Raw genomic sequence first — 69,446 nt, forward strand, 5'->3', positions numbered from 1 at the left:
TACTGCTTCAGTTCCTTTGTTAAAGACCTAGCACACTTTAAACTAAGCTAAAACACCCCCTTCCCCAAAAAATAAAAAGAAAAATGACATTTTATTTAAACGGTCTCTTGCCCATTAAGTTTCTAGGTTGTACATGCTGTCTTATTTCAAATATAATTTATGACAGTCATTTTGCTTCCCTGCCAAGAAATAACTGACCACTGACACTGAATGCCAACGAGACTAGCAATCCATAATGATATAATATAATAGCTATTTTTATATGTATTTAAATGCAATTTTTTTATAAAATTAAGCCTCGAATAGGCTCTAGATAATATGCCATATACCTCTGGGGATGGTATTCCATTTCTGAAGGTAATACAGCCTCTGCATTATTGCAATCATTAACCTTGACCAGCTATAGAAGTTAATACGTTATGTGTCAGCACAAACTTTAAGCAGGTACACATGCAGAGGTACTGGGCAGACTCTGGATAAGATGTGGACAGGGAGGGTAAGGGTCATAGGACTAGTTTTAATCAACACTTGGACTTTCACATTGATTTTTCACTAGCACAGAAAGTTAAGTTCACTGGCCATGATGTTCTTTAGCTCCTTTCCTCTCCTGTTCCCCAAGACAGCATTAGAAATGGGCAAGCATCTTGTCTGTCTGCTCCTAGCTCTAGTGTATCCCACACTGCCTAGTCTATGTCTAGAGAAAGGCCAGAAGGTTGCTTGCTGGTGAAACAGCATGTGAGGTGCATACGAGCCAGCTGGTATCTGCTGCCATTTGGGTTTTGCTTTCCACCCACTACATGGGCTCATCAGACGTGGCAGTCCCAAATTCACAGGCTCTGCCCAAGGTCTTCCCACAGCACATGCCAGCAGGTGAGATTGTCACCTCTGGAGGTTTCTATTCCAACCTCCTGCTTGGAAGAGGACAATTGCCAGTGCCAAATTAGGTCAGCTGATGCTTTGTCTAGCAGACACTTGACTCTCCTCCAAGGATGAAGATTCCCCAACCCCTCTGGTGATCTGGCCAAGGGCTGCACATCTTCCCCATGAGGAATTTTTTCTCCAGCATCCACCCTGAAACTCCTAAACCATAATTTGTGACCTTTGCTTCCTGTTACACCATCTTCCACCACCGAGAAGAGTTTGTCTCTTTCATCTTTTCAACTGACCTTCAAGAGGTTGGAGGCTACCGTGAGATCCTTTTGCCTCCTAGTTATGCCAGGACCTTGCTGTTGGCACCACTGAAGGGACATTCTTCACTGAGGAGGTCACTGCCAACATCCTGCTGGATGCTCGTGGGCACTTGGCACTTTTCAGGTGGAGTCACCAGTGTTTGCCAACAAGCCACATAGCATACACATAAGTGGGTGTGTGTAGACAGAGCCAAGCAATCACGTGCCTTGAGTTGGAGTGCCAAAGGCAAGATCCTCTGCCAGGAATGTCTTAGCAGCTGCCTATTCAGTTCCCCTGCATCCCTCTTGGAGAGATAGAATTTCTTTGATCTCTTTCATCAAGCATCAAAACCTATAATAAAGATAGGAAGCATCTCTGAAGCACATCTCTTTCAGGACCATGTTAGCTCGGTCATATTCACAGTAATCTTGTGCAAGGGCATACTGGAGGAGACCTCTGTGGAGCTCAGCCCATACCAGCATCACAGGGCGAAGGTCCAGTGTTTGGGAAGTATTCATGGGAGAAGAGGGAAGAGCGCAGGCAGCAACCAAGAAGAGACATGGAATGTGCAAGGTAGGACATCAGCAGTCCCACAGAGAAGAGGTCTCATCAGCACGCTTACATACCTGGCAGATGGCAAGTGTTTTGTTCTGTGGTTGGTTGCCACAACAAAATCTTCTCCCAAGAATGAACGTGCCCCAAAAGACCACATCTTCGTTTCCTTACTGCTGACACATCACTTCCTCTGAGAGCGGCCACCGGCTATCAGAACAACTAGGATTGCCTTTTAGACATGGCCAGGACATGCTGACCTACATGACTTCTAATCCTGCTTAGTGTGCACAGCTGCAAGGAGAAGGGATCAGCTGGCCCTACAAAAGGCCAGGCCCTCTTCTCCTGTGCCTCCAGAGGCCAGGAAGAGGGAACTGATGGAAATCAAATATGCCTTAAGAGATGCAAGATAGGAGTTGTGTAGCATAGCATAGCACAGGCTGAAGGCTGCTTGCACCAAGGCCGCCACAAGCACACAGAACAGCTTTGGTCTTCAGCCATTCCCCATGGCCATTCGCCTTCTGAAGGGGACCAGAAGCGAGCAAAAGGAGTCTCTCAATTTAGGGAAGAAATGGAAGAAAACTAGATAAAATGGTAGACTATTAAATGCAGCAAGGGGAAGGGAACAGGAGCAATAGTTAATATAAGAGTAATATAGATAACATAGATAAGAGTATATAAGAGTAATATAGATATGGAGCTATTGGAACCGGTCCAGAGGATGGCTACAAAGATTATTGGAGGGCTGGAGTCCCTCCCATATGAACACAGGCTGAGAGAGTTGGGCTTGTTCAGCCTGGAGAAGAGAAGGCTTAGAGGAGATCTTACAGCGACCTTCCAGTACCTGACAGGGCTACAGGAAAGTGTGGAGAGGGGCTATTCATAAAGGCTTGTGGTGATAGGACAAGGGGGAACAGGTATAAACTGGAGAGGGGCAGATTTAGATTAGACATAAGGAGGGATTTCTTCACCATGAGAGTGGTGAGGCACTGGCACAGGTTGCCCAGGGAAGCTGTGGATGCCCCATCCCTGGAAGTGTTCAAGACCAGGTTGGGGCCTTGGGCAGCTTGATCGAGAGGGAGGTGTCCCTGTCCATGGCAAGGGGGTTGGAACTAAATGATCTTTAGGGTCCCTTCCAACCCAAACCATTCTATGATTCTATGATTCTGTGATTAAAGACAAATACAGTTCCTTGCAAACACTCGGCTTTCTCAAACTCTTTAGTTGTTTCCCAGCTTTAAGATTTTATCTGCCTTTGTGTAAGACTTGTTCACACCACGAGAAATAGAAGACACAAAGATTAGACAATTCAGAAGGAAAAAAACAGTTTTAAAACACTGATTATCCTTGGACATATTCTCTTAACACAATAGTTACAAGGCAATGGCTGATGTAAACACTGATAATTACTTCCCCCTTGCCTTTGAACTTACAGGCAATTCTTGCCAAAAGACATACTTTACTATTCAGAAAGACAGTAGTCTGAATCCTTGGTTTAGGTCTGTTTTACTGCTGAAATTTGAAGCACTCATACATCAGAAATTTATTGATTCTATTTTCTAAATTAACCATCCACAACATGGTTTATGCTAATGTTAAATTTAGACACAGACATTTCTTGCATCCTTTTTGTGTCTGGAAAACGTATGTCCTTTTAGCTCTCACTGTGCTTTTCCAGATACACCCCATCCCTGTAGTTTCTGAACCATGTTCTGAAATTAATTCTTCTATCTTTGGCAGAAGACATTACTCCTGATTAATTCCTTTGTCTACTTCATGTCTCCCACATGTTCTCATTTCCTGAACACATTCCCTGCTGCATTGTGGGCACAGGTGGGATACTTCTCTGACTTAAAACCAGACGGGAGTTTTCTTCTGCAAAGGGGAAATCTGCACCAGCCAGCTCTGTGATCATGTGATCACAGAGGGGCTGAGGTGGGTAAGGATGTCTGGAGGCCATCTGGGCCAACCTTGCCTGCTCAAGCAGGACCACCTAGAGCTGGTTGCTCAGGACCATGTCCAGCCATTGCTCAGGACAGATGGAGAATAGCTGCTTTAATCTGTATAAATACTGAAGAGAGCCCAAGGTGCCAAATAATCTGGCAAATTTTGGTCTGATTATCTTAATTTCCTCTTCCTTTCCACATCCTCCCTGGTCAAGCTGCTCTCCTCTTGGGTGTGCTTGGCTCCTAGTGAGGTGTGTAGACACAATAGCCTGTGGGGAGCAGGAAAAGAAATGTGCAGATTGACGCAGAGGTGACAGAGCCAGAGGCTTTGCCCCAAGTGTGTGTGACGTATCTACACAAGGTGGCACCATGCTCAAGGGAAAGACTTCATATCTTGATGTCGGAGGTAGTCATAACTTGGTTCCTGCTGAGCAGCCTCATGCAGTTATAAGGCTTTATCTAAAAGCTTTATCTGATGTAACCCTCAGTGTAACCCTGGCATCAAAGGAACATATTCCCCTGATGCTTCTGTGCCTTACAATGGCATTATGCATGAAAAAAGCGGCCAGCCCTGGGTAGCAGATTTCTGAACTGATGGTCAACACCCACATGGGACAGCAAGGCCATGGTCTGATGCACTGTTGGCACTGGTTGTTCACCATCCCTCTGCAGTATTGATCAATGATTTGGAAACTGCTGATGGAAGGGTCTGTAACTTCACCCCTTATAACTGCTTCCTGGGAAGAGGATTAGGAGATATTTTATGGAGGCATGCTTTCTGCCGGGTGAGTTATTCATCCATGGCAGGGGCTCCCCTGGAGAAGAAGAGGACTGCAGGATTCAGCCCAGTGCTCCTCCACAGAAAAACTTGGGAAAGCAGACAAATGGCTCCATAATTTGATGTTGTATATGTCATTGCTTTTCCTCTTTCCAATACAGTGGTCAGCTCTGCTTGAGGTGTTATGGAGGAAGAGTTACTGCAGATAGACAACAGCTCTGTGTGAACAACAGGGATCACAGTATGATTAGAGTGACACACACACCCCCTGGAAATTATCACCACTTAGGAAGTAAAGGTCCTGGGTTCAGCAAAGACTAGGAACATGCTGAATTTGAAGTGCATAAGCACTCACATTGGCCTTGTAGGCTTTGGTGACTTGGGACAAGGACCCATGGACAGCTGTGTATGCTGTCTCCAACGGTGTTCCCAACCCTTGCCCTCCAGAAAAGAGGCAATTCAATATGGAAGACGCTACCAGGTCCCCAGAGGATGAGCAGACCACCAGAAACTAAAGCATACTGATGTTAACATCTTCTCATTGATATGATAAAAAAGCTGGGTCAGGCCTTTAGCAAGTAACTTATTAATTCTTGAGTTGGGGACAGCCAAGTGGGGTACTTATAAGGGAACTCATACACATGCTTTCCATAATAATTTATTCACATGAGTAATCCTTCATCGTGCAGACAGTCCTATTGAACACAAGGGCTTGCAGGATGAAGTCCTGAGATAAGATGCACAGTAAACAAAGTATGACATTTCAGCCATTAATTAATATTTAGAAATAGGCAGATAATGAAGTCATGATGGCCATGAGGTCACAAGGCTTCACTGTGTCCTGAGATTATAACAAAATTGTTACTAGTGCAGACATGGTTCTATTTAAAATATAGCTACTATCCAGAAAAGTTATGGCTGAGGTATTAACCTACGTGTAACAGGGCAAATAAAAGGTGACAATGTCACCCAGAAGATAAGATTTTGGCAGGAGCTCAGCATTAGTCTGTGCAAGTCACTCTCCCTGCTGTCTTCTCAGCTAGTGTCAATTGTGCTTTTATTTTTTAACATGCTTCATTTCTTTTGCCCATTCCCTAAGAAAATTGAGGTTTACGTCACTAGGCTGCGTGTTTATATTTTCCTGTTTCCCAGTATGTTTTGAATCCATTGATTGAGTTTGGAGGATAGTGACAAAGTGGGTAGGCCTTTGGGATCTGCATTGTGAGCCTCATGGAAGATGATGTATTTGAGGAGTTAGTGACCAATGAATAGTCCCATGTCTGCCCTACCAGGCATCCTATGCAGGGCTTGAGCAGCCTGAGTAGCTGCTGCAAGGGAACCTGCTGGAGTGCCGTGTGACAGCCTTGGGCTGTTCACTGATGGGTGAGAGAGGCTGTCGGAAGATATCTGGGGGGTTTGTTAGGCAAAATAAAAGGCACCACAGCATGGGAGTGAGGCAGAGCCTTTTCAGAGACAGGATCTGCACAGCAAGGCACTGGAAAATCCATCTGGGGTAAGATTTACTTGCTATCTATATTCCTTTTTTTATTCTATTCTATTTTAATATTTTATTAGGGCATTTGTTATAGGGTTTTCCTTACCAAAACCTGGAAAGAGCCCTGCACCATCTTGCCTTCTTACCCTCCCAGTGGTGCAGATTAGGATTTTAGTGTCCTAGGATACAAGATTCACAGTCAGGACAGGAGAGGCAGAGCTGCTTATGTGCCAGTGAGGAAAAGCCTGCAGCACGAAATCAGTCTTGAAAACACACAAGCAGGAAAGAGATATTGACTGTCAGCCTTTTTATCTTCATAGCCTGTAATATCTAGTTTAAAAACACTTCAAAAAATGTTTTAACTCAGTTAATAAATATAAAAACTTCTCTGAGCAGCACAGTCATTTTGTGCAACTGCATGAGTTGAAAACACAAGATATCTTTGTTTTGTTTCTGTAGTAGCTTGCAAAATGCTTTCCTTATTGAAACAAAAAGCATTTTCTGAGTATGCATTTCTGCAAAAACATCTGCTGTGGGTGAAGTTATTTGACAAAACAAACCATAACTCTTTATGTAGATGAGAAAATACTAAAGGTCTGGTGGCTTGCAGAACAAAGTAAACAGAAATAAAGAGGAAATAAGTGACTAAGTATTATTAAGGATATTATTAAGGTTAGTTCCTCTTCCTTTGGCTTTAAACTGTATCCTTTTCCTTTGTATATTTTTTTCTAGGAATTTTTCTTTCTCTTTATTTTTTCAGCGATCTCCACTTTTCCCTTTCATGCTTTAATTGCTTCATTCCCTTCTGTCCTTTAGAGAGTCTGAAAGAATAAAATTTTAACTTGGAGGCGATGATTCCTATGCACAAGTCACAAATTGTGTTTCAGAATATGTCAAGCCCTGTTTCATTTACAGTTTTTTCACATACTATGATTTAGTTTCAGTCTGACCTATTGGCTTGGTTCAGGACCTGTTGCAAGAAGATCCATGGGATAAAGGAATTAAAAAGCTAACATAACGGTTTGTTGAGGCAAGGCAGTCCCCCCTTTCTCAGAATCAGCCTATTCCATTCAAAACCCTTCCAGCATTTCCATCCCTGGGTAGAAAGGATGGGACTTCTGGAGGTGCATTTAACATCAATTCCCTAACAGTCTCCTCATTTCATATAGTATCTGTGAGCCTTTGTAGATTTTGACTGCATGCATACAGTCCTGGGACCTGGCCCAAAAAGAGAAACCCACTGAAAGATACACACTTGTTTCTGTTTGCATTGTCACAATTCATTAATCTAAGAGACCTTATATGCAGGCTTTCACTGCCTAAAGGGGGCTTATCAAAGCATGAAGAGAAACTTTTTTACCAGGGCCATGTAGTGACCAGGACAAGGGGTAATGGATTTAACTGAAAGAGGATAGACCTAGATTGGACATAAGGAGAGAAAGTCTTTATGATGGTGAGGTGCTGGCACAAGTCAGCCAGAGAAATCATGCATACCCCATCCCTGGAGATGTTCAAGGCCAGGTTGGACAGGGATTGAGCAACCTGGGTCTAGTTAAAGAGTGTCCCTGCCCATGGCAAGGGGCCGGGGTGGGGGGGAGACTAAGATGGTCTTCAAAGGTGTCTTTCAACTCAAACCCTTCTGTGATTCTAATTCTATTGAAGAAAAGTAGATGTTCAGATCTGCAAAAAGTCTTTTGAGTGTCATGTGATTGTCATGTGTCACATTCTGAGCCCCCAGGATACCAAGTATTCCTAATTTGTTATTAATAATGTTAAAAATTGCTTCAATTTTTAAAGATTACAACTGTTTGGGGGAGAATACTTTGAAGGAAAAAGAGCAGAACTAGTTCCTAGCTCCATCTTGTTCTTGAAGAGAGCAGGGAATGCCACATGCTTCCCATTAACACTAAAAGCGATCATATTCTGTGCTCTCACTTTACTGCTTATGCTAACATATTTATTTGTACTTCAAAAATATTAAGTTTTGTAATACAATGCATAACTGGCCATAACTCAACATTTGCAGATTTTAAGGCAATACTTTTCCAGTGTGGGATCAGGTTGGGTGCCTGCTTGCAGAGCAGCACACCCCTCTGCGACACAGTCTCAGCTCAAGGCAATTGTTAACAAAAATCAGGAGGGAACCCTAGAATATCCCTGCAATTCATCAGACTAAGAGGAGAAATGCAAGCTGTGTGATACGAAAAGATACTTTCTGTCTGCACAGTCTCCTAGAGTAAAGTCATATAACTGAAGTCTTCAAGTTACTGATGGTTGACACATCAAAGGGGTGCCCCATTTTCCTGCCAGCAGCACCAGATGGGAATGTGCTTACTGCATATTATGGAGTGCTGGCGTGGGTTCAGGATGATCTAACTCAGTGCAGGACCATAGCATAGCTCCTCCTCGCTGGGAACCTTCCCCATGGATTATTTTAATCATTGTTTTCACGTGCACCTCTTCCCAGGGTCAGGCCCCAAGAGGAAGAGTTGCAAGACATCATTGGGAGTTATTCCTTCAGCAGATGCCTTGCAGTTTCCCTAGCTCCGTGAACAGCAGCTGAACTTCGTGGCTGCAATCTCGCCAGCACTGACAAAACAGGCTTGCACATTCTAATTAATCAGTTCTCCGTCTGTGACCTGTCTACAGCTTTATCTGTGCTGCCTTCGCACACAGGCTTGGGATCAGGCCAGTCCTCTGCACACCTTGATATCTTTTAGGCTCATGGCTGAGAACAGCTGGGGAGATTTTCAGTGCTCTTCTGTGATTCAGAGAAAGGTGTACCCCAACCAACAAGCTAGCTTTGAGATCTTACTACCTTTACACGAGGTATAGCCTACATTTTACAATTTATTTGCTACCATTAGTCCTAGTACTTTTTTTTTTTTGTTCTGGTGAGAGAAACAGCCAATACTCCATCAGATTTTGTACTAGTGTTCTAAGGTTTACCTGTCCTTTACACATCTGGTTGTGAACCTGATAACACAGTTTCTACTGCTGTTTACAGAAATGCTAGGCAGTTGTTCTGCTTCACTAGTATGTCATTTTTTATCATGGATCTTGCATTTTTGCAGTGATTGCTCGTAATCTTTAAAGCTTTTGACTGAAATGTGAATGACAAACTTGTGAACAGCTTCATGTGGAGACAGCTACTGAGGAGAACTGTCAGGCTCAGCTGGTGCAACAACCAACATGCAAGCAAGTCTGGATTTGTAAAACAAGGGATGTTGCCACCTTTAAAGTTATATACATCTGTATGTATTTTCAGAAGTTTGAAGATGGGAGTCCTTACTTGCTCTCAGTAAGGAGAATGAGAGTCAGAATTGCTCTAAAATCTATCTTGTTAGCCTTTAAAAAATAATACATATATATATATATAATTTTGGACCTTTTCAATGCTGTGGACAGAATAGGCACATTCTACTTACAAGAGTTACTGGCTAAGCATGTCAGAGATGACGAAGGATACAGAGTAGGTGTAAAATAACTGATATGTTCTCCTGCTTTCCTACAGAAGTCCTCTTTGAGGTTGCTTAGCAATAGCTGTCTGTGTTTTAAATCTCTCGAGCTGCTTTTCCTACAACTGTTGTTGCAGCAAGCAATTCCCTGGCAGCTAAAGAGGATTTAACTTCTAGCTGCTGATGTCTCCAGTTGTGCCAAGACAGCTCTAACATTAATACTTTTACTTGTTTCAGCCCAACACAGAACTAAAACCACAACTCAAAACAAACATAAACCCCCCCAATTCCTGACAGAGAGCTAGTATAGCTCTGTGAAAGGTTAGATTAGGGCCAGAGAGAGCACAAAGGGCTGGCAGGAATGCAAGAGCAGGTGTGGTACAAGCAAAATGCTGTAGCCAGATGTTAGACTGGCTTAGGCCAGTGACACCTTTAGCTTCTTTTGTATTCTTTTGTAACATTGTCTACCAATACATGAAAATTAATAGTGTTTGAAAATGACTGAATTTTCTACAGTTGAAACTGTAATATCTGTAACTATTCTTTTCCATGTTATAAATTCATTAATTGTTGACAGTAGCCACATGAGAGCTTCATTTTACATTTACATTATTTTATATTTAGTGATGCTCTTTTCCATCTTTCTAATATGTTGTCCCATTTGTTACCCAATCTCTGATGTGTTTCTGTGCTCCCCGACTAACTGCTAACTTGTCCACAGAGAAAAAGAAATTATACTGTGTTACCGAGAAAATGTCATAGCACAACAGCCCTTTTTCTAATAAGCTTTTCTCATCATTCTCTGTGAGACTGAGAGGCTTTTACCATGCTAATAGCAGTTCTAATATCTTACAGTTTTTATTCTTGCTCGATACCTTCCAGTCTTTTAGCATCGCTTTTCTTCAGCGCCTGTAAATGGTCCAGGTTTCACATTAGATAATAATACAGCAATATTCCCAGTGTCAGAGAAAAAGATCAGAAGCGCATTTTCAAGAATAAGTGATTCTAGAAAAAGATAAAAACATAGCCCATGAAATACTGCAGGCCTAGTGGTGTTCATTCATTTGCATAATTTTACCAGCTACTTTTATTCACAATAACCCATGAGATCCAGGACAACTGCAGAAAAGTCATATGCAGTAAAATAAGGAGTGCAATTCCTGCAAATACACAGTGCTTTCATAACCTGTGAGCACTGGTCAGAGTATAGCCAGTTCACTGGAACTGATAATGTGAATTATTAAGAAGGAAGAAGCACATCTCTAATTTGATATGCACAATCTTTATAACTTCTTATAGTATGAATGAATCTTGATTTATAGGCTGAATCTATAATTCTGGCAGCTGAAGAAAAGATTACACTGGCTACAGAAATGGACATGGAACCTCAAAGGCATTTCCTAGCACCTTTTTAATATAGGTTTGCTAGTGTATTAGCCTCAACAACTATTTCCTGCACTTGGGCAAGTATTCTTGTCATTATTTAAAAAAAAAACAAACAGGCCGCTTAAGTCCGATTGGGCTTGGCATCTCAACTAGTACAGCTTCAAGGCTACTTTGATATCCTGTCTATAATACACACCACCAACCCTGCTTCCAACCCCGTTGTCACCACTGGGAGAAAAGAACAATTCCAAGACAGCTTATGTAGTGTTTGGGGCAGCAGCAGGCACACAGCACCTTTCAGCTCTTCCGCTTCTCCTCAGTGCCCATCACAACAGCATCGTTGCCATAACAAAGACAAAGCATTTTGCCAGATGGTACCGGCTAAGTTCTAGCAATTCTTATTAAGCTACTGTAGTGAAATGGGGAAAACATGCTTTCCAATGTGTGCACAGATCGTTTAAATAGACAGTTTGTGTTTGCAGACTTGAAACAGCACTTGTAGCCTTGTCTTTCTGGATGTCTTTGGGGACTTTTGCAAACAGCACATTGATTCAGCTCAAGTTATATGACATAAAACACCATTCCTTTGATTTTATTATGTGGCTATGCAAACAAGAAAAGCAGACCACTAATCTTAATTTTTTTCTTGACAGATATTTAAGAGGAGTTCTATAAACTCATCTATGTGCTCTTATTACTCTACAGTTTTGTATTATCGTAAGGAGCAGCTGACTTGCCTGCTGTGTCATGGCAAAGTATGACCTTATCTGACCCAACCATATTGAAGCAACAACCTAAGGAGAAAGAAAAAAAAAAAAAAAAGGACACACTAGCAAGCTTAATTAAATGTAGACTTTTTTCCAGGCTAAGCCATGACATAAAAATTTTACACAAGCTTAATCATCATTGTTAATTAGATGGGTTTGTTTTATTCAGCAATACCAAGAAGTAGTGCAGTGGAGTTATTTACAGGAATAATATTACTCACATTTGTATTTCAGTGAAAGGCATAAGAACAAAGCAAGATGGGGATCTTCTGGGCTGAGGCAGAGTAGAGAGCAGAAGACTTACCTCAACCCATAGACCTGTCCTACTGGTGCAATCATGGTAACAGTAATTGTTCATAGAAAAGAATCATACAAAAGAACAAAATTTCTTCTCTTTGAAAAGCCTTATCAATTACAGAATGAAGAACATAATCTCTGATTTTGACAAATTCTAGTCACCTTTAAAGAGAAAATTAGTCCTTGGAAGTTGCCATGACAAATGATGCTGTTTAGAATTAGCTGTTTCTCTATTGCAGCATTGGAATTCCCATTAACATTCTTTCCGATTGAATAAACATATACTATTTCAAGATACCTGAAGAATTAAAAAATGGCTTATTTGACAGAATGACAGATTTTAGATTAAATCAACCATGTAAGTTTACAAAGGGAACGAGAATTCCCTAAGCATTTCAATTGAGCTGATTATATTATCTTATCTTAGTGAAGAAGCAGGGACATGTACATCTTTAAGGAAATGCAGTAACAGATTTGACTAGATAGAGGCATATTTTTTTAAATAAACACTAGGGCTGAAAGCCCAAGGGTTATACTGCTGGTTTTTAACAAAAATTTAATGGTACAATTTTATAACATGACTGGCACCACATCAAAGACCCATTTTTGAAAAAAAATAACACACCAAAGCATGTTTGAGAGTGTGCAATTTTATCCCAGCCTTACAACAAATTATTTGAAACAATAAATCTTAAAAACAGGAAAGAGAAAAGGCAGTTACTTTTCTAAATAGTATTTTCTCTAGTTTCTTCTTTCTTCAGCTCACTGCTGATTACACCTGTAGATGTGATGGCTTTTAGTATTTATATAATTACCAAGGGTTTTTAACTAGAACAGCTGACATTGGTGTTTAACTAGATCCTTAATTTCCAACAAGCACTTTTTACCAACCCTTCCTCCTCCTTACCCAGAGGAATTCCTCTTAACCTTTTGGCTTCAAAATAAACTGCTTTTGGCCATCATTTCTTTTTACTGCATACATCCCCCCAGCTTTTTCTCCTTTAAGCAGGGTACTCTTGATCTTGTAATATTCACACAAAGTCACCAGCAATTCAGAAATATTACATACCTTTCTGGTATAGAACATCTGATATTAACATTCATTTTCCCTACAACATCCATTTGTGTCACAAATTATCACGCTTATAAACATGGCTGGATTTGCAATGGGTGAATGAGTAGAAAATAGTCCTCTGTTTAAGCGACAAATGGAAGGACAGCACAGAGCAGCGTACTTGCCATGGCACTAACTCCCAGTTGGAAGACATAATAAGTGGTTTCTCTGCATACTCAAACTGCAGCTTCTTTGTCAGCTGACATAAGTTGTATAAAGCAGAAGCAAGTTACTTGCCAAACTATTTAGGCAAACATTATTAGAATGAAAGTACTGGTCATAGCATCACAACTCCATAGGTCTGCTACAAAACAGAGCACAAGCTCCCCATAAAACACAGAGGAAAACAGTTTCCCTTTATTGGGAACTCTGTTGGTTGAATTGCACTTGGATACACTTTTTGTCACAAAAACAGGTCTAAGGAAGGCCACAAGGTCATAGTCACAAACACAGCACTCTCTTTTGCACAGCAGAGCTCCCTGGGGTCTTCACGCGAGGGTCTCAGCTACCCTGAATTGGAGATGAGCATCAGGCTTAAACTTTGCCTGCAGCCTTGAGGCTCCAGCACGGGCAATCCCACATTGGCTTGTCTTGGTGTCACAGCCATGAAGGCATGGTTTTAGCTATACTGTGAATAACAGCCCCTCTGCTCGTGTGACCAGGCACACAGCAATCCGACTCATGCAGAGGAAGAGGCAGAGCCCAAACGACAGCAGGCAGGTTCCCAGGGAGCCCTAACTCAGGCGTGTGGGGAGCAGGGTGCACTGGCTCCTGCCACCCCACATTTCGGTGGGTGATGGAGGTTGTGGCTCACTAGCAGGGCTCAGAAAAACACACATGTAGAGAGACAGACACCATGAAACCCACAGAGATCAAAGCTGAAAGAGAGAGAGACGTGCTGCCTGCCCCTTCCTACCGATGCAGTGAAAATCCAAACTCAATAATCAATGCCAATTTGATTATTAAGCAGGTATTCCTTTAATAAATGGCAGCGGAGTACACATAGGGTAATCCTCCTAATGTGTAAAACTCTTGAGATTGGTTACATGATTTTTATACTGGGTAAACATACATATCCGACAGATGCCAGGAAATACTGGTTAAACATACATATCCATATAGATTCCCAGAAACATGTTACATGTTCATTGTTTTCCACCCACTCTTGCATGCACATCTCAGTCCCTTTGTGTCTTCAGAAGCCTCTGATGGTCTTATTTCCTTCCTCATTATGTCCTCTTGGTGAGCTCAGGTCTGTCCTTTGTTCTCTCTACCGGACTGTCTGTTCCTTGGACTGCCTGTTCCTACTTTCAACTGGTAAACAAGTTAAACTCCTGTTACAATCACATTCTTTCTAACTACAAGCTGGCCAAGATTTGATTCTTATTATTGCTCAAGCTAATTCATTCCCTTAACATACTGATTTATTCCTTCCTTGACGATCACAGAACAGCCATCGTGCCCCTGATGCCGTGAGCCCACAGCCAGCCTGAGCCACTGCCACCCAACAGCACCGTAAGGGCACAGGGCACACAGAGCACCCTCACGGCCCCCATCTGGGAACGGGACTCCGGGGCTGAGATAAGGTGACCTCAGGGGGCAGGAAAATGGCAGCAGCAACCTGCAAACCCCAACACAGCCTCCAGCTCCACACAGTCTCCCATGCCCTCATCTCCGCTCCTTGCCCCTTCAGCCCCTAAACCCCACCCCTCCTCCACGGCCACGCCCGGCACAAACCCCATCCCCGTCCTACAGCCACGCCCATTAGCGATAACCCCCACCCCTTCGCTCCACAGCCCTGCCCCCTCGCTCCCCGGCCGCGCCCCTTTGGCCACGCCTTTTCACCCACGGCCCCGTCTCCCCTTATCCCCGCCCCTTCGTTCCAAAGCCACGCCCCCTCAGCCTCGAAACCCCGCCCCTCCACAACAAATCCCGCTTTTTCGTGGCGCCGACCCCGCCCCTTTGGCCGAGCCCCTTCATTCACAGCGCCTTCGCCCCTTTAGCCCCGCCCCTTCACCCTTTCTCCCCTTTAGCCCCGCCTCTCCTCAGCCCCTTCGCCCCTTTAGCCCCGCCCCTTCTCTTTCGAGGAACAAGGTCTCCGTGCTCGCTCCTTATTAACCGCAGCGGGAAAGGCGGGGCCGAGCCGAGGGAGCGACGCGTCGGCAGGGCGGACCCCTCCCCGACTGGAACCGGGGGTTCCAGAGAAGTCAGAAGGCAGGGTACAGCGCTCGGCCAGGCCAGGCCGGGGCTTTCGAGGAACAGACGCCCCTTCCACCCCTTCCACGGCGCGCTCTCATTGGCTGCGGCGGGGGTGGGGCGGGGCCGGGCGTGACGCGCGTGCGGGGGAGTCACGTGGGGCGACTCCCCTTCACGGAGTGGCTGGGGGCGGCTGGAACCGGTTGCGGGGTGCGCCCGCTGCCCCTGGGCAGCGCGGGAGGCGGGGCGGGACGGGACGGGGCCCGCCGGGTCGGTGCGGGACGGTCTGGGGCGGGGCGACACTGCTGCCGCCCTTTGTCTCTACTGAAGCGGCATCGGCGCCTCGCGGGTCGCTGTTCCGGGTTGCCGCGGACCGGCGGTGAGAGAACGCGGGACCAGCGTCGCTGTGCGCTCCCCGGCCGGGCCGGCCGCAGGTCCGTCCTCCCGCCTTGCCCTTCTGCCTGGTCTAGAGAAGGGTTGGCGTCTTAAATCGTTAGAGCACGCACTGCTGGGGGCCTTTTAGGTGCTTTAAATGTTTATGATCGAGTGGGGCTGCTGGGAAGCGGAATGAATTTTTGCCGTAAAATTGTTTTCTGTCACAAAATATATTTTTCCTTATAGTTTTATATGTGTATTTCTATTCTAGTGCGGTGGCCTGTAAAATAACTGGAAAATTTAAAAAAAAAAAGGGAACGCTGTTTGTCTTAAACAGGAGCTGCTCCTCTGAGCTGCCACGTAATTCAGCTGTTTAAGTAGGTTGCTTCTCAATAAAAAGATAAATTTATCTGTTAGTAAAGTTGGTTGCTTCTCAGTTAAATGATAATTTATCTTTTAGTAAAGTAGATAGTTTCTCAATAAAATGATAATTTATCCATTAGTAAAGCAGGTTGCTTCTCAGTAAAATGATACTTTTTCTATTAGTGGTTGCTCCTCTATAAAATGGAATCGGGCTTTGGAAAAGTTCTTTGTTGTATTGAGGGTTGAGAGCAGTGAAGAGCATTGGACATCATGTTTGTCCGTGTTATTTCGGAGGAGGTCTTGGTATGGTTGCAAAGAGCTAAATTAATACATGGATAAGATCTTGTCAGTCGCACGTTAATAATGAACAGCACTTCAGCGAGAAGAAATCAACCCGCGGCAGTTCTGGTTTACTTGGGAATAGGTCCCAGGCGTTTCCTGCCTTTTCCTAGAACTTTGTCTACAAACCTGCTGTGACATGAATAACGCAGAGGAATCTGCTATCTGGACAGGTATATTAGAAATGCTGAAACCCACGAAGTTCTTGTTAATTAAAACAAAGCAGATGTTTTATAAGTGAACTGGTATTGCACATGGGGATCTTGTGTTTGATTGCCTGGCTTGACCTTACATACAGGCAGCTAAATTGAAACTGAAAACATTACCTCAAGGATATATTTCTTTATTGCTATATGCTAATAGGATATTATGGTACCTGGGCTTTGCTTCTTTCTAAGTGCAACCATAGCCCTACATGTAAAATTCCTGCCATTGAATCAGAACAGCATGCCCAAATCTTGTATGCAAGTTTGTTTTCTGTCCAGTGTGGGTACTGCAATGCAGTATCAGACAGCTGCTGACTTTGTGGCTGTCCTTTCTCATCCAGTCAAACTGGGGGGGGAAAGGAAGGGAGCAGGAAGAACCTTCTGGTTGTTTGGGTGAAAGTTAACTTAATGTGATAATGTTGTTTTTAAAAATTCTCCAGTTTTTAGAGTGAATGTCTCAACAAGCATATTCTTTGACCTTGCTCTAAAATCCAAGTGTTGTCAACTATTGTTACTTAGTTTTATTGCAATCCTCATTAGTTACTTTAGATGAACTTCGTAATATTCTGATGCCTTGTTAGGACTAACCACAAGCAACAAAATATGTTCTTATTAATACAAATTCAGTCAGATTTGAATAGGTATCATTTAAATATTAAAGGTATAGTCTCAAGTAGGACAAGTTGATATTTTTATGCTGGAGTGTGTAATTCTGTGACTAAAAAGAGCTGTGTCTTAAAACAGCAGTTTTTTGTAGTTTGGCTCCTATCTCATCTTTGTTCAGATCCTGTCATATGGTGAATTTCTGTTGCTGCATATAGTACAGCTTTCAAGAAGGTAAAATACAAGTACAGTACCTTCTCCTGCAGTGTGCAGTAGTGTTGAGGGAGGCTGCGGGGTGTTGTGCCCTGCAGCAGCTCCGCTCCTGCCAGCGTGCGCTCCCAGTGACAGATTCCTTGGCTGGGACTGTGGCACCTTTCCCCTGCTTCAGGCTGGAGTTGGACCTCTCCTTGGTTTTGATAGGTCTCATGAGTCTGTACTTCTAAGGTGGAGAATATCTGCTTAAAATCAGAAAAATAAAGGTAGAAACACTGCAGCCTTCTAGTTCTTGTCCTTTTGATCTTTATATGGAAAAAAGTGGAATGATATTTTGAAATAATTGAGCGTATGTTTACTTTTTGCTGTACCAGTAGTTTGTGGTCTGTGATGAAATGTGTGCTAATGGTATGAAGCAGCCTGTTTGTGCACAGATGGTCTTTATTTTTCTACAGATAACTAAGCAAAGTCAGTAATAAAATAGTTAAAAACATTCTCACATTAAGAACCAGGTGTTTGAAAGTATTAAAGTGCCTCACAGGAATATCATGGCTCCTAGATACCTAGCTGTCTCATTTTTTTTATTCTCTGTCTAATATTTGACTATAAAAAAATTATGTACTTGTATATCTTTAAAAAAAAAAATTCCCCCATTAAAAACATGTTTATATTTTATATTGTATTTTACCCTCATTGAAAAATTTGTGACGCTTATTATCCAGTCATTCTTAAATATAATGTTACCCAGGAGCATTTTGGGTTAATGGTTTTGATCAGAAATTTCTGCTAATAGTTTATTAGACAGGTTTTGGGACTTTTTGGAGGGTCAAGTGGAGAAATGTAACAGGGTACATAACAGTGTAAGACTGCTCCTTTTTGGCTTTCTCATTGGCATGCTGCCAGATACCGATTATCCTCAATTGACTTAAGTCCGTGCCAAGGGTCAAGATCTTGATTGGATCGTTTTAACTTCTAGGAGTTTAAATGAAGCTGGTTTGGTTCACATTCTACTAGATACATCCTGAAGGTGACTGAACTTACAAGACTTGGATACCCCTCATGTACTGGAAGAGCAGCATTTTGCTTCTCCTTTGCTTAGAGCTCTTTCCTTCACCCTCCCCCCCAAATTTAGATGGTAGAACTTTCTGAGGCTTGGTCTTTGTGTCTCCCCTCTCTTTCCCCATGACATGTCAATGCCTATTTTGCATTTTAGTCTTAAATGTAGCCAGCCATTCTGCAGCCCTTGCAGCCAACTCACAGTTGATAAGGTCAGCTTTTCATTCAGTTCTATCTTAATATTGTTGCCTGAAGTGTTTCCTGTCCAATTTTGAAAGCTTTCTGTCTGTAGAACAAAATGAAACTTTAAGTCCTTCAGGCTTTTAAGTCTCTGCAGTACAAAAAAATGATTGTGTTGTACTTTAAGCCTGTCTCAAACGTTGTCCTTAAAGGGTTAGAAGTCAAACCTATTTAAGTTGCTATTAAAAATCTCTCTTGAAATATGTTGGAAAGATTAAGGAAATTAAGTAGGAGGTGGTGGAAATAATCTGCTAAATCTGAAGGGTCGTAAAGAGTGTTTGTATACCATCAGACCTGTAAACCAGAAGGCTCAAATGAACATCTAGCTTGGGATTATTAAATAAATTCTATCTTCTGGTATATTTTGACTGCAATCTAAAGTTATCTTGGTCTTCCCCATCCATAATGAATTTTGCTGCCTCATTTTAGAGGAAAGCTATGGTACTTGTGATACATTAATAGTTGATTCTGTTTTGTGAGAGGGAGCATCTGAAATGTCTCTTATTCCACGTTCCTTTAGGGGTCCATCGCTATTTGCCTGCATCTTCTAGAAATGCCCTTCTAATATCGGGAGGGGAGAGTTTGGGTTCCGTGTTATTCAGGGAATTAAATTAACTCCTGTTGCTCTTGTACTCAGCTGCCCATGAGGAGGAGAAAATTGTGAAAGGAAGGCTTTACAGGCAATGTTAGAACAAAGAGTACATTTTTTCTCTTCTGTTCGATCAGCAGGATGCTATACTTGAAATCTTTGTTGCTTTTCCCTTGGGTGTATGAAGGCAAGCAAATGGATTCTGAAATTGCGTGATACCCAGTTGCTTTGATTCCTGTCTGAAATCATGAGGAGAGCTTTGGTTTGTGCAGGGGAAGGAAGATCACACATGACCCTGCCTGTTGATCCTGCCCCTGCTCTGGAGGCCTTGTAGAGAGCTTGTTTTATGTAGTGAGACTGGTTGATGGGGGCAGGGTTACCTTCTGGAGGCAGGTCAGTACAGCCCTCGAACTTGGAGTGTTGCTGCTGTGCACTCACCACCTCCTTGGGAAGCCTCCAGAGATTGTGCAAGGTAAGGGTTCACTTTGAGCAAAGGAAGAGAGTGTGAGAGAGACTTGAACTGAGGCAGAGTGGGGGAAAGAAGATGTTTCTGTTGCAAAAGCAAGATTCTCTAGATAAAGAAACACTTTTTTGTGAGTGCTGATACCATTGTTTGAATGTCTGCGTGGGTGGGACCTCTTTCTCCTGTGAGGAAATGAGAGATTCAGGTGTTCACTGCCTGCTTGCATGTCGTTGCACTTCATAAAAGCTGACCAAAGGGAGAAGTGGAACATAGGATAAGGGTGATTGTTGCACCCCAGGCTAACATTTGGATCCATATAGTGGCAGCAGATATGAATTCAGCTTTAATACTTTTGAACCGAAAGGTTGTTTAAAAATAGTCATTGCACAAGGACTTCTAGGCTGTAAATCTGCTCAGTTACCTTTGTTAATATTTGCTGTTGAGAAAGTTTTTAACATTTTTAATATAACTGTTATAACTAGTTTCGTTTCACCTGTGAGACAGTTATAACCTGGAGATTCTTTACATTCTCCCAAACAGCCCATCTTGACAGGTGCAGGGAGCAGAAAAGATTTGGTTATTCTTTGGCAGCTTCTTCGGTAAGGCAGCGCTGAAAATGAGAAGGGAGTATAGAGCTTAAAAGATCGCCTGACACCTACTGGTCAGAGGATTTGATTGTCTAGGGTTTCTTGCCATTTCCCTCTGGGGATTAAATTGCTCCATCTTCTCAAGAGTGATCAGTAACTGGACAGCTAAACTTATGCTTTTTCCCCCTAAATAAAGCATTTGTTTATCAAGTCTTTAAAGTACTGAGTGCTGTGTAAGTGCAGGATAATATACAATATAGGCTCGATTCTTTAACAAAAAACAGATTTATTTTTTTTCCTTGCTGTCTGTTTACATTCAGTGCTCTGCTAGAAAAGATATATCTTCAAAATGAGAATTAGTACTTCGACCTGAACAGGAATATATGTGAATTTCTGTAGCTGCAGTGTGCTAGAAAAATCATGCCTATGTTTGGTGATGTAAACAGGAGTTTTTCTTCTCCTGGTATACATCTCTGGGACAGGTTGAGTAGATTTGCAAGATAAAATGCCTTTTGAGCAGAATTTGACAACTGTACAAAGTCAGTTTATCAAAGTCTCCTTACAGTTGGCTACTGTTTTATATAAAAGTAATATGTTTTTGCTAGGTGGTTTAGAAAAGCCCCTTGCAGGTAGCCAGTCCTATAGAATTCTGTGTACCTAAAAGCATAATAGACTTGACAGGATTTCAGATTTTTCTGTAGGAAAAGGGTAGTTAATTAGTTTGGAGTAAGATGAACATGGTGGTTTAATTTTGAGTCTTGTTGTGTTGGCTTTGGAAACTGTTTTTTTTTTTTTGTTTTTTTTACAAGACAAAAGCCTCTTTTTGCTTTAGGAAACTGGGTCCCGTCTTCAACTGTCATTTACCTGCTTTGTAGCCTTTGGGAAGGCATTTTTGCCCGCTTCACCTTCCCTTTGGCTCCTCTGCCTTTTCAGTTAAAAGGGTGTCCGAGCAAGGACACTTAATTGGACACAGCCAAGGTCCTGAATTATTCAGTGTCATCAGAAATGCACACAATAGTTTATATTCACTGCTCTAACCTGCGATGTTTCTGTCAGACTGGACCAGTTTCACAAGTCCAGTTTCAGTTTCAGCACTGAAATATGCTGTGCTTCTGTGTTTATAAACAACTGCTAAAAATAAATGCTGGAATGTGTCACTGTTAACATACAGACCACTTAATGACACACAGGCATGACTAAGGGTGTATCCTTCGTGGAATTCCTGTTTATTAAGTGTGCTTATTTCTAGCTTCAATACTTCAGGATTTTATTATTTACAGAAATGTTACTTGTAAAAGATTACATGCAGAATTCAAATATGTGACCAGAAACATCTATGTTGCTACCGTATTCTTGCTGTTATTTTGCCCGTGAGAAGTCATCTTCCTTGCTATGGAGAGAAGGAAATAAGGGAGGAGAAAAAGGAATGTAAAGTAAAAGCAGCAGTAGCTAGAAAATTAATAGATTAAGAGAGGAGGAGATAGAAGATCTGGAAGGAAAATCATAGGTGTTTTAAAATTCAGACATTAACTAACTTTCTGATTGCCTGGGAGGAGTGAGGATTGATTATGAGATGGTTCCCTGCCTCACCTTACTGTCTGACTTTCTTTAATTTTTCTTGCTTTCAGTGCGTCTGTTAAACTGCCCTGTGCCCATTGGAGGCAAGGGCTTGTAATAGAGCTAGTAAAAGGTAGATTTTTCTCTAGTGCTGTTAGTTGTTCTTGTTTTTATTAAAGCTGTTACTAAAGGATTGCTGACCAGCATTGTATTGAAATAAAGTGCTTTTGTCTTGTTAAAAAATAGCAGTAAAAACATTCTACTTGCTTGTTTAAAAATAACTAAACCCCACAGTGATAGAAATAAATTGATTAGTTGAGAGTATTACAAAGTTAATTCTGCATATAATTAGTATGATTCTTTTGCATCCAGTGCCCAAAGGAGTACACTTGGGTGACGACAGTCTAGCAACATCCAGACTTGAACTTTAGTATGACTACTACTTTCATAAAGAATATAAAAGGATATTTTACATCAATAGCGTTTTTGCTGTAATGGGGAGAGGGCGAATCTGCTAGCTTTTTCCATCAACTTATTGTGTGTTATAGAAGAATAGACAATTGAAGCAGGGTGAATCCTCTAACTACGGTCCTATCTGGAAAGGCTCTAGGCAGTCCCTTCCTGCTGTGGTGTTTTGAGGACTGCTTGGTGTTCTCCGTGTTGATGCTCCATGGCAAAGGCTGGAAGTATTGGCAGGAGATACAGAGCCCATGATAAAAGCAGAGAGCTGTGTCAGAAATAAATGACACTTAAGAGTAAACGAGAGCAGAGAGCTGTCGTCTGTCATGGGTTCTCCTTTTTCCTTCAAGGTGGTAGTGCTTGTTTGTGAAACTTTTCTTGTGTTTTGAAAAGGATGCTGAAGAATAGCACAGGGAGAGAAAAGTTACTGCTGACCAAACGTCATAATCTTAAATGTCTTACAACTTCCAGTGACCTTTGTGAGCAATATTAGTGAAAACAGAGATTTTTGAAAAATATCAGCTTAAGACTGATGAATGCTGCACAATAATGATACTTGCCTGTGGTATTTGATTTGGCAACCTTTTTCTCATGCCAGTGTTGCAGCAGTGTCTTCTGCAGCTGGGTGCTGTTTTCTGGGGCTTCTGTTTGGTTTAGTGAGCTTTCTATTTTTACTGCTTGCTCCAACAGTGACGTCACTAGTGCTGGTTTCCCTGTAAGCCATGGGAATTTTTCCCTCTTGATTAGGACGGCAACAGATGTAGTGTATTGTTCCTAAAGTCTATCTTTTTTTCCTCCCACCACAGGCGATTACAGCTGTCCTAAGACAAAAGTTCTGCAAGTATGACTTCTTCTCATGTCACTTTTGAAGTAAGAGGGCCATCAGCACCAGGTACTCAAATCACACTTTCTCCTTTTTGTGTGGTATGACTAGAATGTTCAAAGGCTGTCTTCTCTGTTTTCCTCAGAAGTGAAAGAACACATCAGTTCAAATGTCAGAATGATAAGTCATTGTAAAATAAATTAATAAATTTCACGTAAGAATTTGAAAAAGTGATTTGGGAATTATTTTTTACCATTTTCTTCAAGCAACAGTTTAATCACATGCTAGAGATTTTGATGATGACTGAAATGGTTGTGATTGTTTTAAAATCAGTCTTGTGTCTCTAGTAACTTTTTATTCCAAGGAAATGAGTACTTACATGCTGGACCATGCTAGTCAGACGTGTTCTGTGTTTTGTGTTTTATTCTCTCTGCATCCCTGCTGAAAGTTCTCCATAACAAGATGTGAAGTCTGCTGGGAGTTAAGGAGAGAAAGAATGTACAGCTTAATTTAGTATTCTATCTCTGCAAAAATGTGGAAAATAACTTCCATAATCTAAATGAGGAATGCAAAGTGTCAGGTCATGCAAAACACCAAGATTTAGTGTTAAATTGTGCTTATCACTTTGATCTTCATCTAGGCACTCTGAAGGAGGGTCAGGAAAGAAGTAATTGGTGGTTGCTGAACAGAACCATTTGAATGTTGGGAGCACGTACAGACTGGCAAAATTTCGTCACAGACCAATACCAGATGACTTAAGTGTCTGTTGTAGTTGGGGTTAATAGTTATAAAAACATTTTAAAAGATTTGACATCTGCCCCATGTTAGACCTCTGCTGTGTTTCTCCCATTTGATTGGGAGCTTTGGAACTGGACAGTGGCACACAATGTGGACATGAAGCCTTTAATAAGGAGTGGAGTTTTTATAGTATTCTGGAGAAAACTAAAATTAGAGAATAAATTGATCTTTAATCAAATGAGACTATGAAACACTGATGTAGTGCATAATGGAGTATTGCAAACTGGTTTTGCCCTGTTTACAGTGTTGTATCCACTGTTGTGGTGACACTGTCACTGGTAAAATTGACTTGCATGTGTGAATTCTATTTATAATTTCTGGAGGAAAAATTAGGATTAGGGAGAACTAGTTCCTGCCTCAGTTGCTGTTGACCTGAATTACCTGGAATTGCTTATGTCTGTATAGCATAAAGGGGTGACACAGAAGGTTTGCTTTTGATTATGACTGTATTGATGCTGTTGGTTTTGACTGGGGAGAAGACCTTTGAGATGCAGCAGTGGCGAGATACAGTCCTGTGAAGGAAGAGAATAGGTTTTTAGAGCTGTCAGCGGTTTTACATGCAGCAAAATTTCCAGTTTATTGAGAAGCGTCATGTACTGATTTTGTCAGATGACCATAGTTAGTAGTTAGTTGATGAGACAAGAATCCTTGCCTTAAGCGTTAACATGCTCCCCGTGTACTCATCACCTTGGCTTTCTGTAGATGTCAGAGCCTAACTGGCAAGATAGAAGGGCATCACCAGCATAGGAGTGATGCTTTGATGCACTCCCTCTAGCCACACTATGTCTAGAATCAAGCCTGTTGGGTTCTAGGTGATGTCTGATACGTTGATGTAGACTGAGTTTAGAATTGCCTTTGAAAATGCATTTCCAGCTTATCGTGCATTTCACTTGTGCCTTTCCTGGGAGAATTTAAGTAGTGTTTTACAATACAGATCCTGATTCAGCCTTGCAGTGTAATTGTTGCAGTGGATGCAGTTTAGGGGTGAATGTGCATCTTAGTCAAATGATGCCTTTTGTGTGTTGTATTTTTCTGGTGATGAGCATTCACTGAATGTTCACACACTTTTGTTTAAAAACAGAAGGCCAGAAACCTATTCTAGCTAGCTGCGACTAACAGGAATATAATTTAGATGGCACTTCAGAGCTTGGCTGATGTGTACACAAAGATGTACTAAATCTGCTATTTTAAATATCTCTGCAAGAACCTTAGGATGGTGAAGAAAATGCTGTTATAGTTTTGGTTGGGAGAAAAATTCCTTTCTGAATCAAAAGGAGGGGGAGTTATGATGGATGAATCTGGTGTATATGTTTAAAGTGCTTGAAGGTTTGAGGTTGTAGGTAGTACATATGAATTCCATGTAGACTTGAGTAATGATGATTGTGAGATTTTTGTTTGGTTGGTTTTTTTTTAGGAGAGGTTTTTGCAGTATGTGGGAGCTGCAGTGCATTAGGGAATTGGAATCCACAAGTTGCAGTGGTCCTCCAAACTGACGATCGGTAAGTTGGATTTTGTGGATTTTTTTGATAACAAATAAAGTAGCTGGAGTTCCGGAGCAACAAATTTATTTTGGCTTTGAGTGCTTAAGCTATTGAGCTGCACGTACTGTTAGTTAAAATCTTGATTTTCTTTGTTACCCTTGAACAGTTTAAATGCTTAGGAATGTGTCTAAGAAAATGTTTAACTTGGGTATGCTTTTCCGCTCCAGATGATGCTTTTACCATTGTGGCTGGCATACTTCTGTAGTTCAGTTGTAGGCACTTTTAATAAGATACTGCTATGCATCATTCAGTCCCATAACTATACAGCAAGTTATAGGAGATGTCGATAATGTTTGCTTTCCTTTTAACCTATACAAGTGGTTGTGGCTATGAAGACATGGGAGAAGACTATTTAAAGTGAGAGGTGCATTAAAACTCTTAAGTGGTTTGTGTTGTATGTTAACATGAGTGTACATGGAGAAAGTTTAAAAGCAGCAGCAGAGTTCAGTGTTTTTTTTGAAGTGGTGCCCTGCTTGTCGCTGTTTGATGGGGGAAAATGGGGCTCACGAGATGTGTTTATAATTCTGTCAGTGGCTTGTATGATCTTCGAGTTCCTGAAATATTTCATCATGTTTTCACCATCTGTTAAATGAGGATGAGAATTCTTGCTACCTTAGAGCGTCAGATCTGCACATTAAAAGTGCAATTTCAGTTCTCAGTATTTACTGTGCTTTGTGCGTGTTTGGCTAAGTTACCTTATAAAAACCTTTCTTGTACCAAAATTATTTTATAAGATCTCTTAGGACACACGCTTATCCGAGGTGGCTTTTAGGCTGTACTTTGAAACTGGTGTGGCGTTTTTTCTTTGTTTGTTTTCCCCACAGACAATTATGGAAAGCTACTGTAGAGCTTCCTCGAGGAGTTCCTGTTCGGTATCGGTATTTTAAAGGATACTTCCTAGAGCCTAAGGTATGTACAACCTTTTCTATTTTAAGTTGGCTCATCCTTAGTAAAAAAGTCACTTATTTGATGTAAAAAGGATTTTCTGAATTAAACTTGAGTTCTTAGAAATTGCAACATATGAAACATACGAAACATTAAAACACTTCTGGAAATACAAGCAGTTCACTTCGGGGAAACAAATGACCATATGCTATTAACATGAATTATTTTTGTTGTTTTGTCTTCTCTCTTTTACCAGTGTTAGTGTGTTAAAAATTCCAGCAATAGTGAAATGCCTGACATTATAAAACTAATATGGTGAAGTTCTCATTAGTTATAGTGGAGCTGTATCAACTTCTGCACTCATAATTGAGTATGGACTTTAGCAGGGCAAGGATCTCTTGGAAGCAAGCGTTAGAAAGAGAAAAATGATTAGTGTGAGCAGATGTATTTAGATTTGCCTAATCTAATACAGTTTTAAAATTACTGCAGATTTTTTGGAGAAGCATGAGAAGTATTAACTAGCTTTTGTGCTGCGTATTTAACACATGTTAATCTCTTGGAGTGAAAAAGTAAAACAAGGAATGAAGCATATCAGTGTATTCTGGAGGTTTATATATGGGTATTTGCATGACTGGGGGGGGGGCGGGGAACACAGCAGACAGATGCATTTTCACAGATATGGATGTCGAAGTTTCATGTGGGTTGAATGTATGTGGCAGTATACTGGTCTGAAGAAAGGGTAAGGGGGAAGTTCTTCAGACTAGGGATGATATGGAACCCAGAAAGAATTTGGAATATGGGAAAATAAGAAGCTACTCTTTACCTTTTATTAAGAAAAGCAGCCAATGACTGTAAGAAATAACCCTATTTAAAGCTATCTTTACTGTCTTTCTTACTCTATTAATATCCTGTAGCTATTCACCCTGGGCATTTGTTCTTCATTGAAATTGGGATTACGAAGGCTGTAGCTAAATGTGCAAAGGAGTTGCAGAATTATCTAGTCTATGTCTTTTAAATATTTTAAGTTACTGTCAAGAGCATTTAAGTCTTTGTCAGCAGGACTGGGCTTTCTTTCACTGAAAAAAATATTTGACAGAGGTATCATCTCAGTGTAGGATACTGATATTAAATTAAACACGGTGAAACAGACTGCATTCTTTTTTTTCATTGCAGCATATGAAATAGTCTAATCTGAAACTGATATGTAAATTGTTAGTCTGAGGCAAAGGAAGGGAAAGCAAATAATAGGCTTCTTTTTCTGAAGTTAAACCGATGCCAAAAGTAGATTGGTTCTTACAGCCTAGCAGCTCTGATAGGGCTCGTATTTTTTGCAAGTGCCCATAACTTTAAAATGTAAGCAGTGGTAGAAAAAGCACAGAAAAAAATGTGGCAGAAAATGTGCTCGTAGACAACACAGTTTCTGTTTTAACATTTGAAAAAGTTTACAATGTGTATTGGTGAGTGTGTTTCTTCAAGTAGGTGCTCTGTATCGTGCACGCTTTATGTACCGTGTGATGCAGAGTCCGCCAAGGTAAGTATAAATTTTATGGAATACCAGCATAAAGAGCTACTGTATGTAAAACGTAGGGAAAAAAGAAACCACCCTACGAAACAAAGTATGTGGAGTGCTAGGGTAAGGGTATGTGATTATCCACTTGGTGGTCTCTAGCCTATAGCTGTTAAATGCACAGGACTTTCCTTCAAAAGACTGTGTTATAAGAAATAAAGAAGTCCAACTACAATGTTTTCTTCCTCCTCTTGTAAGTCTTTTGAAGAACAATGAAAGAGTAGAATACCTTCATTCTAACAGGAATGTAATTCATAGTGTACTGGAAATGAAACAGTATAGGAAGAGCTTAGCATTAACAACTCTGATCTGGAAAAGATATTGCTAAGTTAAATTATTCTGGATATTTGTGTTTCAGGTGTTTTTTTTCATTAGGCATTGCATGTGATTAATCTGAATTCGATAGCCTCATGATGCATGATTCCTCAGACACTTAACTTTTTATATCAGTGCAATTTTGTGTCATGATCTGCAGTAGGATAACTTAAATAGATGTTAAAGTCTGAGTATATGAATTTAACACCACGTATCTGAAGAAGTCATGCTGAAGAGAGATCCAGCAGAAGTCACTGTTTCCTTTCTATTAGCTGCATCTTTGAAGGCGCCTGAGCGGGTCGTGGTGGCAGAGCTGAGGGTAATAGGCATTTTGGGGGAAAAAAAAATAAAAGTGTCTTTCCCATCTGCTTTTAAAATAAAGAAGTCGTCACTTGATTTCCATTATAGTGGTTACATAAGTAGAGTTGAGAGTTTTTTCTTATGCTTAATGTATTGAAATGTATAGGATATTTGTGGGGAAACAAATCAATTGATGTATCTGTAAAGAATATACTATAGAATTGGTGCAAATCTTGGCTGCTGCATATTAAGAGCTTTTACTATGTTGTAAACAAATTAATGATAGTGCAAGGGTAATCTTAAAGCATTTTAAAAGAAAGGTAAATTCGTTTGATGAAATAAAACAGCAATCTAAACTATCTTGCTCCAGCTTTTTTCTTGTCTTAAATGTAACCCAGTGCCAGTTACCTGACTGTGAGGATCTGTCCACGTTTTATTCTGTGCTTACCTGCTGTTTGTTCGGGGTTGACAACATGCCAAAACTTCTTTGTGTGGCATTCAAGTCTTGTGCATATCATATGTTTTGGATTAATGCTTTGATATGTATTGTTTGCGTGATATGTATTTGAAAACCTTAGTAAGGTAATTACATACCTTTTTCTGTTAAGATGTACTTTCTGTTTGTTTTTCTGATAGTAAATAAGCATGCTAGTTCAGGAATATTTCTTAAAGGAGGGTTGTGAAATAACTAACCTATCTGTGCATGTAGCAGGACATCTAAAACTAGATTGGTGAGCATTTTTCAGAGCTGTGAGAATATTTCTTATAGAGGTTATTTTTCTAAAACATAAATGAATCAAATCCACCTAGTGCCTGGAATGTGGTAGTAAATGTGAGACTTTGGGTCTAGGCTCGGTAATTCATTGTGCCTTAGAAAAGATTTTGCTAGACTAATAACCCATGGTTAACCTGATAATAACAAAGGAACACCTCTGCTGTGACTGAGCTGAGGTAGGAGATCGTGTGTTAAACCTGTAGTGGAAATAGTAGAGCTATGAAATCTCTGTAGCCCAGGACTTCCTTGCAGGTGACTTAGACTGTTTCCTTGCAAAGTTAGTTACGATGGCTGAATAGGTTTGGTTGGTTTGTTGGTTTGGTACTTAATTATTCTCTTAGATGGTACACAAATCCAGAGAGATTTCATTCAGAAACCCGGCGTGAGCAGTTCAGTCTAGTTCATTTAGCTGTTTTGTGCTCCTGAAGGTCAATATCCTTAGTACACATTTTTAAGAAGTAAAATGCAGTTGGATAAACATTATATGTGGTGGTTTTAAGATCATAATTTTTTTTTTTCCCCTCATGCCTGCTCTGTTGTGTTGCCTTAGATCAGGAATTTTTGAACTGGCCCTCCTAAAATAATCCTTTACACATCGACAGAAGTGCATTCATTTTTTAATTGCACTGAGCACCCAAGAATTTCATGCAGTGTGTGTATCGGACTATACTTGAAACCTCTGGAGCATTATAACTATCACAGGCATTCTTACCTTCATGTGACAAGTGTCTGATGACTACTGGGGCATCCTATGCTTCTGACCGTGTAAAAGAACTTGATTTTTTTAGAAAGTTCTGGAATGGCCCTTAAGAGCTCTCTTAAGAGCTTTAAAATTGCAGCAGATGTTCAACTAAATATAGTCAAGTGACCTAATTTTTCTGTTTGCTTTAAAGAAACACTTATCTGTGTCAGTAGAGAGGAAGATTTCATGCCCATATAGTTCCACTTATTAAATGTGTGCTGCCCACTGGGATGCTTGATGTGGCATTTAGATAGGTTCCCTTTTAAGACTATCATAACAGAAGCTGACTTTTTAGATCATGTTACTGTGCTGTAGATATTGACGACACATCATTAACTACTGCTACAGGCAGATCTGAACAGCACTGTTGTTCACACGTGGTCAGTATATGCCATTGAAATTACATCTTCATTGTATTTTACTTCATTGTAACAATGACTTCTGTTACATGTAATTAAAACATTTTGGCTGCGCTAAACACAAACTATCTGAGCAGGGACTCTGAGAAGGCTTTTGGTCATGGCTGTGCGTGTTCTCTAGTCTGTTGCCCTTTTCTTCTAGGTAGCTTTGTTTGGTTCTTCTTAGTGCGTAAAGCGTTGAGGGTTCCTGAAATGAAATGCATGATCAGCTCACTGTACTTCTTTCAGGAGATAAAATTTTGCTAAATGTATTGTATTGTGCTTGTTGTTGGGATATAGTTACTTAAATTCTCATTCCTAATTTTAGAACCTAAAGTTAAGATATACAATTAAAGTACTGTTAGAAATCAACTGGTATTGGTATTTTAATACAATATGTTGGTAGTTTCTACAAGGAAAATCGTTTGCTGCCCTTCTGAATAAAATAGCTTGATCTGTGTTAGGACAGGCTTGCATTCCCCAGGCTGACAAGCTCCAAGTTCTGTATGTGTTTGTGGGAGTTGCTGTTGGAGAGCTTGCAGGCCTGCATGGCTTTAGGAAATGGTAGCCTCCCTGCTGGCAAACACGAGGTTTGGCTTTGGAAACAGAGATTGTGACATGCAAGTATGGATGTGCTGTGAAAGAAGGGGAAGAAACCTCATTATTTACTTTTCTGGAAGTCCATAGGAGTGATCATTTATCTAGACTTCTGTAAAGCCTTTGACAGTCCCTCACAACATCCTTCTTTGTAAATGGGAAAGATATGGATTTGATGGGTGGGTGATAAGGTGAATAAGAAACTGGTTGGATGGTCATATTCAGTAGTGGTCACTGGCTCAAAGTCCAAATGGAGATCTGTGACAAGTGGTGTCCCTCAGGGGTCTGTACTGGGACCGGTGTGTTTAATATCTTTATCAATGGTATTGAGAGCGAGATTGAGTGCACCTTCAGCAAGTTTGCGGATGACACCAAGATGAGTGGTGTAGTTGCCACACTGAAAGGATGGGATGTCATCCAGAGGGACCTGGACAGGCTGGAAAAGTGGGCCTCTGAGTACCGCATGAGGCTCAACAAGGCCAAGTGTGAGGTCTTGCACCTGTATCGGGGTAATCCCTGTTTTCAGTACACGATGGGGGATGATGTGCTTGAGAGCAGCCCTGCAGAGAAGGACTTGGGGGTGCTTGTCCATGAGAAGCTCAACAGGAGCTGGCAATGTGCACTCGCAGCCCAGAAGGCCAACCGTATTCTGGGCTGTATCAAAAAAAGCATGGCCAGCAGGTCGAGGGAAGTGATTCTGCCTGTCTATTCCTGTCTTGTGAGACCTCATCTGGAATACTGTGTCCAGTGCTGGAATCCTCAATGTAAGAAGGATGTGGAGCTGTTGGAACATGTCCAGAGGAGGGCTACAAAGGTGATCGGAGGGATGGAGCACCTTCCATACGAGGACAGGCTGAGAGAGTTGGGCCTGTTCAGCCTGGAGAAGAGAAGGCTTTGGGGAGACCTGATAGCAACCTTCCAGTACATGAAGGGGGCCTATAAGAAAGCTGGAGAGGGACTATTCGTAAAGGCTTGTGGTGACAGGACCTGGGGAATGGGTATAAACTGGAGAGGGGCAGATTTAGACTGGACATTAGGAAGAATTTCCTCACGCTGAGAGTGGTAAGGCACCGGCACAGGTTGCCCAGGGAGGTTGTGGGTGCCCCATCCCTGGAGGTGTTCAAGGCTGGGTTGGATGGGGCCTTGGGCAGCCTGCTTTAGTGGGATGTCCCTGCCCATGGCAGGTTGGAACTAGATGATCTTTAAGGTCCCTTGCAACTCTAACTATACTATGATCATTGTGGCAGCAGTGAGAGGATGGGAATTAAAACTGCCCTATGAAAGTAATAAACAACAGTATAATCTTTTTTATTTATATTTACATATAGAAGTAAGTGTTCTAGCTTTAAAGCATAACTTTAAGTGTGTGTGTTTTATTCTGACATGACTCTTAAGTATAGACAAATTTGAATTCATTGGAAAAATTGAGTTGCTTCTAGCTGAGACTCAGAGCAAACCTGTCTTACTGAGCACTTTTTAAATACTTGGCATTTGCTGTTAAGTCATCCAAAGCAGAGTAGATTAAATGTGTTTGATATGCATAAAGAAATCCCATCTGCTGCTAAAGAGTTCATTCAGTTGGCGCTAAGATGCCAAAGCATTGTGGTGCTGTGATTCCTGTGACTGATAGTAACAACCGTGTGATGTTCAGGGGCACTAGGAGCTTCTTAGAGGGGTGGTGCTGGGAGTTGGGCATATTCGTTTGGTTGTTCACCAGTGGTTACCAAAAAGCTGTAATCTCGAAAGCGGTTTCCAAGTTATATTGTTTCGAAAGAAGATATCTGTTCCAATAAGCTATCATAGTCTTGGCTATGTTTGTCAACAAATCCAGGCTTTAGAGGGACAGTTAAGTTTTTTGGTGGAAGAATCTTGCTTATCCTGTTTCAAAGGGAATGGACTGCAGGAAGCTTCACTGCTGGCTGATTGCATAGTATCATTGTGTCTTTCCTTCTGAGACAGCGAAGTTCAGATTATGTTTTAATTAGATGCTTTTCTATGTCACGTCTGAAATAACTGTGTTATAGACTTTGGATTAGCCCAGAAAATTTTGAGTAAGGACCCACCGCTGCAACTGATAACTGCATGAGTAGATGCTGAGTCTTGTTTGGAATCAAATATGTGGGATATGTGAATTATAAATTGTTGCTGTAGTTTCTTAATTAAAAAAAAAAAAAAAAAAAGAAAGCCAACGTAATGAGTCTGGGAACACTTTGGTTTTGCGACTGGGAGGAGACTAAAGTAGTCCAGGCCGGTAGCTGTAGGAGGTGAAGATTTAACAATTCCATGTAACATCTCCACCTTATCTAACTATGTCACAAGTTTTGCTGTACGTAGTGTGACCTGGAGCTTCAGACAGCACCATCAGCAGTTGCAGGAGTACGATGTGAGCCTGATCTGTTTTCTTTCTCTCTTTCATATTCTTGCTTTTTTTTCCCACTCCCTCCTGCTCCTCCATCTCCTTTTTCTTTCTTAAATTTGTAAGTTTAGTTCACAACCATCCCAAACAGCTTCATAGGTAGAAAATCAGATATAACAAAAGAAATTATTGCAGACATTTAACTTTTAAATTACAGACTATCGATGGTCCCTGTGAAGTCATAGTTCACACGTGGGAGACTCATCTACAACCAAGATCAATTACCCCTTTAGGTATGGGCATCAACTGCATCTGTTTGAGGCATATGCATAAGATTGCTAATATGCTGCACATCGGTTTAGAGGGATTGATAAATTCAATTTTTAAAATACTTAAATTTGTTAATGTGTTGGGTGAGGTAAACTTTCTTTGCACAACATGGGCCTTACTCTCAAAAAATACATAAATAAGTGGCTTAAAAATGGAGTGGATGTGAAATTCTTTACTGCTTTCCTTAAGATGATGTTGGTTGGGTTTTTTATTAATCTGGAATGGTAATTTTCTGTAAGCTTCATTCTTTGAGACTAAGGATCCATATTATTTTTTCAGAGAAAGTGTGGGGGGGGAAGTCACTGATGTTTTTATTTAGCTACTAATTCATTAGTAAAATTTTAAAGTAAAAATTCTTAATGAGGCCTCTTTAAGTAAATTGATTTAAGTAATTTTTTTTGTTTTAAAGTTTATTTATTAATCACATAAAAACTATTTAAGTAAATACAGACATGAATGGCCTTATTTGCAATTTAGCAGAAATGTATTTTGCTGAAAAGGTGGCATGCAGACTTGTACACAAGTTCCTATTGCTTTTCTGAACAGGGGAAAATTTACTTTAAGAGTGACTGAAATAACTTTTGAATGTAGCACGTAATTTAGATTTCTTAAGCTGCTGTACGATGGCATGTTTTATGCACTGTCTTTCCTGGGATATGAAAAATGTTATTTCCTCCACACTTAGGAGTTTACATCTATTGAATACCCTTTGATGCATTGAAAGAACGTGTCTTTTAGAAAGAAGTTGATATTAAAGAAACTGGTGGTTAATCATTAATAGCACTGTGATTATGCCTTCTCCCCCCCCCACTCCCCCTTTTTTTTTTTTTTTAATTTTCAATTGGATTAGTTAAGTGCTTCGTTTCTGCATTTGTCAGTAACTGATCAGGGATGCAGCCTACCCTCTGTTAGGGTCCTAGATTTTATCACTAAATTTGGATAACTTCATTCCAACCTGAGGATTCCCCACTAGGTGATACTCAGCGCTTAATAAGCAATCTTTAAGAAAGCACAGCAAAAACAGGATCCTGGCACTTGGTCGTTATGATCTGTAACTGTTTCTTGTGGTTGTTAAAAACTGAGGACAAGCCTATGATTCTTCATAGACAAAAATGGGATTAATGGCTGTAGAGACAAAATTCTGTTAAGATTTATATTCTGAGAAATTTAAGTTTGCTTAAGTTGCTACTGCAAATCTGTTAATGCTGGTGAATCTACTTAGTGCCATAAGATTTCAGTTATTAAAACTTTGGAGAGCATAAGGATAAAAGTAAGTGTGAAATGAGTGTTTTGAGTATTTCATCCTAGGTTGGTTTCTTTCATGTAGGCAGAATAAGCATTTTAATTGTGACTACCTCGATTTAGAAGCTTTAGCTATAAATGTACAGGTGGAAAGATTTCTTTATATGTTGGCAAGAAACTTCAATGTCTTTGACACTAACAAGAAAAACATCTTAGATTATGTAGATATCTTATGTCGATATCAACTAAACACTGCAGCAAACTAGGAAATCACACAACCCTCTAGTTTTTCTCAGTTCAGATTACTTCAGGGAAAACATCTTGCATCATTTTGTGTGTTGAATGTTTTTCTTGCAGAAATAAGAAAAAGCATGTATTGGGAAAAAGGTTTATAGAAGGTTACAATAAACATGCCTGTTCTTTGTTTCAGTTTTCCAACTCTTTTATTAGATATAGTTTTTAGAAGCGAGTTGGAAATTAGGATTAATTTAACTTGGCAATGTTTCTTTATAATGTGAATTCTAATTAGTTTTTCATTCTTTTCCCCTCCTTTTAATTCTAGAAAATGAAATTACTATTGACGATGGATACTTTGGAATCCGTAGTAAGTGAGATATATTGACCTATGCTCTTTACCGTGTGTTTAAATTTAACAAGTTTGGCTGTGGTAGTTGAAAACTATTTGGATTATTAAGTTGGATTTGACAGGAATTACTTATAAGAGTTTGTTTCCTCTGCTTATATGATTATTTTTGTATCCAGCATTTGAATATATCACACTCAGGCTGTAATCCCATCTAATAGTTATAAGGGACTGGTCGGAAGAGTTGAAGTACTGTCAGCGTGCTGCCATTAAAGATTGAAATTTGCAAACTTTAGGTCACAAGCCTGGGTTTTTTTAGTAGTACAGAATGGACTGTTAACTTTTTCTTAAAACCCAGCCTTAGAAAAAACTTTTCCTGCCTAGAAAAATATTATGACTTATGCTAAATGTATGCCATCTGCCTCTTTAGTTAGGCACATAACTGCCAAAACCTCTCATGAGCTCAAGCATCATGTTTTGGTGTGTGCACGTTTCACTTGTGGCAGTCTAACCCACCTCGCACTTAATGCTCAGTCCTTTGGTGCCTAAAGTAACTCTTTATCTTATCTCTCACAACTTATCTTAAAGCTTTTCCATTTTCCTTCCTATCTTTATTAAATGATAGGTTTTGCTAGGGGTTCTTCAAAACTGTGGGATCTGCTTCAGCACCTGGTCTGACAGCTTGTGCTTTTTGACTGTCCTGTTTGCAGGTTTTTCCTTGTTCTGGTGGTGAGGTTGAGGATTTTCCTCTGTGCTTTGTTTCCCCATCATATCTGTTGCTGTATCCTGTCCTGCAACTTATGCTGCTTTACTGGTATTACGATGAGCTAATTTGATACCTAAATCTCAATAGAAACGGGGAGTCTCGAGTTGCATGTGAAACTTAAGAGATTGTCAGTGTTATTCATATACCGAGAGAACCCAGGGCAAGAGGATGTTACTTCTCTCTTTGGAGACTTACCTTTAGCCCTTGGTACCATAAATAAAATTAACACTGAAATACTTGGTGCTCTCTTGCAGTCAGTTTACACGTGATGCTGTTGAGGATCATTGTTCCCATTTAATCCCCTTAAAAGCCAGCAAACCAACTGCAGTATCTGTTGTCTATTCTGTGCATTTCAGAAAAGATGAATGAAAGGATGCACTGAATAATTGCTCTGGAAATACTATTGAATATGGCTGATGATAAGGAGGATTGTCTGGAAAATGGTGTCAGAGGAACTGTATTTATAGTTGGTATATTAAACTGTCTAGATCTCCCTTTAGAAAATAAGTTATTAAAGTGTCCTCTACTTTTCATATACTTTTTGATAGATGGTATTGAAACTGTGGATGCTGGGTGGCTGACATGTCAAACAGAAATAAGATTACGGCTACATTATTCTGAGAAACCACCTGTATTGATATCCAAGAAGAAATTTAAAACATCAAGATTTAGGTAAGAGGCTGCTCATTTCAGTTTGCAGTTTGTCTTGTGTTAATTCTCAATATCAGTGATTCTTTTTTACTTAAAGTAACCTTCAAATTAATTTTGGGTTGCTAATAGGGGTGTACTATCAGGCCAATTTCCAGATGTTTAAGCACTTTGTAAAAATATGGTGATAACATTAAGTCAGTGATGTGCTTCAGTTACCTTTTTATTGTTAATGTCGTGTTGTAAGAACATCTTCTGTATCAACAAAGGAAGACAAACAGTCAAACAAAAATATGCTGGTTTCACTGCTTTGCAGTTCTTGCCTTTCTGATAGTTATTAAGCTATTAAATATGTAAAAGCAGATGTGATAGCACAAGTTAAGCACCAGGTAACAGGTGTCTTTCACAAGTACTTATTCCATACTGACTTAGTGTTCCCTGCTTCTTGGCTGGAACTGTAGTGTTAAGTAGTTCTCTGCTGTTACTTTCAGAGAGTTTTCTTCTTTGTTCTTTTTTTCTGAACTTCTCAAAAAGAACAGAATGGAAGTGGAGATTGGGCGAAAGGAAAGGGAAAAGGCTGCTGTGTTTTTTTATTTTTTATTGCTTACTACTTTTTCTCCTTACCAGAGTAAAGAGCCCTCTTCACTTACTATAGGGTTAATTCTCCACTGGCTTTACAGATTTCCAGTCAGTGTGGATGGTGGAGATAATAGCGTTCTGAAATCACATCTGTTGCTATTTAGATCAGTTTGTTGGTTCTATCTGCAGACGTATCTAAAAAAGCAGACATTATTATAATTATACAGTTAACTGACAGAAGGGTATATCTTGATGCTGATGGTTTGAGGAGTCTGTCCCAGGTTTTTGATCTCCTTCCCCTCTTGAATTTGTGGGATCTAGAGCTTGCTCTTCTCTTCCCTGCTCTCCTTCCGTGCAAGCACCTTTCCTTCCTGCATTTTTTTTTGGGCTGTGTGGTTGCCAAACTTTATCCCAGCACATATCACTGTAGTATAGGCTTGTTTTCTGCGTCTTTTAGTCTTTTTGTGTGAAGCAGTGACAAAGAGTAGAGATGTATAAAAGCCTCTCCTCCTTAACTGAAGTCTGACACGTCTCTGAATACATGATGATGGTTACTACTAACAATCCTCAGCAAAAGTGCTTTTTTACAACCGCCATCGTTGGTAGTGTGTTCACTGTGTGCTACTCTTACCAATAGGAAACAGGGGAACAGGAGTTCTCAGATCCTTTGACAGACTTACAGTGTTTTCTTTAATGGGAGACATTAATAAAACCTCAAACAATTCTGTATTTAGTTGCTAGAAATCAGATTTTGAGCTTGTAACATATGAGCAACTTCCAGCAGACCACTATCAAAATGATTTAGAGATCACTCAGTTAACCTGGGAGTTACTTCTGTACTATATGCCCTATTTTGATGGTCTGATGATTTTTAAAAAATTTTTATTCCCCCCTGCCCTGCTTCCAGCTGATCTGGTGAGGGGAAGGTTACTTCTCACTGAATAATGTTGTAATAAATAAATACTTTTGTCCGGTTCTCTAAGCTTTGCAATTTTTCCCTGTGTGTTTTAGCAGGTAGAGAGAACAATCACTGAAGCCTGATCCTTCTCTGAATTAGGTTGTTGAAATCCAAGCTTGATAAGCTGGATGCGTTCATTAGATAATGTTTCCCACATTCTGCCTAAAAAGTTACATCTGTCTACTTTTTGAATGTCACCTGCTGTGGCAGTATCATTTTTCAGGTTTTAGGAGCATCTGTGTTGTGACTGTGTGGACTCAGTATAAAAATTTTTGACTGTAATTGTTTCTTTGAGGTGCTTCAGTTCTACTAGTGGAATTGAACGTCTAATTAAAATACTGGTAACTGCATCTCATCATACTGCTTAGGTAATTCAGAAAAGGATTTGGATTTATGGTACATATGCTTCCTCCATCACTGGCATCATCCACTGTTGTGGAAAGCTTGCTCCTGTGTTGACGATGGATTATAAACTCTTGTAGAGACTTTACTCTTCTCAGTCCAAGATTTTTTTCAGGAAATAGCATTTTAGTTTATTTTTAAATGATCATTTAGGATTTCTCACGAGGCTTACTGATTACGTCAGGCTGTTAAGTCTAAGAGAATACATTTATCTGCCTTATCAGTGTTCAGAGAGACATAAAGTTTTGTGTGTGCTTATGAGCAGCCACCAGCATTCAGATAACCGATCTGATGACTAATGCTATTTTCAGTGCTTTTTGTTAGCCTTTTGGCATTATGGGAATCTCTGGAGAAAGGCTGTTTGTCAATCCTAAATTGTTAGTCTGGTGGAGTGGGTGCTTCTCAGACCACTTGTACAATTTCCCATTTGTTCAAGTTCCAATTTTAGAAGTGATTTGAGCATTTAAATCTCACTAAATAAGATTTGGAGAAAAAGCTGCAAACCCTGACTTTTACAAGGGCCCACTGCAGAGTGCTGTCCTGTAGGTGATAGTGTTGAGAAGAACTCTTGTGTGTATGAACTTTCCATGTTTTCAAAGGCAATCCCATGACATAACCATTTCTTTTGAATTTCTGGTTTAATAGAGTAAAATTGACTATAGAAGGCCTAGAGGAAGATGAAGATGACGAAGAGGGCCAAGAAAAAACATCTCCTACTGTCCCTCAGAAAATGGCAAACCACTGTGGAGTTCTCATTAATAAAGTAACAATGAATATAAATGTCGACACACTCAGCCAGACTGTGGTTATGCCTTACAGCCAGATCGATGGATAGAATACACAGTACAAACCATGGAGCCTGATAACTTGGAATTAATCTTTGATTTCTTTGAGGTGTGTCTCTACCACTAAGAAGCAACTTCAGTCTGCTTGTGGAGTTAGTCAATTGCCATGAAAGATTCCACTATTGGAATAGAACTACTACCTGATAGTTGTGGTCTTTCAGACCCGTGTAAGCAAGTTATTAGGTATTGACTACTACCCAGTTTGCAAAAAGATTCTCTGAGTCTTCTTGATGTGGCACATAAAATTTTGCAGTTTCTCCATATTTAAAGTCAATGCAAATTAGATTCAAATCTAGTGTGCATACTGCATGTAGTTTATGTTGGCTTGGTTTAATCCTTTATCAGAGCTCAGTTTTGCATGTCCTTGAATACCGGACAATGTGGCATATAAGCTAGTTACATTACAATTGTTTGATCTTAAGTTTTCTTATGAAAGAAACTTCTCTGAACTGACTAGTGCAACTTAAAACTGGATATTTGTGGATATTCCACTACCGCATCTGTTACTTTGCAGTCTTTTTTTTCCCTCCGAAAGATCTTAATATTCAATATCCCTTTTAAAAGAAGACAGTTTCTGTCTCTTCATACAGTTAATGCAGAAGGAAAGTTTTAAGCATTCTCTTTGGTCTAAAACCAAGATCACTTCAATTTGTAATTGTAAAGTGGGTATGTGGTTTCCTGAACTTGACCACAGTCAAGTGCATGTTCTGTGTTAGTTGTCCTCCTCCTCCACAAATGAATAGGAAGTTGTTTTAAGCATATATATTATTTCAAGTCAGCTTTGTTATAAACCCAAATTCAGCTTTTTAGGAGACAGACTATTTATTACATGCAGTTTTGATCTGAAAAGCTACCAAATCCAAGAGTTTTCAAAGACAAACATACATGAGTTTTTTGTAGATATCTATCAATGATTTCATTTTCCTGATTGTAATTTGCAACACACTGTTACATTAAACAATTTTTTAGCCTGGAATTACTCTTTTCTGTAACACACAAGAAAATTTCTGTTGCATCAGTGCTCTGCATATATCTTCCTGAGGAGCAAGGAAAAGAATTAGTTCAGAATTGTCACCTATGTATAACAGTAGGTGTTTTGGGTTTTTGTGTTTTTGTTTTTAGGAAGATTTAAGTGAGAAAGTAGTGCAAGGCGATGTGCTCCCAGGTCATGTAGGTTCTGCCTGCCTCCTGTCATCCACAATTGCAGAACTCGGAAAGAGTGCTGGAGTTCTTACGCTTGCTATTATGAGCAGAAATCCAAGGAAGACAATTGGAAAAGTTAGAGGTACAGTTGATGTAAACAGATATAGATGCCTTTACCTGAAGGCATCGGCTGTCTATTGACACGTGAAGCCTTTGTTATTTTTCTTGTAGTGGACTACATAATAATTAAGCCGATCCAGGGATACACTTGTGATATGAGGGCTTCATATGCGAAATATTGGAAACCAAGAACAACTCTAGATGTTGGACACAGGGGAGCAGGAAATTCTACAACAACAGCTAAGTAAGTTCACTTGCATTTTAATCTGGAGGGAGTATGTTTAGTTACACTGACATCAGCTGAGGAAGCAGACAATTTAAAATAAAAGCTACAACCCATAATCATTTGTCACGTTAATATCACATATGCATGTTCTGTAAAACAGACTTGTGACTCGTATTTCTGTTGTTTTAATGGACTTTTGTGTCATGCTGCATGTAACAAAACCTTTTCTTGCTCTTATTTCAGACTTGCTAAGGTTCAAGAGAACACTATTGCATCTCTGAGGAATGCTGCTAGTCACGTATGTACACACACTTGTATGCGTGTAGTACCTGTAGAGTAGCTTGGCTTGTATGCGTAATTTCCATGGTTCAGTACAATGAATGGTAGTTGCACTGATATAAAATTACATCAAATCACCAGGGAAATTCCCTGAGAGATAAGAGGGGAAGTAATAGCTATATTACTCTCATTCTCAGATTCCTCAAAAAAACGCAGAATTCTATCCAGTATGTTATGGTGGTGTTCTGATACAGTCAGACATTTAATGTCAACCCTGCAGAGACATAGGGTTGGAATACTTCAGAGCAAATTAATTAAATTTTGGCTCTGCTACAATCTCTCAGCACACTCAGGTGGCTGTGGTCTCATTCAGAGACTGTCGACTACCTAAAATTAGTATCCAGAAAAGAGACTTGGGAGCTGAGCTGGTAGGGTAGAACAGTCCTTTGTTTCAGTGCTTGCTACGACAAAAACTTGGAATCCTAAGATGAGACTTTCAATTTGAGAGATAATAACTTCAGAGGCTTAAATTCTGTGACTGAGGTAGTCACTTTTATTCCTTCCAATAATCTCTGTTACTGAAGCCATCTCTCATAAGATTGATCTAGACAATCTAGGGAGATGCTGAAGCAGAGTAGCTGGAGTCAGAAGCATGTTCAGAGGTTCCTTGTCTAGCTCCGGCTCTCGCAATAAGGAGCTGTGACTACAGTCACATAAAGATGCTGCTATGATATCATCAGCCACTTAGCTTGTAGGCTTACTAAGCATTTTCAAGTACTTCTTCACTAATGCAGATTCTTACATCTTTTGAAGTTGTTAAAGGGATGGGAGCAGAATCTGGAGTGTTACGCTTATTCACTACTCATTCTGGAGTGCTGTACTCCCCAGAAGTCACAGCTGAAAACTTTCTCTCATTTGGGAGTCAGAGTATAATTTGAACACAGTATCCGAAGCATGCACTATCTGCAGAGCAAAAGAAACCCGCAGCTACTGAGCACTCCTTTTGAACAATAGTTCTTAATATCTGGGTGGACACAGCAGGTTTATAGACAGCTTTTAAGAAGCCCGCAAGTAATAACGCGTTGAGGCAGGAAATTTACTGCGAAATCATCGTCATCGTCACAAGAAAAGTCATTTCAGCTGTTTTCAGATGAAAATGCTGAAAGCTACCACTCTACAAATACTTCTACTGAGAAAAGAGCTGAAAAGAAACCTATTCCATACTGAATGCAAGAGTTTGCGAGTCAGCATGGTAGTTTGATGAATGTTTTTCTTGAAGGACTTTCAAAGGAACAATTTACAGAGAGATGGAAATAAGTTTTAAAAAAAAGTGCATTTCTCTTTCTTTTTCCTTTTTTTTTTTTTTCTCCTGGCCCTTCCTCTTGTTTTAGCTTTCTTCCTCTTTAATCTTAACAGAAAATGCAGTTGGAAAGGATAGGAGTATACTGGATGTCGCTGTTTCCATTCTTGCACTTACTATAGCACACTACTACAGCATTAGTCATTATTGACTTCAGAAGCTCCTCAGTATATGGAATATCTCCCTAAAGCTTTGCCAGTTTGTAGCAATCGCTTGCGTCTTGAGGAGGTGGTAGGCAGGAAGGGCACCATGGAGGCATCTGTGTTTAGAAACATCATCTTAGCCTTTGCCTGAAATCAAGTTTATAATACTCAGATGTTATTAGAGGGTTTACAAGGTTAAGCAAGCTATATGTATGTCAGAACTGTATTATGGTAATCAAAATACTTCTGTATGATATTTTTTGTTCCTAATCAATTGTTCAGTAACTGGTGACAGCCAACTGCATTGAACTTTTTGATGTCTGGGACCTGTGAATACTTGGCAACTTGTCTGTAGTTCTCTAGTCCTTGTGAATAAATAGTTAATGGATTTTTTTTGTTTTGTGTGTTTTTCAATGTTTTGTAGGGAGCAGCATATGTGGAATTTGATGTACATCTTTCTAAAGACCATGTTCCTATTGTGTACCACGATCTCACATGTTGCATGGCCATGAAAAAGGTAAAGATAATGATGATATCTGTATTTATCTTTAAATGTGACCATTACAGAAACAAGAATTCCAGGCTTTTATAGAAATAATACTTGGGAATTGAGGGTTGGAATGGGAATAAATATGCAGCATTACGGCATGTAGAGCAAGAAAGTTGAATTTTTTCCTTTTTGATGTTGCAGCAACAGCGTTTCACATGCATGGTTTGAGACTCTTTAAGCATACATTGTAGTTATTTTTAGGTGTTTCTTTATTCATGCTTTGGATGAAAAATGCAGACAACTCCATTCAATAGTGACTCTGGGTCTCTGTCAGAGTAGGTTTTCAGAATAAGAACTTCTGGTTGTTTCCTTTTTGAGGGAGAGTTCATGTGATTCACAGCATGACTTCTCATTCCTGCTGATACTTTAACCTAGACTTTTCTTAAGAGCATTTATCGGTATGTAGCTGCAAGGGTCCAAACCAAAGTCTGCCTTGTTTAGGTATCACAGTAGTGGCCAGTAGGTTGAAAACAGGAAAGTGGAAGAAATGAGGATCTTCATTCACCTTAGGGAGTTTGATTAGCTACAAATGGCTTGACTCCCATTTGTTTTTCTAGCTCTTTCTTAACCTTTTTTACTGCTGCATTTTGCTCTGTCCTTGAACTGTGAGGTGAACAATAAAAAAACACTTAATGTCTTGTTGGGGCAATAAGGGAAGCTGAAGAACTGCTTTGGGATTGCTCAATGGAACAGAAGGAAGGGAATTAAGATGGAGGCTCTAGAAGCAGGAGGCTGGCTCTTGAAAGCAAGTTTCATTTCCCTTTCCTTGCTTGTCATGAGGCTACGGTTGCTCCTTCTATTTTAACCAAAAAACTTTCTTGTGCTCTGTTACATCAAGAGTACTGTAAGCAGGAGTGGACAAGACTGTTATTTGTACATACAGATAAGAGTTCCTTGGAAGGTGCTCTGAACAGACTGTCACAGTACTTCTCAAATATCCAAGTTGTATGAAGCATAACATTTGAATGTTTTCATAGAGTAAAGTGACATGACACTTCTTAATATCGAAAGAACCACGGGCATTTGGAGCAGTGACATTAAAAAAAACACTGAGGTGCTTCTCCATCTGCTCTGGTTGCATGTTCTCCACTGAGAATAGAACACTTGCATTCAGCAGCAGCGCAAAGAGACTGGACTCTGTCTAGTTTTCTTCCTTTCTAGTTCTGGCAGTGAAAACAAAGATAGCATGGGGGGGCAGACTGCAAGATGAGTTCTCGCTTCTTAGCACTAAGTTTGTGTCCTCCTGCGATTTCTAAGTAGCTTGACTTTGAACAGTTGTGGAAATGGCACTTTGAATAAGGGAAATGCATATGCAGTGTGCATTGAATTGTCTTGTTGAGTAAAAATTTCTTTATAGTGAAGAGAGGAAGTGAGAAATGGTTTGACGACTTTTTTTTTTTTGACGTCGGACCTTTTATTGTCTCAGTTTTAACAGGATGCATTTTTTAATTAGTTCTGAGATGCTAGATAGACAATAATAAACTGGACTGCCTTGGAGTATTTTTTAAGGCATTTCTTTACCTGCAAACTTTTTTCCTGAATAAATAAACTGTAAGTTAGTACAGAATAGATATGCTAACTTTTTATGAAGAAGGAGCATTGAAGCTTCTGACTTGCATGAAAGACCAAATCCTGTTATTTCAGATTGACAGCTGTTTTTTATGCTTGAGTGCCTGTGTTATTTCCTGAAAACTGTTTATCTTATTCATATTATAGTAAGATATAACTTGTATCTTTATCAATAAAAGAAAAAATGAGCTGCGTTTAATGTATCCATATTAAAAGCATGCAGGTTTTTTTGCAGTTTTCAATGGTGCTTAATTAATTATGTATTATTTCTCTTCAAAGAAACTGGATACTGAGCCTTTGGAACTGTTTGAGATTGCAGTCAAAGAACTCACATTTGATCAGCTGCAGTTATTGAAGGTATTGTTACTTTGGCAAGTATGATATGCTGGGTGTGGAATTTCAAACTGTGACGTTTAGGTTTTTAGGAGTAATAAGTATCGGTAGTGTGAGAGAGCATAAGTTTTAAAAATTGCACAGGTAGAGAAAGCAGCTAATTCCAGGATTAGGACTTTTATACCATCGTTACACCTTGAGCAAACTTTGTTACTTATGTCTTCTAGAAAAGTGATCCAACAACTTGTATGGATCCATATCACTGCTAACATTGATAAATTTTCAAAAATAAGGGAAGCTGAAAATGCTAGTAGCATGCATTTAAAGCTGATGCTTTGGAGTCTTTGCTGAAGAAGGAAGATAAACCTTACAAAGTTTATCTTATTTGTAAATGTTTCCTTATTAACAAGGAAGATCCAGGTTCTGTTGGCCTCCTCTTTGGAGGTGCATGTGGAAGTATAGAAGAGTCCATGATTCAATTATATGGATTGGACAAACTGTCTAGAAGTAATTGATTGTTTTCATTTAATTGGGTATCACCATATCTTCCAAACAGAAATAACTTTCCTACATAAAAGGGAGACTCAAGGGAATGAGACTGGGCCACCGAAGACCCAACTAAGATATCTGTCATCAGTCAAGGACTAAGACCTTGGCTGGACCAAGAACTACTTGTTTCTTTTTACCTAAAATTACTTGTTCTCCTCCCTTTTATGGAGAGAGAATTCGAATGGAGTGAAGGTGTTGGCCCTATGCCTGGCCTGACTCTATCTCGATACGTAACTACATTTGAAAAGCACCTATCAGCCCTCTGTCTACACTTGACTGAAGCAGAGTCCCACACCTGATAGAGGAGGTTTTAATGTTCAGACTTCTTCACATCTTAATATTAGATTATATTATCTATGTTTCTACCCTTGAACGTATTTTCTGAATTTTCAGTTTGGTTTTGAGCTTCCTTTGAAATATTTGTTTTATAGTTGAAAGAAAATTGGTGTCTACTAGGATTTCTTTTATTCCTTTACAATTACTAAAACTGTGTCTATACTGGATCCTAAAACTTAAAATACAATTTATAAGGAAAATTAATTACATTTTTTATGTAGTATTGTCTCCATGATGAAATATTTGTTAACTTTACTCTTCTTATACTCTTTAGCTGGCTCATGTTACTGCAATGAAAGTCAAAGATCACAATGGTGGGTACTAGTTTGCAAGAGTCTTGAGACTTATGTATTACCTTTAATGATACGTATTCTGTCGTGGCAGTCACTTCTTATAATCACATTTGGATTCTTCCTGAACACTTCTAAATGCTTATATTGTTTAATTTTGTGCCTGCTGTAGAGTTCTTAGCTGCTCTTGGCAAATACCTGGATCACAGTTACTCGCTTGGGAAGAGGGAACAGGAGGGTAGAAGATGAATGCATCAATAATTATATATTTATTGAATATTGATAACGGTTGCGACTGATGTTTCCATTTTATGCTTCTCTGGCAGCCTTTCAGAATTACTAAAAACAACTTTGGTAGCTGCTGTAGGGTCTTATTGGTGCTGTAAGTTTTTTGCCTTAATTTATTGCTTTTGGCAGTTTACTGTCCGTGTAAAGTGTCTCACACATCCTACCTGTCTTAGGAAAGATAATATTAAGCCTTGACAGGCAAGACTCCTTCTATTGGATATGTTTCAGTGACTGGAACAGAAAGGGATGAGAGAAGCTGTTTTTGGTAAATATTCTGGCAAGGCTTTTAATGGGGGTCACAAAACTTTCCCACTGGCAAAACAAGAATTGCCAACATCATCATTGGAGTATGTCAGTGTTAGAGGAAAAGCTTAGGTAATCAAAAGATAGACCTGATTTCCATTCTTGAGTCCTAAAGGCCAGGCTTTTCTTGTTGGGATTAGCAGTGCTGCTCTTATTGTAAGTCAATATTTTGTTTCTTTTCAGCATCTTTTAAAGAAGAAGAAAGCTCTGCTTTTGAGACCCAGCCATTTCCTTCTCTGCAGAGAGTAAGCAATGAACGTAGAGCAATCGTAATGATTGTGGAACATGGAAACATGCATTTTTCTTTGTTTTGCACACAGAGCAATGGATATTCATTTTAGGTTTTAGGCCTCTGATATCAATGCTAGAACTGAGAATAGACTTTGTTGGCCACTCAAGCCTTTTAAGTGCTTAAAAGTAACAATTTGCATATTTTTCAAGCTTCTTAATTGATGAACCCAAGCTATGTCACTCAGGATACACTCAGTTTTACAGCTCGTTGACATCTGGGCATTGCATTGTAATGCAATGACAATTGTTGCTAATTTTGAAAAAAAAAAAAAAGGTCTTTGGCAGTTCATTACATACTCTTGGCCATCTAGCAGAGCCAGACAGGGAAATGTCAGGTGAATTTCTAGTATGTTCCCATTTATGGCTACTTAGCAACTCTGGGCTTTGTGTTTGGGTTATTTTTTGCAGAACGATTGACAGTTGTTGACCAAATACAGTTTGACACAATTCAAACCGATTTTGTTTTCTAGAACTACTGTTTTTTCCTAATATCTGAACTGCTCATTAACATGCCTTCTAGGGACTTGCTTTATACAACAATACTCCTTTTTACTCGGATTATGGAGATGATTCGTATCTGATTATTTATTGGCTTATGTAGATATGTGAAATATCTATCAGTTACAGGTTATGTGCCCCACTTTTTTATTTTTAATTTTAATGTGCCCCAGTATTTTTATTATTTTTACTGTCTGATTAGATGACTGCGTAACTGCAGAAAACAAGAGACCTTTGTGGAACAGTCCAGACTACTGAGGATCAATTACTTTACCTGTCCTGATTCCCCAAATTTAGTTTTCTGCCTATAGGAAAGGGTGTGTTACTTTACTCTTCTATACCTATCTTCCTTAAAGGGTTAAAGAACCATCTACCAACGTTTCCTTAATTTCATTAGTTGTTTGCTTCACGTTTTGGTTTGAAGTCACAGATAATTCTTTACAAGAATTGCATGTTCATTTGTTCTCGTCGTCATCGTGGCAAGCGCATGGATTCCATACAAGGACTATGTATTACTTCTTGCGTTCCAAAAATCTTTCTGCAGAAATAAACATTTCATCTTTAGGAGTACAAGTGGGGCATTTCTCATATGTGTTAAGGTGAATTGACTTGCATTTGTACCTTATCAAAACTTTGTCCTTAAGATTTTATCCAGTTTTATGTATTCTGTAACTTTAAACTGAAGTAGAAAAGGATACATGTGTATCTTGTGTAACTGGTTAAAAACTTAGGGGTTAGACCACATTGGCTTTAAATTCCAGTATATTCTCCCAGTAAGGACCTTCATAGGTCCTGATTGCCCTTTGCCCGTGGGGTCTCTTTATAATGAAATTTTCTCCAGGTCCTGGAATCTGTTTCTGAAGATGTTGGGTTCAACATAGAAATCAAATGGATCTGCCAACAAAGGGTAAGTAAATGTACATGTGATTTAGCTTGATACTTTGTTATTCTCATGGCTAAAGCTTTTAATTTGATATGGCAATCTGAACTGCATACAAAGGCATAATTTGGGGATTTTTTAACATGACTCCCTTGTTTTATTATAACTCCACTCTCTTTGGGAGTGTAGTATAGGTGCTGTAGCAAATGAACAAACTTACTCTTAAGACAACAGGAAGTATTTCTAGGATTGAGTTGGTAATGCAGATTGAGCTTTTAAAGTCAGTGGATCACAACAGGTCAAGCATGCTGGACATTGGAAAAGCGACAGGAAATTCAGACTCTCTTGGTGTGATGTAGGAGCAGCTACAACATGGTGCAGTAATCCAAGCAACTGCTTCTAGTTCACAGTACTACAGAATCAACTGGATCGTTTAGTGCTTGATACAGAAGGAAACTGTTATGGCTAGGATGGGAAGCCTAGAGCAGGGGAAAGAAACTAAGTAGAATGGTAGGTGAAAGTCTAGGCATAGACACATGCTCATGCACTCAGAGATGGGTCAGCTGCAGAAAGACTGGAAGATCCTGTTCTTGAAGGATATCACTTTTTTTCTACAAGTCTTATTGTACCTTCTTATATTTAGAAATAGCAATGCAAAATATGTGTAATTGGTTTTTGTGGTCTTCATGGAATTCCTTTGTGTTTTCAAAATCAGAAAAGGTTTTATAGAAACTACTGGGATGGGAAGACAGTGAATTTTTCATTGAATCTTATTGCTGTTAGAATTCACGCTGCATCTCACAGACTGACAGTGCTGTAGAGTTGTAACTCGTTCATAGACTGAAGGAGTGACTTCTGTATTTGGACTTGCAAACTGAATTCTCATGTTGCTTAGGCTGAATGAGACAATTGCTTGTTAAAATAATTTTAGTAAGCAATAATTTAAGTGGCTGAAACCTGTACTTTCTTTTTCTAGGATGGACAGTGGGATGGCAACTTGTCAACTTACTTCGATATGAACCTCTTTCTAGATATTATTCTAAAAACAGTTTTGATGAATGCTGGAAGAAGAAGAATTGTATTTTCTTCTTTTAATGCAGATATTTGTACAATGTAAGTTAAGAAGAGAGAAATAATATATTTTCCTCTTCTGTTTTTTTTCTTCTTTGGTAAAACATACTTTAGGCATAAGAGTACTCATCAGGAAAAAAAATAACACATGTTTTTGATTACACCTGAACTTTGGGTGTCAGAATAGATGGGAAGTGAAATGAGGCCTGTTTGCCATCTGAGCTGTGCCAAAAATAGAATAAGATAACAAAGTCAAAGTTGATATTTTTGTTGAGTACCTTCCGGAATGCGTCAGTCTTTCTTGACACAACAAAGTAAAGGTTGAGATTTCTTTTGGTATCACAAAGCCTTTTTCAGTCATTCCTAAGGGGTATGATAGCCTAACTTAAAACCAAAACTATCTTGTTACAATTTTTACACTGTATCTGCCCTTTTTTTTGGTTAAGTGACTTGCTTTCCTTTTGTGGGTTGTCATATTGAAGGCATAGGACTTAAACTGGGGAACAGACTGCTGGCATAGGTGTAAACTAACAGTATGCTGTAGTGCTTTGTAAGAAGAAGTAATTTAGCACTGTTGATGAAAAGGCTTTGTGGAAATACCAGTGGCTGAGAGACAGCATGGATTGAAATACCATTGAAGGGTTAATGGGGAGAACAAAACGAAATCAAGGTATTGATAAAAGGGTTAAGTGTGCAAGAATGTGTAACAGGCTAATGCCAAAACTTTGCATTACTTTTATTGTCACTTCATACCAATGTACTGGTATTCAGCTTGAAACATACATTAGTAAGGTTAGGTGTTGTGTATTAACTGTGTTCAGAAATTCATTCAAGGAGGAAACTACAGAACTGAACTTTCTTTGAGGATTTTGAATTAAACTTCCTGAGGATGTGGATCTGCACTCAACTGGGAGTCTGGCTTCCCTTAAACTGTGTGTTAATGTCTAGTAGTGGTAGAAGGAAGAGTTGGAGCAATTGGTCATGCAGTTTGATACTAAACTGTAGTACCATCTCATTGCACCAACTAGGAGCTGGAAGAACACAGTAGGATTGAATTTACCTGCTTTTTTGAACATACTTGCTACTTGCTGACTTTTTTTCTATAACAGGGTTCGGCATAAGCAGAACAAGTATCCTGTGTTATTTCTCACTCAAGGAGAATCTAAACTCTATCCAGAACTTATGGATCTTAGATCTCGTACAACTCCAATTGCCATTACTTTTGCACAGTTTGAAAACTTGCTGGTAAGCTGACAAGTTCTGGTATTACTCTGCAGTAAAATGAAACTAAACTATTCCTACTTGTTGTAAATCTGTCACTCTGGCACTGATGCTTAAAATTACAACTAACCATTAAAGTAGTAACCTCATAGAAGTAGTAAGGAGCTGCAGGTGTCAAAAGATGAAAAAAAATGACGTGAGAGTTTCAAGAACATGGATTTAAATTGAAGTATTTTGTTTTTCAGGGAATTAATGTGCATTCTGAAGACCTGCTGCGCAATCCATCATTTATTAAAAGGGCTAAATCGAAAGGCTTAGTTATTTTTTCATGGGGTGATGATGCAAATGACCCAGATAACAGGAAGAAGTTGAGAGAATATGGCGTTCATGGGCTAATATATGACAGGTACTTAATTGCATTTTGAAAACGATACAGTAACTTCTCAGCTTTATATTATCCTAATTCTTGAGAAATTTCATATAGCTTTTTCATTGACTGGGTGCAGAATATCTTCCTTTTGTACGTAGATCATAAGAACCTATCTGAACACCAAGACTAACACCAATTCCTGCTCTTTCATCTGTATATATGGTGTGGAATACCTTTTGTTTCTTCTGAGGCTAACGTGAATGTAATTTGATTCTTTAAAGAACTAGTGCACAGCATACACATTTAACATGCCATTAACATTCCTGATGGTAATCTTTAAACTTTGTACGTGATATATGCTGAGGGCAATGTTGTTTAACTGTGTGACTGAAATCTTCAACTTTTTACGTTTAGTTATGGAAATGGTCAACAGAACTTTATTGAATGGCTTTAACTCATTTTTTTTGCCAATGTTCTGTTGTGTTTCAAGGCTGTGAACTTACTGTTTTTCTTATTAAAGCTAGCTTGGAGTGACTCAGGGCAAACTGCCAAACCAGTCACTTCAGAAAGTCATAGCCACACAACTCGGGTGCACATCAAAATGCCATGGTAAATCTTTGAGCAGAAGTGTTATTTTAGTTCCTTATAAAACCCAAAAGTTTTGACTCCTTTATCATAAAAGATGGAAAATTCATTATTACAAGGTGAAGATTAACTTGGGAAGCTGTATTAAATTCTGGTAGATTACAAAGAATATGTAATCGGGAAAGGATTAAGTGTAACTGAAGTGTCAAGTTATGGAAGGCTTTCAAACCTTTTGCTTTAGCATTGCTTTGCATATTGCTTTACTGAAAAAAAGATCCTGTTTCAAGGTCTAGAAAGAAGTAGGGATTGCAGTAATCTGTTTATTACTGTAAAGCCAGTTTATGCTTGCTTTCTTCAAGCTCCTGAATATTTCCAGGCTGAATCAAGATGTACTTCTTCCATGGCTTCTGCAGAATTTTTCTCTGGACTTAGAGCCAAGTCCAGTTATTTATCAAAAATTGCTGTGCCTGCTGTTTTGTGTTGCTCTCTACTAGGCCTTTACTGAAACCATCTTAAGTGTTATTTGTCTGAATAAGGTAGGAAGTGAATACAGGAATGTTAGTGAATTTTGGGTTGCCTGCATATTGCCATAAATTATTGTTATTGCATGCAGTAATTGTGTCAAAGATAATGAACTGTCCAGGTAGAGAGCGTTTCTATAAATCTTTTCTGAACTTCAATCATCCATGTAGAATTGGGCAAAACATTGTAGCCGCTCATGAAGATGACAGGAAAACTGTGTCCTGAGTACCAAAAGTTGCTGACATCAAGTGTTGGGCAAAAAAAACCCTGCAGGTAGGGGATCTGACTTTGTTTTGCATGGTGAGAAACTGCAAGACTAAATCTGAGCAGCTTACAAATGCCAATGCTATTAGAAGAACAATCTCAATCGGGCAGGGGAGAGAATTCCACCTTCCTCTCCCCCAGTCCTTTCTCCACTTGGGCTGCAGGTTATTAGACGTACCCAAAGTCATTAAACCAAACGGATTGTCTAGTGCATTTGCTGCCATAATATTCTGCTTTTTTTCCGATGGTCAACTGGTTTTTGCCTCAGCATCCAAGATATCCGAACCCCTTGTGTTTAGAAGGGCAGCCTACAGAACTGGTGCCACCTCTCTTTTGGTGCCCTAATCCAGAAAAGCACTTTAAATGCTTTAAAAACAGTGTCTTCTGTTCACACAAAAAATTAAATCTCATTAAAACACTGTGTTAGTTTGTTTGGATTTTTTTCTCTAGTGAGGAAACTTTGACATAGCATAGTGAAATTATCTGGATTGGCAAAACCTATGAATTTTAAAGCCCGATTTGTGGGGTGCTTTCTCTGGTATTTTTGTCCTGGATAAGCTTGTAAACGACACAGGAAACATTTGTATTGAAATATACTTAACTCAGTAAGAACAAAGCCATCTTTATTTTTTTGCACCAGTTGGCTATATATTAAAATAACAATGTGGAGAGAGGGTGGGCACTAACTTACCCTTGCATTATCTTTTTTTTTTAATTCGCTTTACATTATCTGAGTTCTGTTTGTTTAATAATAGATGCAGCTGCATGAGTATAATTAAACCGATAATCCCCAAACATTTATGTTGAAAGCTTTTCCATGAGAATCTTCAGTTTGTTTGTTTTCTCTCTAAACACAGTTCCTCATGGTTGCAGGTTACATTTGCAGATTCCAGAGAAAAGCTCTGTGCTCTGTTGGTAGCTTTCTAAACCTAACACCAATTTAGTTGGCAATAAAGGCAAAATAATTCAAAACATTTCTCAGGACTAGAATAGTATCTAAATCTGTGCTGTTTTATTGCCTGAAACTGAACATTACTTAAATAACAGCATAGATATATGTAGGAAGTTAAGGGTGGGTTTTGATTTATAATAATCTACTTGCTGATCGAATTAAGATGTTATGCAATGGCAATCTGTCTTTCCTGTTTGGTGAGTTGCAAAGTAAACTCAAGTTTACCCCAAGATGTGAAGAATTTAAAGCTTTAATCAAAAGCTTCAGAAATCTTTTAGAAGGAAAACCAATATTTTAGTGCTGCTGACTCTTTGGTTTTGGACCAACCAATAGCAAAGAAAAATAGCTGTAGCTGAGACTTGCTGGATGTATGTGTTTTCAGAGGTTTCAAAAACACTGATAGGAGATAAGCACATCAGTTCTCTGTGCACCGCACAACTGTGGAACGTCCTGCAAAGCTTTCTGTAGAGAGTGCCAGTTTTAGGAAGTCTTTTAATATTTTTAGACTTCTGCAGGGTTGCTTGTGAATAGTAAGTCAGTTGGAGGAACTGTGGTTCATAGTTACTTGTAAATAATTGACCTGTTGAAGAATGAAGGATAGGGAGATGAGTTTGTTCCTTATTTTGACAGTGGTCTTGGAAATAATTCATAAGAGAAGTCCTGGAGCTGTTGTCTGGTTTTGTTGACTGATGCTGTAGTTTCACGGGCCCAAACAAAAGCGAGGGCAGAAAATGTTGAGGTGCGAGGGTAGCTGTGCTTCAAATTGTCTTTTTGGTTTGGATTAAATACTGTATACATATTGGAGCAGACTGGTTCCAGTTAATGGTCTGAAAGGAGTTTGGAGGGTTGGACTTGACTGAAATCTCAGTTGTAGAGAGTTGAATATGAAGCAAGAGTTGCAGAATTTGTGCTTGTCCTAGTAAAGAACTAATAAAATACCTGCCAGAAGCTGCTTAGAAACATGCTTAGTCATGTGCTATGAACAAGGGGCTTAGAAATGTGCCTTTGTTCTTCTAGTGTCTAACTGATGGGAAGGACTTAAGATTTGCAGTTCCTAAGGTGTATTGCTATATAGAAAACTTATCTTCTAATGTCAGTGCTTTGTCTTGGGCGCATAGAGAAATTTATAATGCGTAAGCTCACTTAACTGAAGAAGGCACAGGTTTTGTACCTGCATCCTGGAAGAATGAAGGTTTGACTTTGATTTTGCAGATACTTTCTATTAGGCAATTTCAGGTCATATCTTGGGCCTGTAGGTATCTTAGGCTTTGTGCAAGTAATTTAGCTGCTGTGCCTCCTTTCCATTTTCCATAAATCTGGACAGCATTTCCAGTCCTAGAAGTCCTTCCTTCTATGAGTTTCTTTACAGAAACTATCTTTGATCTTACTGTAGGAAACCTGATCGATATTAGTTTTTCCCTGCAGAAGTGTTTCCTCGTTTGAGTTCCATTTACTCTATCTGTGTTTGAGCTGCATATTATTTTTTATGTCTTGAACTTGCCAAGAGTTCACAAGTTGTCTTGCTGGGTAAAAAGTCACCTTGCACTCTGCTATATAGCACTCCATTGTTTTGGTTGTGACATTGTGTTCCTTTTGGACATGCCTGGAAATTACGGTATGAAAGAGAAAGGATACTGCAATAAAAACAAACCACTTTCTTGAAGGAATCATGGATGACAGTATCCATAAGAGACTAAGGCAGAAGCCATGGTAATTTCTTCCAGAAGCTTTCATTCAACAAAGACAAACCTGGTGACCTGCAATATCTGAAACTGTGTAAGCACAATAGCTACAAGTGAGGAGAGCTGTATGCCAGGATTTAAATTTTGGATACCGATAACATACTGATGTTAGAAAACAGTGCTGGGAGATCAGCATTAATTATTAACTGTATCCTTGTCACAGTAATTGTACCAGAGTTAGGTTATGGAGCATTCGAATGCTTTTGCTTTAGAATGAATTACACGAAAATTTTAGTTGTGCTTTTGCCTACAGAATGTATGCATGCGCCTCCAAACTCAATGTATTTTGGATTTGGTTGATCTGGTACAACGTTGAGAATTCATATCCTGTGGTCTTGTTTACGTGTGTGAAAATGAAATAAGGACATACTATTTCAAGTAATGTAGACGGTTAAACTTGCGTTAGGTAAATAAAGAGCAGATGTTCTGTTTTTCACTCTTCACCTAATATTGTAATGGTAATTTTAAAAAATTGTTCTGAATTGGGGGTGGGTGTGAAATACTTACTGAAACACTAAGTACTTAAACTCTATTCAGCATTATGTACAAGTAGTGTATTACAGTCTCTTCAAATAATGTCAGGACTCTGGAATTCCTTATGCTTTGATTTTGAAGCCTTTAGCTCTGCTCTTGACTGCTTTGTGCCACCAGTAAAATCATGTTTTTCAGGAGAGGAATGAGGTAAATGCCAGTGGATAGCTTTTTGGTATATCCAATGAAATATAAACCTCTGTGTAAAAGGAATACCATTTTATATTGCAAGGTGAGCAGCAAAATTTAGGGTACTGACCTCAAATATACTATTTTTATAGATTTGCTGATATCTAATTTTACTCTAGTAGGGAAAAAAGGTGCTCCATCTAGTCTACGCTTCTGTGAACTGCCAGGTTATATTGCTGACTGGTGTTTTTCTTTTCTCATTTCTCAGGATATATGACTCGAATCCTGAGCAACCAAACATATTCCAGGTGGAGCAGCTGGAACGTCTCAAGAAGGAATTACCAGAGTTGAAAAGCTGTGTGTGTCCCACAGTTAGCCACTTTAAATCCCTATCTCCGTGTAAATGTCATCATAGTTGCCTGGAAGAGAAAGCTGTAGATAACTTGAAGAGTGTTCATATGCAAAAGGACTGATTCTAGGCAGAATGTTCTTTTGTATCTGTTTAACTTCCACTATTGGAACAGTGCTATCTATATCTCCAGGTTTGTTTTTGTTTTAAGTCCCCAAATAGCAATAACTGAGTTCCTTCTTCCTGAAAGTACTTGTTAAAACTTTCAAAAAATGTTAAAATATTCAGCCGGTTATAGTCCCAGTTTACATTTACAGTTCTAATGTTTTCCTGTAATCAAATCTCAGATCTTGAAAAAGAAAATTGAGTATTAACACTGTGCTTTTTAAAAATAAGAAAAAATAAGCAAGTCTGAGAAGTGGAAGCCCTGAAACTGGTGTAGGGAAATTACAGTGATCTCATACTGCATATGCTGATCAGTGCTACAGCTTGTCAGTCCGTATCTGACAACAGCAATCTAAGAGTGTAATTATAAGATACCACTTTATTTGGGCCAGATCTAATTGTGTGTACCTCGTATATACGTACTTGCACTGATAGATCCACCTGTAGAAAGCTTTGTGCCATTTAAAAGCATCTGTATATTTTTAAGTAAACTGCAATGCATATTAGCTCATTTTCCCCCACTTTGTTGGACATATAGGCTGCTGCCATTACTTTCTGACTTGCCAATTCGCTGGTACAGTGTCTGCACTGCCGTCAGGGGTGAACCACAAGTATGATTTTTTTTTTTATGAATCTTGCACAGACCTGCTAAACTTTAGAGATGTTGCTAATAATTTTAGCAGAATTACAGAAACATCTTCAGTGGTTGAGAATCCTTTTTGCACGGTAACAAACAGAATATCTACCATGCACAAACTCTACAAATGCATGCTTAGTTAAGCATGAAATTTAGGTGTTTGCTGAGTTCCTTTGCATCTTTACGGTGCTAGTTATGTGTGAAAGGTGCAAGGACTAACTCAACTGCTTGATCTTCTCTGCCTAAAACCACAAGCCTGTTATCCACGAACATTTGAAGAAAAGGCTGTACCATATGTGGTTTGTTTATTCACATACTACAAGCTATGAGCTTTTGTATATTGCAAGTTTGTTTGTTTGTTTGTTTTTTCCTTGGAGCAAGAATCGCAGATGTACTGGATTCAGATAATTGATACTCTGTTGTCTGCTATCTCTCCTCTGTAACTATTACAAAGTCATAGTTTAGAGTTCGTAATAGATAGGCTTGCATGTCTTTTTTTCCTCCTGAAGTTGCAGGTCATGCCAACACAACAGCTGTAACTTTCTACTGAAGTGTTAATAATAATGGAAAATATTTATTTTTTTCTCCTTGTAAATTGACAATGAAAACAATAGTGTGTACTATATTCTTTATATACAGTCATTGCTACATAGAACTGATTGTACAAAGAGTAAAGCCATTGCAAATAAGCGCTTGAGGCTGCACCGCTTGAGCAGTTTGAAACAAAGAGCTTGTTTCAACTTGCCTTGTGTATTTTAGTATGTTAAAGTTTTGTTTGTCCTGCACAAACAGCACAGTAATGAGGTTATGTGGAAGACTGTCTTTATTAAAAAAATGGAAGAATTAAACAAATTTGGAAGTGTGAGAGTAGTGGGTTTCTTTGGTTGTTTCTTTGGGGTTTTTTTTACTTCTGGAAGAAGGGGATACTGAACCAGATTCTTGACATAGGGAGCCTGTGGCTGTTACCCCAATTGATTAATTCTTTAATCTTTGTTTCCTGATTTGTACACCCTTGTGTGGTTCTTTTGACAGGTCTTGGGGGCTTTGCCTGCTGATGTGCAACCCCTGTGGCTGCTCGTGAGTGCTGGGCAGTACATCCACAGAGATATCGAACATGACAGCTCTTTGTGTGAAGGTAGTTTAACAGCAGTGCTGTTGAAAGCAACCTCTTGGACTAATAGCAGTGTGATGCTGAGAAAGGCTTGGGCACCTTAAAAAATCTATTTCCCAGCCTTTGTGTGCTCAGAGAATAGTATTCACCTATTCTGTTCTCTCGGGGGGGGTGGGGTGTGCAATAAAGACCACCACGGCAGTGATGATTTTTAAAGATAATTTTAACAGCATTGCACTTCTAATGTGGTTTTGCTGGCTCCCTGACTTATAAGTAAGCTCTATCATCAGCTTGGTACAAACATGAGCAGGCATTAGCAAGCTCTTCTGCTCTGTGCTTTCTCAGAGCTGAGCTCACAGCTTGGCCACACAACAGCTGTTCTGCCACCAGATAACAGGGCAGTGCAGTAGGGATATGAGGGTACTAAAGAAGAGAGCAGTGGGAACCAGCTGTGGACGTTCCGCAAATATCTTGCCAAAAGCCTCCTGTTGTAAGGAAATTCTGTGATGATTGAGCAAAGTCAGGAGCATCCACCTGTACTGCTCTGTGCATTTGATGGGTTTGGGCAAACTTGTCTCCAGAGGAAGACATGCCAGGAGCCTGCAATGAAATAACCTGAATGGGTGGCTGCTTCCGGAAGGTGTTGGCCCTGACTACTTGCATGGAGGTGGATCCTGTTCCTCATCAGTTGCACAGCCCATTGCTGGGGTACTGCTGCAGTGGGCTCAGCCTGGTGTCTGCTGTTCCAGGGGTGCCAGGAGTCTGCTTACAAAGAAATAAAAAGCAAGAAAACCATCCCCAGTTGATCGAGGGAAATGAACTAAGACTGTGAGTATTTATAAGTCTGCATTTTCTACTGAAATCTGTTATCTGTCTCTGGCTGATCAGGATCCTGCCACCCTGGCTTGTCAGTGCTTTTTGGAGGCCAGCGTTGTTCTGGAGCACAGCGGCTTTGCTCCAGACGAGAGACAGATCCAGAGATGTGTGAGCTTGCAGTAGGCAAGACAGAATTCCAGTTTTCCTATTGTTGGGAGCATTTGCTTTTGGTCCCACCCAGAAAGGTGATTGTGTGTTATTCATGAGACCTGTGTGCTACTTCCCACTCTGGCTCCATGTCCTGCAAAATAAATGGGAAGCGGATGAGACTTGCCACATGCAGCATAGTCTGGAGATAAAAGTTCTGCACAGAAGGGCTTGCATGACAAGATATTTGACTCCTGTGACCTTTGTGCAAGTTCAGGCAGAGCCAGGTATGGAGAAGGGAGTTAAATTTGTGTATTAGAAACACAGGAGTGGGAGCAAACCAGCACCCACCTGCACACCTACCTGTTCTGTTGGTAAAGGGGACTGAATGTGTCCCTTGTGCAGCTCTGCCACAGCAGCCGGGGCCGCACGCCAGCCCTAGGTGTGGTGGTTTCCCTCCATCCTGCTGGGCAGGAGGCTGGCTCAAGGCCCAGCCAACCTGGCCTTGAACACCTCCAGGGATGGGGCTGCCACAACTTCACTGGGCAACCTGTGCCAGTGCCTTACCCCCTCATGTGAAGAAACTCCTCCTTATGTCTAGTCTAATTCTTCCCCCTTATGATTTAAAACCATTTCCCCTCATCCTCTCACTCCATGTCCTTGTGAATAACCCCTCCCCAGCTTTCCTGTAGGCCCCCTTCAGGTGCTGGAAGGTCGCTATAGGGTCTCCTGTTAGCCTTCTCAAGCTGTCCTCATCTTTGTCGCCTCCTTTGGACCTGTTCCAACATTTCCATATCCTTATTGTGTTTGTGGGTGTATTTCTTGCTTACGTGCTGGCACTTGCCCTGCACACGGATCCCATGTTTGCAGTTTGCAGGCTGTCCTGTGCTTGGTTTCAAACAGCCACTGATGGTGCCCAGGCAAGCTGTGGCAGATACCTGCTGGCAGCTGGTAGTTTGGGCATCCGTGTGCCCCGGCTGTGGTCTGTGCTCAGCCACAGCAGAGCAAGCAACTCCTCACACCATTCCTCGCTGCTGTGTATGGGGAGCGTCTGATGCTGATGTTGGACAAGGTGCTGTATTTCAGCTGACAGAAGCAAAGCTGCTCGCTGGTCTGGCTAGGTGGCTGACTTTATGGGATGTCCTGCCTGTGGCTGGGCAGATGCATTGAACAAGCAAAGGGAAATATTCACCTGTGCAACATCCATACAACAGCCAAAGACAAGAGAAGAGGTAGAAAAGTCATCGAGTCCCTCTCCCAGTGATACCAGTCTGCGAGGGCTTCTCTCCCTGCTCTCAAGCAGCTCTGCTCTTCCTTTGTGCTATTGGAAAATTGGTTCCTGCTCCCTACCTGTGTTTCAAGGCCTTCCCTGTTCCCGGGAGGGGGAGGAGGTGCTGCTGCCCCTTCTGCCTCGCCCGCTGCCTGCCCAGCACTGCCAAGGTGCGCGCAGGGTGGCTGGTTTCCCCCCTGCATGGCAGAGCAGTGTGAGAAACACCCTCGTAGCCAATGGAAACAGGCTCAGATAGATTCCTTCAGTGAAGCACGCTTTATTGGCATCCATGCATGAACAGGTGGCCCACCAAGTAGGCGCACGCACCGATGTACACTTAGCACACACTTTTTATCCCTAATTCCCTCTGTGTTGTCCCTCTCATATTTTTCCCATGGGATGAGTACTTTAATGCTTACGGCCTATCAAATGCTGCTGATTAGCCCACCAAATCTCCTGCCCCGTCCACATCTCCTGCTGTATCTCCCAGTCGCCCCCTCCCCTTATCTAGACGCTTTCTTCCATGGTTTTTGGTTTCTTAGAGCTCTGTAGGCTTGCCCCTTTAACCACCACTTCAGTTTGCACTGGTATCACTGTGTGTTGTACAAAGACAGCGTCATTACAATCACTAGCACTCTTCCCATCTAGAGTCATAGAATAGTTTGGGTTGGAAGGGACCTCAAAGCCCATCCAGCTCCAACTCCCCTGCCGTGGGCAGGAACACATTCCACTAGATCAGGCTGCTCAAGGCCCCATCCAACCTGTCTTTGAACACCTCCAGGGATGGGCAGACAGCTTCCCTGGGCAACCTGTGCCAGTGCCTCACCACTCTCATTGTGAGAAATTCCTCCTTATATCTAGTCTAAATCTGCCCCTCTCCAGTTTATACCCATTGCCCCTAGTCCTATCACTCCATGGTTTTGTAAAAAGTCCCTCACTGGCTTTCTTGTAGCCCCTTCAGGTACTGGTATCTTTCTGCTGTGAGGAAAATAAAAAGATAAACACACACGTGTAGCTGCAATTAAAGTAGATTTCTCTTACTTGAAGATAACAGTAGTTTAACCAGATTTTTTTTTTTTCCTGCTAAAGCTAGCACCTTGGGAAGGTGGGACACATGAATGGTTGCTTAAATTTGTGTTGTGTATTTCAGCCCTCATACTCCGAAGGTAGTCAGAGTTTCCGAGATGCCAGAAAAGCATTAAAATTGTGAGTTGCAGTTGTGAACTCACAGGTAATCTAGTTACTCCTAGGTAATCTAGTTTAAGGCACACAGAAAAATTCTGTGTGTGGTCCGTAATTCTTAAACAATGACAACTTTTGTTGTAACTTGGGCAAGGCTTAAACTGCAGCTTCCCATCCAGCTGAGCGATAGTCCTTTTGTCCTGTGGCGTTTGCTCTGTCCCCCACACTCGCTGTGCCCTGTTGTGTCTCTTGGGGTTTGGAGGCATTGTTCTCCTAGGGATAAAGGGACACACTTGCCAGGTGTTTATGAGGATTGTTGGTTTTATTGCCTGTGACTGTTCTTCCCCCTGCAGGAGGTCGGAAGAGCCGTGGTTCTCGTGAAGCAATTTGGGTGGCAGGCTGATCTGCAGGACCCCGGTCTAGAGGTTGTGGTACTCATCTGCGAGATGGCCTCTTGCTGCTTCCAATATTGCCCCCAATGTCTTTTGGTTTGTTTCTCTGCTCACTTTGCACGTGAATGGCGCAGGCCTCTCCCTGTTTGTCTTCTTCTGCTGAATTCAGCTAGAAATCATCAGATGGCACTGTGTGTGCCTTCCAGAGGATTTAAAGACCAGATCGGCCAGCATGGGTCTGTATGCGAAGGGGAGGATCTATACAGGATCTGGCATGCTTGCAAACTGCTGTGTTGGAAACAGGTCCCCTGAGCTGTTGGGCAAGCGGTTTAGCTTCTGCAGGGAAAGAGAGGGAGTAGCAAGGTGGTATTCTCGAGCAACTCAACTTCAGAATGCTGTTTATTGAAGAGCTGCCTCTCAGACTCCATCCCTGACAAGCAGCTTAAGGCACCCTCCATGGTGCAGGGGGTCTGCTGACCTTGGAAAGGATTCATTGCTCTTGACAAGCTGTTTCGTCACCCCTGTGCTTGACATGGGGAAACTGGCTCTCAAGCACTGATGCTGGGAGCTCTGACACCTTCTGTAAAAGCTGAGCTCATCTACTGGCTCTCTTTTTTCTAGGCTGTGCATCAAATATAGCTTTGTTTAGAGTCAGGTGGGGCTCTTGTTCTTGTCTGGATGTTTGCTCTGAAACTATTCAAGTGCTGAAGGCTGGGATACTGTGAAAGCATCATGTTTCTCTTTGGGCTCCTGGGGAGGGATTGTGGTCATGCAAGATCTGGAGTACTGTGTCCAGTTCTGGAATCCTCAGCGTAAGAAGAATATGGAACTGTTGGAATGGGTCCAGAGGAGGTCTACAAGGATGATCAGAGCTGAAGCACCTCCCGTACGAGGACAGGCTGAGAGAGTTGGGGTTGCTCAGCTTGGAGAAGAGAAGGCTCCAAGGAGACCTTATAGCGACCTTCCAGTACCTGAAGGGGCTACAGGAAAGCTGGGGAGGACTGTTCACAAAGGCTTGTGGTGATAGGATGAGGTGCAACGGGTATACATTGGAGAGGGGCAGATTTAGACTAGATATAAGGAAGAATTTCTTCAACTATGAGAGTGGTGAGGCACTGGAACAGGTTGCTCAGGGAAGCTATGGCTGCCCCAATCCCTGGAGGTGTTAAAGGCCAGGTCGGATGGGGCCTTGGGGCAGCCTGATCCAGTGGGAGGTGTCCGTGCCCATGGCAGGGGGGGTTGGAACTACATAACCTTTAAGGTCCCTTCCAACCCAAACTATTTTATGATTCTATGATTCTAAGCGTGGTGTCGTGCTCTAAGGCATGGGGACAGGGTTTACCTTACCTGTGGTCAGCGTGCTGCCACCTGCTGTTCGAACAGGTATCCGCTAGAATCCCAGATCCTTCTCAGGAGAGATGTTATTCCTTGTACAAATGTGCGTCTACTAGCAAGATTTTTTCACTGTCCAGGCTTCAAACCTCGTTTGGGATTGTTTTCCCAAGGGAGAATGTAATCATTTCATAGCTTTATTCTGGACCTCAAAGCTGGAGTCTGAATTAGTCCTTTATGAAATTCACAGCAGACAAAAGCTGGGCTTTTTTTCCCTGTCCATGGGTGATGAAGTATGCATATATATATATTTTTTTGCCTTGCAATATATTTCTTACCAGAATGGTAATACGTTCTTACTAGAATTGTTACCATTACCAGGATGGTAAGAAATATTATTTCTTTTTTATATCATTCTTTAAAAGCTGTGATCGAGCTTGGCTTTTGCGATAATGGAAGGTACTTTGATGTCAGGCTTTTCTAATACTGAACAAGTAACTAATGTCTTTTACACCGTTCAGAAGCTGTGATTTCTGCATGTCTTCAGAAGGATGGTGGGTAACTTGTCCTTCCAACTGTAGATAAAATTGTTAAGAAATTATTGTGCTGCAAGTGTGTTTTACTGCAGGGTGCTAAGCACAAGGTGCAGTCAGCATAAAAGCCCAGACTCTTGAATACTCTGTGAAATCAAGTTTTACTTAACTTTTTACAAGAAAGGTGACAAATGATTAGTAGTGATTAACAACAAGTTAACAATTAGCAGCTTTCAAGGCAATGCATCTAATCATTACTACAAGAGAATAAGTATAGTAATTACGAAAGATATATCACTAATTGTCCCATTATCATCATCCAGATCTGCAGTCCCTGGGGAGCCCATTTTTTTTTTGTGGCATAGATTTGGAGAGCCTGTTCCTGGACAACTGGGAAGTCCTACACAGTGTGTCCACTCATAGATGAGGTATCCAAAGATCGCTGTAAGGGGTCCAGCTTTTTTACCATTGAATAAACAGCTTACATTACCCCAAAAAGTCGAGTCTGGCTCCAGCTGCTTACTGTCCCCCACCTCGGAGCATGGACAAGGTCCCAGGAAAGGAGAGCAGGGCAGCTAGATATCTCTTATCTTTAAGCTAAGGGGCTGTCGAGATGCAGTATTCCTGCACTGCTCCTCTCTTTTCACACAGCATCCACACTCGAGCTACTTGGTCAGCCAGGGTGTGGGTAGTATTCTTTTCTTCTCTTGTATTCTAGAGAAGCTGCAATTAAGGTGACACAGCCCAATTCCACTGTTAATGCCAGCCATTAAACACTTTCTCACACTCTCTGTATCAAGAGTAGCACAGCACAATTCTACTGATAATGGCAACATGAGAAGTTACCAATTAAACAGTACACAAAGCAATGCAATATGAATCATCCATGGGTCACCTATACTGTTTTAGGCCTGTCGATCAGGCCCTGTCAATTCATTGTGTGGATCCACTGATGGTCCAAGAAACATCTCCTGCCAGTTCTGGAAAGGCTGGCATAGAATTATGGCAGGGTTTAGATAGGAAGGAATTCTGGAGGTCCTTAGTCCTGTCATCTGCTGGTAGTGGAGCTAACCCCAAAGCTGGGTCAGGTTGCTCAGGGCCTTTTCCAGCTGAGTTCTGAGCATCCTGAGGGATGGAGAACCCATAGTCTTGTTCTTTCACCTGCTGGCAAGGTGCAGCCTGGCCAGCGCAGCCTGTAATGTGGCCAGCCTGCAGCACCACAAGGGTGCAGCGCTGCCTCATAGTCAAGGCAACTGACTCTTCCCAGGATGCAGAAACTCTGGGGAGGTACTTCAAAGACAAGCTCCAACAGAATCCAAGTGATTCTGGCTGTAAACAGATTCTTAGATGAGAAAAGGAGGATGGAGAGGAATTGAACACATGATTCCTTGCCATTCATACCTGTGCATATGAAGCACTAAGTAAGTTGCTTGCAAGCTTAGGTCTTCTTTTGTGTTTCGCTTGTAAAGATACACTGTGTGTTGAGAAGCAGCAGTCTGTTCAGACCCATGCAGTCCCCCGTTCAGAGGCTCTTGCTACAGGGGCAAACGTATCACCACTAACAGGGAATCTGCAAGCTAAATTATGCTCTCATGCATTTGTCTCTTCCCAGTTTGCTTTGGGTTGGTGGCTTTGTAGTGCCGTTTGTGAGGAAAGACACGTAAGGAGCTATCAATCTGGCTCATGAAGAGCCGGCAGGCAGTTTTGTAAGGTAGAGGGGCATAGCTGCTGTTCATTTTTCACAAAGTCAGATGTAAAGACCTACCCTTATTCTGCAGCATTGCCCTTCCCTTCAGAAAGCTTTGACGCTGTCATTTCGGCTGTTCCATCGGGGAAGTTCAAGATCACAAAAGACACACAGCGCCTCCTGGATATTCTCTAGGAAATGGAGAAGTACATGTGGCCTTTGACATGCTTCGTGTTTGGTGTAAATGCCATGATGGTTTGTGGTCATAAGTGCTCAACCAGCTTCATGTTTGCTTTATTCCAAACACTCTAGGATGACCTAGACAAAGCTAAAACATGGCCAGGCTAACAAAGCAATAATCCTTTCTCAGTTGAATTCTGCTTGTACAAAATCATATGCTTTCCTTTTGGGTTCACAACCAAGCTTTTACCAGCCTGCCTTGACAAGAAGGGTCTCAGACCAGAAAATAGTGGTATGCACTTTTCTTTCCGTTAGCTGGAATACCCAGCTAGTCTGGTCTGCTTTTAGATGCCTCCTTTCATCTCTCACCCACTTGTCTGGAGTTCAGCCAAGCTAATGGCTGGCTCCTTCTAATGGGCAGTTCAAACCATCTGGTCCTTTATTTCTTTTCTTGGCTGAAAACAAGCCTTTTCTATAGGAGTGGTCTTCAGCGTGTGTTGATCCCACTCACTCAGTGCAGGAATGCAATGGGAAGATGGTGAAGAAGGTGAGGTAGCTCCAGAGAATGACACGGCAATCTTATGTCAGCCTACAGTGACCATCACTCCCTTTCGTCATGCTCTCTTTCTGGTCTTATTTGCTCTGTTGGGCCAGCCTCAGCAAAATATTTCCTTGGGAAGCTGAAGGCGATGAAGGATCCATTACCGTGAGAGCCCCATGAGTAAGACTGTTCAATCCACTTGCTGTGAACAGAGCCAGGAGAGTTTTGTTTTCTCCCCTTTTTCAAAGCAAAGTGAAATGTTTGCTCATGCACTGAGAAAAATGGATTGCAAACAGTGCTTAATTTTTCTCTGCTTCCCGAGTTTGCAATCATTAAGGATCTGTGGAACACAGAAATGAAAGACGTTTCAATGTTTCTGAAGGCAAAGGCCAGCTTCAGAACTGCCTTACCAACCTTTTGCTGCCCTGGGAAGCTGTTTCTTTGCAGAGTGGTGGAGGCTCATGCAACCCAAAACAGGGATTTGAAGGTGATACTGCCCTCAGTCCTTGGACAAATACCGAGAGGGAAAAAAAACATAGTCCACCTTCTCTGCTGACCCAATGGAAAGAACTCCTGAGGCCAGAAATGTTTGGGAGCCAGGACAGGGCCCAGCTGTCCTGTTTAGGAAGAGTTATGGAGATAAGGAATTTAAATTCCATTTGGAGATGTAGTTTACTAAGTTGAACCGTGAGCCTTAACTTGCTGTGGTATTTTTTGAATGCAAATGGTGTCTGACATGTCAGCAGTGTTGAGTTCTGCACAGACGAATGAATGTCAAGCAGGATGAACACCTAACTTATTTGTCCTGCAGCTGCCAGAGTACTTTGTGTTGGAGGCACTGCTGTGTTGCTGCTGAGCAAAGATCTCCGTAAATGCATTACCAGGTGTGCTGAAAGTGACTCTCCAATTGCCATTTCTGATGGCACAAGTGAAACTGCCACTGCAAAAGCCCTGAATGTTGGCGGGAATGCTTCCTCCTCTGTGAATGGTGTTGAAGAAGCCTTTCTTAGCGGCAGCCAGACACGATTTGGATCTCTGGTCTTAGCAGTCTCAGAATCATAGCAGTTCTTGTACTATGCAAAAGGTGTTTGTTGGGGGTATTAGTCCAATCCAAGGCCTTCCCACGGCTGCTGAGCTGGCAGTGAAATATTTTTCTAGAGAAGGACTGCAGATTGCTTTCAGATGCTATTTTGGACAAGCATTTGCAACTTGGCAATCTGGGATGTTCTGATGCATTGTGTCCCTCTGCAGCGATTAGTATGGAGATAACAATTAGTAGTGTGTCTGGGTGGTTTGGTGTTTGTTGGGAATTTTTTGACTTTCTATTGTGTTTTTTTTTTCCTTGATTCTGACAAGTTGCTTTTACTGGGTAAGGGAAGAGACTTTAATGTTAAGGCTAATCAAATTTCAGGAGACTAAAACTTACTGTTGTTTAGAACTGCTTGTGGAGCCCCCCCAGCTTTGTACAGTGCTGAGGTGCCTTTTCAATATAGTTTTGCCTGTGGGAAGGGGCCTTTGGTGGCCACCAGCCAGCCCACTGGAGGAGGCCTGTTGCCAGTGCTAGATCATGTCCTCTGGGGCTTTATCTAGTGCGTGTTAAACCTCCAAGGGCGGAGATCCCTGCCTGTCCTGGGTACATGTCCCAGGGGACACCACCCTCCTGGAGAAGAAGCTTTCCTTATCCATGAGCCTCCCAAGCTGCAATCTGTGGCTGTTGTTCCTTGACACATTGTCCAACATTGCTGGAGTTTGGCGTGCTCATGTCTATAACTGCCTTTCAAGCAGTCACAGGCTCCTGGTAGGTGCCTCCTCTCTGCCTCCTTTTCACCAGACCACCCAAGCCCAGCTCCTTCCATTCACAGCCACTTTTTTCCAGGCTGCAGCATCTGCTGACCTCTCTCCCATTTACTCACATCGCTCCTGAACTGGAGGACCTAACACTGGGCACAAATCCTCGTGAGGCCTCACCAGACCTGAACAGAGGGTGTAAAAAGCGCTTGTTGTCTCTGTCAGCCATGTGGCTCCTGGTGCAACCCATTTGTCTTACCTGTGATGGGAACACGCTTCTGGCTAATGCTCAGCCTGTTGGCAGCTGTAGCTCCAAGCCCTTCTCAGGAGGGCTGCCACCCAGCCTGGCTGAACATACACGGCTGTGTTATAGCACGCACAGAGCTCTGCTCATCTCCTCTTTGAACACCACAAGGCGCTACTTTGCAAGTTGACTGGGGCTCCTCTGGGCAGAAGTTCTGCCATTCATTATGGTAGCCACATCCCTCGTTTAGTGTGTGGCTAAGGCTTTCTGTGCTCTTCACCTGAGGCGGAAACAGGTTAAATCTTGGTATTATGGTAGATGTATAAATCTTCTGGAGAGAGTATTTCTGCCTTGATCTGTATATGGCAAGACAATAATGTAAATGAGTATGAGCTGACTCCAACAGGACCTAACTGTTTGCTGAGAAACACTGCTCTTTGCTCAGTGGTGAAGCCAAGCACAGAAATGCAGGGAAGTCTGGCTCCAAAGCTGCACTTAGTGCCAATACTGGTTTCTCCTGCCACTGCTTCCTGGCATCTTGATTGTTCCCAGATCAATTAATTGATCCATTGGGTTTTATTTTGTATGATTGTGTTTCTTGGCCTAATCTGACTGACTTTTTCTGCTGTCATTTAATTGACTGTCATAGCATTAAGGCAATACTTCTCTGTTCCACCACCGTTGCTTCTCACTTCCCCTTCCCCCTCTTTCACCCCTTCGTCCTTCAACCAACCTTTCTCTCGCATCTCCTTCTCTCTTCTCAGCCCTATGCTCATGACGCTCTCTATCTGACCCTTTCCCCCAACCATTCCTTTTGTCTTCATCTCACATCATCCACCTGTACTTCAGAATCAACTTCTCTGATCAC

At 40.7% G+C, this 69,446-nt stretch overlaps 1 protein-coding gene across 1 annotated transcript; it reads left to right on the forward strand.

Moving 5' to 3' along the window:
• Positions 1-15,332: 15,332 nt before the first annotated feature.
• On the forward strand, positions 15,333-58,155 carry GPCPD1 (glycerophosphocholine phosphodiesterase 1). Its single transcript, XM_054061878.1, is given in 21 exon segments — positions 15,333-15,593; positions 23,016-23,101; positions 25,245-25,329; positions 26,196-26,280; positions 33,524-33,599; positions 35,441-35,482; positions 36,776-36,899; positions 39,460-39,574; positions 39,577-39,708; positions 40,782-40,944; positions 41,034-41,166; positions 41,392-41,446; positions 43,355-43,447; positions 45,329-45,406; positions 46,542-46,581; positions 47,332-47,393; positions 48,779-48,844; positions 49,794-49,930; positions 50,998-51,133; positions 51,355-51,515; positions 56,473-58,155. Coding segments are annotated over 20 exon segments (2,037 nt in total). The 5' UTR covers positions 15,333-15,593; positions 23,016-23,052; the 3' UTR covers positions 56,678-58,155.
• Positions 58,156-69,446: the final 11,291 nt, after the last annotated feature.

Source organism: Cuculus canorus, chromosome 3, assembly GCF_017976375.1.
Source record: "Cuculus canorus isolate bCucCan1 chromosome 3, bCucCan1.pri, whole genome shotgun sequence".
NCBI lineage: Eukaryota > Metazoa > Chordata > Aves > Cuculiformes > Cuculidae > Cuculus > Cuculus canorus.